This window comes from Theropithecus gelada, chromosome 9, assembly GCF_003255815.1.
Source record: "Theropithecus gelada isolate Dixy chromosome 9, Tgel_1.0, whole genome shotgun sequence".
In the NCBI taxonomy this organism is placed as follows: Eukaryota; Metazoa; Chordata; class Mammalia; order Primates; family Cercopithecidae; genus Theropithecus; species Theropithecus gelada.
In genome coordinates this window covers 28,319,281-28,390,352 of record NC_037677.1, presented here as the reverse complement: position 1 = coordinate 28,390,352, position 71,072 = coordinate 28,319,281, and the positions used below count along the sequence as shown (strand labels likewise).

Below are 71,072 nucleotides of genomic sequence, written 5' to 3'. Positions count from 1 at the left end.
CATGCCACCACATCTGGCCAGAGCCCACCTTTATGGCCTAATTTTAACTCGATTACCTCTGTAAAGGTCTTTTATCCAAATAAGGTCACATTTTGAGGTATTGGGGGTTAGGATTTCAACATATTAATTGGGAGAGGGGAACATAATTCAACCCATAACAGGCCAGGAGTGGTGGCGCACGCCTGTAATCTCAGTACTTTGGGAGGCCAAGGCAGGAGGATCACTTGAGGCCAGGAGTTCAAGACCAGCCTGGGCAACATGGTGAAAACCTGTCTCTACTAAAAATACAAAAATCAGCCTGGCATGGTGGCGCACGCCTGTAATCCCAGCTACTCAGGAGACTAAGGCAGGAGAATAGCTTCAACCTAGGAGATGGAGGCTGCAGTGAGCCAAGATTGCACCACTACACTCCAGCCTGGGCGACAGAGCGAGACTCTGTCAAAAAAAAAAAAAAAAAAAAAAACCAGGTGTAGACATTGCCTTGAGAAAATCAACAAGACATAGTACAGCACCCTGGGGCTAAAAACAGCAGAAAGCTCTTTCCTCTCTAGGATAGAAGATGGAGAACAATATGGAACTTAAACCATCGGAAGATTGCTTGAGCCCAGAAGGTTGAGACTGCAGTGCGCTATGCCACTGCACTCCAGCTTGAGTGAAAGAGCAAGCCTCTGTTTCTTAAAAAAAAAAAAAAAACGGCCGGGCGCGGTGGCTCACACCTGTAATCCCAGCACTTTGGGAGACTGAGGCAGGCAGATCACAAAGTCCAGAGTTCGAGACCAGACTGACAAACATGGTGAAACCCCATCTCTAGTAAAAATACAAAAATTAGCCAGGCATGGTGGTGGGTGCCTGTAATCCCAGCTACTTTGGAGGCTGAGGCAGGAGAACTGCTTGAACCCGGGAGGCAGAGGTAGCAGTGAGCCGAGATCGTGCCATGGCACTCCAGCCTAGGCAACAGAGCGAGACTCCATTTCAAAAAAAAAAAAAAAAAAAAAAAGGAAAAGATACAAAGATCTTGTGTTTTGGCTGGTAGCCAAATATTCAGGGAGGTATACCTATGAAGCATTGAGGAATTAACTACCTTCAGAGTTCTACATGGAACTCCGATAAAAGTTATTTTTATACCGCAAGTATCCTGACTACACTAGCAATCAACAATCTTTGCTTAGACATCTATTCAGAATGTGTGTAAAAATCTTTTACAGAGCCTCCCAAAATACCCTTTCCCATAGAGTGCCAGAACACTCAGTCTCCTTTGTTGAGCTCTAAACACAGTAGAAGTCATTTCTTTGGAATCACCATTGTAAGATTTTTCTATATGACTTCTGCAATGTCATAGCAGGATCTCTCTGTTGTTATATTGGCGAACAGATGTAAAGTTTTAGCTTCAATATAAAGGTTACAGCATAAATTCTGTATGCCTTCGTAAGTCCTGTGACATGGTAAATAAAGTAAAAAACCAGCATCTACACAATATGCTATAAAAGTCTCATATCGGTTTTCATCAGTAGATGAAGAGTTACATACCAAACATGTGCAAACATGTAATATTAGAGCTTTCCAACTCAAAAAAAGACTAAGCTTTTTCTCAAACTAACAATGATTATACTCCTCTGAGGGCTATGAATATGTAGAGTTTGAAGGTTTTATGTCCAACTATTCTTAAAGTTATTTGAGGGCAGAAAAAGGTCACTGGGATTTTTTTTTTTAATCATTTTACAGAAAAACAGCTGAACCGATTTACTCTAACATCTTCCAGCTTTGAAATGGGAAGAAATCTGCCCTACATGACCCTGAACAGCACAACAACATTTCAGAAAGAAAGCAAGGTTTCTTGGCTGGGCATGGGGGCTCACGCTTGTAATCACAGCATTTGGGGAGGCCAAGGCAAGTGGATCACCTGAGTTCAGGAGTTCTAGACCAGCCTGGCCGACATGGTGAAACCCTATCTCTACTAAAAGTACAAAATTAACCGGGCCTGGTGGCCCATGCCTGTAATCCCAGCTACTTGGGAGGCTGAGGGAGGAGAATTGCTTGAACCTGGGAGGTAGAAGTTGTGGTGAGCTGAGATCACAGCACTTTACTCCAGCCTGGGCAATAGAGTGAGACTCCGTCAAGAAAGAAAGAAAGAAAGAGAGAAAGAGAGAGAGAAAGAGAAAGAGAGAGAGAGAAAGAGAAAGAGAAAGAGAGAGAGAGAGAGGGAGGGAGGGAGGGAGGGAGGGAGGAAGGAAGGGAAAAAGAAAGAGAAAGCTAGAAGACTTCCGTGTTGGAATTTTGAAATTCTTGGATTTGATCAACTGTTATTTATTAAAGTTGCTACCACTCTTAAGAATATGACTTCTCGGGCCAGGCGCGGTGGCTCAAGCCTGTAATCCCAGCACTTTGGGAGGCCCAGACGGGTGAATCACGAGGTCAGGAGATCGAGACCATCCTGGCTAACACGGTGAAACCCCGTCTCTACTAAAAAATACAAAAAACCAGCCGGGCGAGGTGGCGGGCGCCTGTAGTCCCAGCTACTCGGGAGGCTGAGGCAGGAGAATGGCGTGAACCCGGGAGGTGGAGCTTGCAGTGAGCCGAGATCTGGCCACTGCACTCCAGCCTGGGCGACAGAGCAAGACCCCGTCTCAAAAAAAAAAAAAGAATATGACTTCTCGGCCGGGCTCTGGGGCTCACGCCTGTAATCCCAGCACTTTGGGAGGCCGAGGCGGGCAGATCACAAAGTCAGGAGATTGAGACCATCCTGGTTAACACGGTGAAACCCCGTCTCTACTAAAAATATTTTAAAATTTAGCCGGGCGTGGTGGCGGGCGCCTGTAGTCCTAGCTACTCAGGAGGCTGAGGCAGGAGAATGGCTTGAACCCGGGAGGCAGAGCTTGCAGTGAGCCGAGATTGCACCACTGAACTCCAGCCTGAGCAACAGAGCAGAAAAAAGAATATGACTTCTTGGTCGGTGGCTCATGCCTGCAATACCAGCTCTTTAGAAGTCCAAGGTGGGCAGATCACGGGGTCAAGAGATCGAGACCATCCTGGCCAACATGGTGAAATTCCGTCTCTACTAAAAAATACAAAACTTAGCTGGGCGTGGTGGGGTGTGCCTGTAATCCCAGCTACTTGGGAGGCTGAGGCAGGAGAATCGCCTCAACCTGCGAGGCGGAGGTTACAGTGAGCCAAGATCATGCCACCGCACTTCAGCCTGGCAGCAGAGCCAGAGTCTGTCTCAAAAAAAAAAAAAAAAAGAATATGACTTCTCATAACAAATAAATCTGAATAAGAACATTTTTTTTCCTGAAAGCTGGGTTATACCAGGTAGGAGAGAAATCAGAAACTCAAAACATCATGATTTAATTGTTACATTTACTACATTTACTATTTCTACTTGTCTACATGTATATACATAAACAAGGAGTAACATTTAAAGAAGCTGGGCCAGGCATGGTGGTACACACTTGTCATCCTAGCACTTTGGGAGGCTGAGGCAGGAGGATCCCTTGAGCCTAGGAGTTTGAGACCAGCCTGGACAATATAGTGAAACCCTCGTCTGTAAAAATAAATAAATAACTGAAAGACTATAGACTATTTTCTAAAACCCTATTAAAGTTCAACTTATTCTCACATCACAGATTTCTTTCCTTTTTCTGTCGCCCAGGCTGGAGTGCAGTGGCGCAATCTCGGCTCACTGCAAGTTCCGTCTCCCGGGTTCACTCCTTTCTCTTACCTCAGCCTCCTGAGTAGCTGGGACTACAGGCGACCGCCACCAAGCCTAGCTAATTTTTTTGCATTTTTAGTAGAGACTGGATTTCACCGTGTTAGCCAGGATAGTCTTGGTCTCCTGACCTCGTGATCCGCTCGCCTCAGCCTCCCAAAGTGCAGGGATTGCAGGCGTGCACCACCATGCCAGGCTAATTTTCTGTGTTTTTATTGGAAACAGGGTTTCACCATGTTAGCCAGGCTGGTCTCAACCACCCAAAGTGCTCAGGTGATCCAGCCACCTCAGCCACCCAAAGTGCTGGGATTATAGGTGTGAGCCACTGCGCCCAGCCATTTTTGGTGTGTGTTTGTTTCTTTGTTTGTTTTTTGAGATAGAGTCTCGCTCTGTCACCTAAAACTGGAGTGCAGTGGCGCAATCTCAGCTCACTGCAACCTCTGCCTCCCGGGTTCAAGTGATTCTCCTGCCTCAGCCTCCTGAGTAGCTGGGATTACAGGCACGCACCACCACACCTGGCTAATTTTTGTATTTTTAGTAGAGACGGGGTTTCGTCATATTGACCAGGCTGGTCTCAAACTCCTAAGCTCAAGTGATCTGCCCACCTCGGCCTCCCAAAATGCTGGGATTGCAAGCATGAGCCACCACAACCAGCCTCTCCTACATTTTTTAGTCTTTCACTCTTCACCAAAATATTAATCTTGGCTTTGAGTAGTCTCTGCTTCTAACTCACTCAATCCTTTATAAAAGTGTGTCTGTGTGTTGTCATACCATCCTCACAAGTGAGATGGTTACGAAACATGGTATATTTGTTCGTTCTAACTGATGAGCCTCTTAGAGCATATGCAGATTTCCACTGGCTGTAAGAGAAATCTATATATTGGATATGGATAGATACTCAATATATTATTGAATGTTTTATGGGATTTGGAAGGGGAGAGGAATTGGAACAATGCCCTTGAATTATTTGCCAATAAAATTCAAGAGGGAACACTTTAAAGTGGTTAACATAAAAAACGTTATGCTATGTATATTTTACTATGATAAAAAAAATTTCAAGGGGGGAAAATACCAGAAAAACATGAAAAAAAATAAATTTACATATATTGAAGGAGTTCTGGGACTACTTTGAATAAACAATATAATGGCATCAAGTTCTTTGATTATGGTATGGCAGATTTATATATCTCATGCCTAGCAGTAGAGCAAAACTGAAATGGCCAGTCAGTATAAGAAATAAAATCCAGGCCAAGCGCAGTGGCTCACGCCTGTAATCCCAGCACTTTGGGAGGCTGAGGCAGGTGGATCACGAGGTCAGGAGATCAAGACCATCCTGGCTAACGCTGTGAAACCCCGTCTCTACTAAAAAATACAAAAAATTAGCCGGGCGTGGTGGCAACGCCTGTAGTCCCAGCTACTCAGGAGGCTGAGGCAGGAGAATCACTTGAACCCGGGAGGCGGAGCTTGCAGTGAGCCGAGATGGTGCCACTGCACTTCAGCCTGGGCGACAGAGCAAGACTCTGTCTCAAAAAAAAAAAAAAAAAAAAAAAAATTAGCCGGGAGTGGTGGCAGGCGCCTGTAGTCCCAGCTATTCAGGAGGCTGAGGCAGGAGAAAGGCGTGAACCTGGGAGGCGGAGCTTGCAGTGAGCCACTGCACTCCAGCCTGGGCGACAGAGTGAGACTGTCTCAAAAAAAAATAAAAATAAAAAAATAAAATCCAGCCAGCCATCAGATTTTGTGTTAGTGAAGTATGATTATAGTCACTTAAAGAGTAAAAGTAACACTTCTCAATTTTTAATTTCAAGAATTAAGACAGGCCCGGCGCGGTGGATCAAGCCTGTAATCCCAGCACTTTGGGAGGCCGAGACGGGCGGATCACAAAGTCACGAGATCGAGACTATCCTGGCTAACATGGTGAAACCCCGTCTCTACTAAAAAATACAAAAAAACTAGCCGGGCGAGGTGGCGGGCGCCTGTAGTCCCAGCTACTCGGGAGGCTGAGGCAGGAGAATGGCGTAAACCCGGGAGGTGGAGCTTGCAGTGAGCCGAGATCTGGCCACTGCACTCCAACCTGGGCGACAGAGACTCCGTCTCCAAAAAAAAAAAAAAAAGAATTAAGACATATCTATCATCCTAGAATTACAAAATGTTAAGACAGGAAGAGACCATTTTTTACTAATAAAGAATACTGGCTGGACTGGGCGCAATGGCACATGCCTGTAATCCCAGCACTTTGGGAGGCTGAGGTGAGCAGATCACAAGGTCAAGAGTTCAAGACCAGCCTTGCCAATATGGTGAAACTCCATCTCTACTAAAAATACAAAAATTAGCCAGGCACGGTGGCTTATGCCTATAGTTCCAGCTACTTGGGAGGCTGAGGCAGGAGGATCGCTTGAATCCAGGAGGTGGAGGTTGCAGTGAGCTGAGGTTGAGCCACTGCACTCCAGCCTGGGTGACAGAATAAGACTCTGTCTCAAAAAAAAAAAAAATTACTGGCCGGGCACGGTGGCTCATGTCTGTAATCCTAGCACTTTGGGAGGCCAAGGCGGGTGGATAGATCATTTGCGGCCAGGAGTTCAAGACCAGCCTCCTCAACACGGTGAAACCCCGTCTCTACCAAAAATACAAAAATTAGCCAGGTGATAGTGTAATCCCAGCTACTCGAGGGGCTGAGGCAGGAGAATCGCTTGAGCCTGAGAGGCGGAGGTTGTGGTGAGCTGAGATCGTACCGCTGCACTTCAGTCTGGGCAACAGAGCAAGACTCTGTCTCAAGAAAAAAAAGAATACTGATCCCAGATGAGAATAAAATATTTGCCCCAAATTACACTGTTACTCTAGACTGTGGGTCTTCAATCATTGATACAACAAATTTGTATTTGGTGCCTAAAACATGCCAGGCATTGTGAATTGTTGGGACTATAGAGATGAGTAGGACACTTAGACCCTGCCCACATGGAAGTGCATGTCAAACAGGATAGCAGACGTAGGTAGATGGTTGCAGTGTAGTGTGATGAGTGCAATGGTGCAAAGACATACACACTTCCCCAGCAGTACAGAGAGTGATTCTGTCTCAAGAGGTCTTTATGAGAAAATGAGAAAAAGTAAAGAGATGTCTTCATAAAGAGAAGGCGTTCTTTTTTTTTTTTTTTTTTTTTTTGAGACATTGTATCGTTCTGTCGCCAGGCTGGAGTGAAGTGGCAAGATCTCGGCTCACTGCAACCTCTGACTCCCTGGTTCAAGGGAGTCTCCTGCCTCAGCCCTCAGCCTCCCGACTAGCTGGGATTACAGGCAAGCACCACCATGCCCAGTTAATTTTTGTATTTTTAGTAGAGATGGGGTTTCACCATGTTGGCCAGGATGGTCTCGATCTCCTGACCTCGTGATCCGCCTGCCTTGGCCTCCCAAAGTGCTGGGATTACAGGTGCGAGCCACCGCGCCTGGCAAAGAGAAGGCATTCTTTAACCAGATCTCCATTTAATAAGTAAAGTAGGAAGAAAAAGGAGACATCACAGAGTCTGAAGTTCAGCATGGCTACAAGGATGGGGGACAGGTGAAAAATGGGGCAGGAGGAAAGAATGGAAAAATCATGCAGCTTGAAGGGAAGATAGAATTGCAGATGTCTAATGAACTTGTGCTAAATCACTTAGATTTTATTCTGGAGGCCACGAAGGTAAGACATTCAAGCTGGAAGTGGAAACTGTATTTTTGAAAGAGAACTCTCACTCACAGTGGGCTGGAGAATGGATTATAAAGAAAGAAACTGGAGCCTGGAAGGTCCATTGCCAAGCTGCAGCAATGGTACACTCACTACTTTATTTTCGTTTTCCAGCGAAGACCTTTGGGACTATGATGTTTTCACCCTCCAATATAAAGCCAAGATGTCAAACTGTGAACTGCAGTTCAACCCTGACCAGTCACTGGCTTCTTCTGAAGCTTCTACTACTTCCCCGTCTTCATATGGACGGAGCATTCCTTTTCCCTCAAATACATCAAAATGTACTCCTAGGGGCCAGGCGCAGTGACTCACACCTATAATCCCAGGATTTTGGGAGGCTGAGGCAGGTGGATCATTTGAGTTCAGGAATTCAAGACCAGCCTGGCCAGCATGGTGAAAGCCTGTCTTGTACTAAAAATACAAAAATTAGCCGGGTGGGATGGCAAGTGCCTGTAATCCCAGCTACTTGGGAGGCTGAGGCAGGAGAATTGCTTGAACCTGGGAGGTAGAAGTTGCAATGAACCAAGATTATGCCCCTGTACTCCAGCCTGGGTGACAGAGCAAGACTCCATCTCAAAAAAAAAAAAAAAAAAAAAAAAAAATTTTTGTTCCTGTCTCTAAGACTTTCCTAGAGTGGAGAAATGGGATTGTCTCTCTAAACAATAGTATACAGATGGGCACAAAGAGGATATGGGTTTGCATCTGAAGATACAGATCTGGAAGGCATCTGTGAAGCACGAAGTCACAGAAAGAATCCAATCACCCAGGGAAACACACAAAACAGAAGAAAAAGGCTTAAAGAGGCTGGGCGCGGTGGCTCAAGCCTGTAATCCCAGCACTTTGGGAGGCCGAGGCGGGTGGATCACGAGGTCAGGAGATCGAGACTATCCTGGCTAACATGGTGAAACCCCGTCTCTACTAAAAATACAAAAAACTAGCCGGGCGTGGTGGCGGGCGCCTGTAGTCTCAGCTACTCAGGAGGCTGAGGCGGGAGAATGGCGTGAACCCGGGAGGCGGAGCTTGCAGTGAGCTGAGATCACGCCACTGCACTCCAGCCTGGGAGCACAGCGAGACTCCGTCTCAAAAAAAAAAAAAAAAAAGAAAAAGGCTTAAAGAGTGGACAGAAGGCCAGGCACAGTGGCTCACACCTGTAATCCCAGCACTTTGGCAGGCTAAGGCAGGACAATAGCTTGAACCTGGGAGGTGGAGGTTGCAGTGAGTGGAGATCGCCCCATTGCACTCTAGCCTGGGCAACAGATAGAGACTCCAACTCAAGAAAAAAAAAGAGTGGACAGAAGATAGGGAATCAGGCAAAGAAATTAGTGAAGACTACCCACCTGGAATAACCAACAAGGGCATCCACAGATATGAAATATCCCAAAGCCATACCAAACAGGCAGGTTATTTATATGTAAGCCAAATTTCAGCTGCCTGCCTGGCCCCCACATTCTTCAGTCATCTTGGTTCAATCTATCCTTTAAGATTAAAATATCAGGCTGGGCCCAGTGGCTCACACCTGTAATTCCAGCATTTTGGGAGGCCGAGGTGGGCGGATCACGAGGTCAGAAGTTTGAGACCAGCCTGACCAACACGGTGAAAACCCGTCTCTACTAAAAATGCAAAAATTAGTCAGGCATGGTGGTGGGCGCCTGTAATCTCAGGCACACAGGAGGCTGAGGCAGGAGAATCGCTTGAACCCAGGAGGCAGAGGTTGCAGTGAGCCAAGATCGCACCACTGTACTCCAGCCTGGGTGACAGAGTGAGACTCTGTCTCAAAAAAAAAAAAAAAAAAAAAAAAAAGATTAAAATATCCTGTGGAAGTCAGGTGTTGTGGCACATGCCTGTAGTCCCAGTTACTCAGGAGGCTAAGGCAGGAGGATTGCTTGAGCCCAGGAGGTTGAGACTCGAGACTGCAGTGAGCCATGATTGCATCACTGTACTCCAGCCTGGGCGACAGAGCAAGACTTTGTCTCAAAAAAAAAAAAAAAAAAAATTATCCCATGGAACTGCAAATTAATACAATCCGTAAAGCAGATCATTTGAGAATGTCTACTAAAATTTTAAGCACACATGTATTTTATCTAGCAATTCTACTCTGAGGGATTTATCCTATAAACATATTGCCACATTTGTAAAATTACTTTTAAAGGATTAGTTAAGTAAATCATGGTACTTTTAACCATGAAATACTATGCAGCCAAAATCTATTAAAAGTGGAGGAGGGGGCTCTATCTGTAGTAATATGGAAAGATATAACAAACATATACCATTACATGGAAAAAAAAAAAAAAAACACAGAAGGTTATGCAAAGTATGCTACCAATTGTGTGAGGAAAAAATAATGTGTAAACTTCTGTGTTAAACAAATGTTTAATATCTCTTGAAGAACACTCAAGCAATTGATAACAATGGTGGCTGGGAGCCACTAAGATTAGTGGCTCACACCTGTAATCTCAGCACTTTGGTAGGCTGAGGCAGGTGGATCACCTGAGGTCAGGAGTTCAAGACTAGCTTGGCCAACATGGTGAAACCCTGTCCCTACTAAAAATACAAAAATTAGCTGGGCCTGGTGATGTGTGCCTGTAATCCCAGCTATTCTGGAGGCTGAGGCAGGAGAATTTCTTGAACCCACGAGGCAGAGGTTGCAGTAAGCTGGGCTTGAACCACTGCACTCCAGCCTGGGCAGCACAGCAAGACTCTGTCTCAAAAACAAACAAACAGGCCGGGCGCGGTGGCTCAAGCCTGTAATCCCAGCACTTTGGGAGGCTGAGACGGGCGGATCACGAGGTCAGGAGATTGAGACCATCCTGGCTAACACAGTGAAACCCCGTCTCTACTAAAAATACAAAAAACTAGCCGGACGAGGTGGCGGGCGCCTGTAGTCCCAGCTACTCGGGAGGCTGAGGCAGGAGAATGGCGTAAACCCGGGAGGCAGAGCTTGCAGCGAGCTGAGATCTGGCCACTGCACTCCAGCCCCAGCGGCAGAGCGAGACTCTGTCTCAAAAAACAAACAAACAAACAAACAAAAAAGATAACAATGATACCTACATAGCTAGGAAACTGAAGAGGAAAGGGTGCTTATTTTTCATTATATACCCTTTTGAACTTTTTGAATTTTATACCATGTGTGTGTAATACCTGTTTAAAAATTAAGGTTAGCCGGGCGCGGTGGCTCAAGCCTGTAATCCCAGCACTTTGGGAGGCCGAGACGGGCGGATCACGAGGTCAGGAGATCGAGACCATCCTGGCGAACACGGTGAAACCCCGTCTCTACTAAAAAATACAAAAAACTAGCCGGGCGCGGTGGCGGGCGCCTGTAGTCCCAGCTACTCGGGAGGCTGAGGCAGGAGAAAGGCGTAAACCCGGGGGGCGGAGCTTGCAGTGAGCTGAGATCCGGCCACTGCACTCCAGCCCGGGCGACAGAGCCAGACTCCGTCTCAAAAAAAAAAAAAAAAAAAAATTAAGGTTAGTTTAAAAAATGAGCTGGGCATGATGGCATGTGCTTGTAATCCCAGCAACTCGCAAGGGTGAGGCAGGAGGATCCCTTAAGCCTAAGAATTTGAGACCAGCCTGGACAACCCACTAAGACCCCATCTCAAGATAAAATAAAATATCAAAATAAAATAAATGTTAAAAGTAAGCAATTACACCATCCTGGCCAACGTGGTGAAACCCCATCTCTACTAAAAATACAAAAATTGGGCATGGTGGCGCGCAGCTGTAGTCCCAGCTACTCGGGAGCCTGAGGCAGGAGAATTGCTTGAATCCGGGAGGTGGAGGTTGCAGTGAGCTGAGATCGCGCCACTGCACTCCAGCCTGCCAATAAAGCGAGACTCCGTCTCAAAAATAATAATAATAGTAAGCAATTACATAAGAATTGTTTAAGCAAGAAAACATTTACAATGAAATAAAGAAAGAAAAAAAAATTTTTTTTTTTGAGACGGAGTCTTGCTGTGTCACCCAGACTGGAGCGCAGTGGCATGATCTCAACTAACTGAAACCTCTGCCTCCTGGGTTCAAGCAATTCCCCTGACTCAGCCTCCCAAGTAGCTGGGACTATAGGTGCCGCCCACCATGCCCAGCTAATTTTTGTATTTTTAGTAGAGACGGGGCTTCACCATTTTGGTCAGGTTGATCTTGAACTCCTGACCTCAGGTGATCCGCCCACCTTGGCCTCCCAAAATGCTGGGATTACAGGTGTGAGCCACTAATCCTAGTGGCTCCCAGCTACCATTGTTATCAATTTCTTGAGTATTCTTCAAGAGATATTAAACATTTGTTTAACATAGAAGTTTACACATTATTTTTTTCCTCACACAAATGGTAGCGCCTGGCCAGAAAAAAAATTTTACGTTAAAATAACTCACTTTCCCACTTCACCATTAGTTTTACAGGGGAAAACTAATGTCCCTCCTAATATCTTCGAGGATTCTTGGGGAGAAGAGAGGACTTGCATTTCTCCTAGTGACCTCCAATTCTGATATCTTGGTTTCACTGGATTCTTAGGCTCAACTCCCATTCCTGACTCCTACATATGCTACTTAACACTGTGAACAGTGGCAGAAGTCACTGACTCTAATTAAGCCTGTTTTTCCCTACAAAGCCCTCCTTAGAGCTCTTTTCAAAACTCTTGTCTACTAGTAACAGGAATGGGGATGTCTTTTCTCCTTCTAGTTAGTACTCAATCAAAACATTTGAGCCAGGCACAGTGGCTCACATCTGTAATCCCAACATTTTGAGAGGCCAAGGCATGAGGATTCTTTGAGCCCAGGAGTTCAAGACCAGCCTGGACAACACAGTCAGACCCCATCTCTACAAAAAATTTTTAAAAAATAGCTGGGCACAGTGGTGTATGCCTGTGGTCCTAGCTATTCAGGGGGGCTGAAGTGGGAGGATTGCTTGAGCCCAGGAGTTTGAGGTTGCTGTGAACCGTGATCACAGTACTATATTCCAGCCTGGGCAATAGAGCAAGATTCTGTCTCAAAAAAAAAAAAAAAAACAACTTTCTTTTTTTTATGTATGAGTTCCAGTTACCTCCACAATAGAGAACAGCTTACCCAAGTGGTGCCAGCAACCAGCCAACACCACCAGGCATCTAAAGCTTTGAAGCCTGTACATGACTTCAGTCCCTGTCCATCACTTCTCTCTCCCAGAGATCTGCCACTACTGGGGCATCTCTGTGGTGTGGCCAAGTCACTAAATCAAAGTCCTCAACATTTGTCCTAATTCCATATTCACTATTTCTGGCCATGTCCTTCCTCCCTCCTCCAGTGGCTCCACTATAGTCCAGTTGCTCACCCTGTAGTCTAGACCCAGTCTTTAGAGAGTCCTCTCCTAGCAAGTGGAGCAGGGTAAGAACACTGGACCAATCAGGCCGGGCACAGTGGCTCACACCTGTAATCCCAGTACTTTGGGAGGCTGAGGTGGATAGATGGCTTGAGGCCAGGAGTTTGAGACCAGCCTGGCCAATATGGTGAAACCTCACCTCTACTAAAAACACAAAAATTATCCAGGTGTGGTGGCACGCAACTATAAGTCCAGCAACTCAGGAGGCTGAGGCAGGAGAGTCGCTTGAGCCTGGGAGGTGAAGGATGTGATGCAGTGAGACGAGATTGCACCACTGAACTCCAACCTGTGCAACAGAGCAAGACTCTGTCTCTCAAAAAACAAACAAACAAACAAACAAACAAAGACCAATCAAAGCCTGCCTGCCCAGGAACCTGTGATCCTCTGTAACTTGCCATTTCTGCCATGAATTTTTTGGTCTTGACCACTCTAGGAAGTTCATACAATACTGCATACCTTCTGCCTAAAACCACCTTTTTTTTTTTTTTTTGAGAGAAAGTCTCGCTCTGTCACACAGCGGCTAGGCTGGAGTGCAGTGGCTCGATCGCGGCTCACTACAATCTCTGCCTCCTGAGTTTAAGCAATTCTCTGCCTCAGCCTCCCAAGTAGCTGGGATTACAGCTGCGCACCACCACACCCAGCTAATTTTTGTATTTTTAGTAGAGACAGAGTTTTACCATCTGGGCTAGGCTGGTCTGGTCTTGAACAGGCCTGAGCCACTGTGCCCAGTCTGAAACTTCCTTTCTTAAACTATTGCTTCAAGCATCATCTCAAGCAGTTTAGAAGAACTTCTCTGTAACCCCAGTTCTTTGGGAGGTCTCAGGCAGATCGCCTGAGGTCAGGAGTTTGAGACCAGCCTGGCCAACATGGTGAAACCCCGTCTCTACTAAAACTACAAAAATTAGCTTGGTGTGGTGGCACACACCTGTAATCCCAGCTACTTGGGAGGCAGAGGTAGGAGAATCACTTGAACCCAGGAGGCAGAGACTGCAGTGAGCCGAGATCGCACCACTGCACTCCAACCTGGGAGACAGCAAGACTCCATCTCAAAAAAAAAAAATCATCTGACTTTGAAGTCTCCTTCAAGAACTAAAATATCCTGTGCAGGTGAATTTGTTAGCAATGGCTGGTTACGTGTAGTATTCCTAGCAAAGATGCACTCTTAGCTCAGCTCTAGAGGGATGACTAAAGCTGACATGCAGCTGGGTATGGCACCAGAGTTCAAAACTGCTTTAGACAGGATCCCAAAATGGAACCCAGAGGTCAGCCACCTGGATGCTAATCTTCCATCCTGCAGGGTTTATTCTGACAGAATTTCTATATTAGTCCCCACCTAAATCTCATGTCGAACTGTTATCGCCAGTATTGGAAGTGGGGCCTGATGGGAGGTGATTGGATCGTGGGGGTGGATTTCTCATGAATGGTTTAGCACCATCCCCTTGGTGCTGCCCTCACGATAGTGAGTGAGTTCACATAAGCTGGTTATTTAAAAGTGTGTGACACCTCTCCCCAGCTCTCTGTCTTACTCCTGCTTTCACCATGTGAGACACGTGCTCCCCCTTCACCTTCCACCATGATTCGAAGTTTACCAAGGCCTCCCAGACACAAGTGCCACTATGCTTCCTGTATAGCCTGTGGAGCCTGTAGAGTCATGAGCCAATGAAACCTCTTTTTTTATATATATTACCCAATCTCAGGTATTTCTTATTGCTTTTTTTTTTTTTTTTTTTTTTTTGAGACGGAGTCTCACTCTGTCACCCAAGCTGGAGTGCAGTGGCTTGATCTTGGCTCACTGCAACCTCCGCCCCCTGGGGTTCAAGCAGTTCTCCTGCCTCAGCCTCCCGAGTAGCTGGGATTACAGGCGCCTGCCACTACACCTGGCTAATGTTTGTATTTTTAGTACAGATGGGGTTTCACCATGTTGGCCAGGCTGACTTCAAGTGATCCACCTGCCTCAGCCTCCCAAAGTGCTGGGATTACAGGCGTGAGCCACCGTGCCCGCATGTATTTCTTTATAGCAATGCAAGAATGGCCTAATACAATTCTATACCATGATATTTGAATTCAGGTGATTCAAATACTATCTCATGTATGACGGGACACCTGGGACCCCCTCCAATATATCTGGGGATTCTATAGAAAACAACTTTCTTCTCATCTCTTGTTCCAATGTCCTGTACCTGCTAAATTCTCAATCCCTCTCACATGTCATCTTCTGAAGCTTTTTCTCTTTCTTTTCTTTCTTTCCTCTTTTTTTTTTTTTTTTTTTAAAGATGGAGTCTTGCTCTGTCGCCCAGGCTGGGAGTGCAGTGGCGCAATTTTGGCCCACTGCAACCTCTGCCTCCCAGATTCAAGCAATTCTCCTGCCTCAGCCTCCTGAGTAGCTGGGATTACAGGTTCATGCCACCATACCTGGCTAATTTTTTTTTTTTTTTTTTTTTTTTTTTTTGTATTTTTAGTAGAGATGAGATTTCACCATGTTGGTCAGCCTGGTCTCGAACTCCTGGTCTCGATCTGCCCAACTCGGCGTCCCAAAGTGCTGGAATTACAGACATGAGCCACTGTGCCCGGCCTTCTTTTTATATATATATATATATTTAGATGGCGTCTCACTCTGTCACCCAGGCTGGAGTGCAGTTAGCACAATCTCAGCTCACTGCAACCTCTGAACCCTAAATTCAAGTAATTCTCCTGCCTCAGCGTCCCAAGTAGCTGGGATTACAGGTGCCCACCAGCAAGCCTGTCTAATTTTTGTATTTTTAGTAGAGATTGGGTTTCACCATGTTGGCCGGTCTGGTCTCAAACTCCTGATCTCAAGTGATCCACCCGCCTCAGCCTCCCAGAGTGCTGGGATTACAGGCGTGAGCCATCTCGCCCATCCTTGGGAAGTTTTTTTCTTTTTTTCTTTCTTTTTTGTTTTTTTTGAGACTGAGTCTCACACTGTTGCCTAGGCTGGAGTGCAGTGGCGCCATCTCAGCTCACTGCAACCTCTGCCTCCCAGGTTCAAGCAATTCTCCTACCCCAGCCTCCTGAGTAGCTGGGATTACAGCCACCCATGACCATGCCCAGCTAATTTTTTGTATTTTTAGTAGAGACGGGGTTTCACTATGTTGGCCAGGCTGGTCTCGAACTCCTGACCTCATGATCCGCCTGCCTCGGCCTCCCAAAGTGCTGGGATTACAGGCATGAGCCACCGTGCCCAGCCTGAGCAGCTTTTCTCTACCTCCAAAATCTCATTTTCAAAGGATCCCACCCTCTGACCCTTCCCTCTTATTCTTTTTCTTTTCTTAAGAGAGGGTCTCATTCTGGCCCCCAGGCTGCAGTGCATTGGCACTATCAGGGCTCATTACAGCCTTGACCTCCTGGGCTCAAGCAATCCTCCCACCTCATCCTCCCAAATAGCTGAGACTATAGGCATATGCCACCACATCCAGCTAATTTTTACTTTTTTTGTAGAGACAGGGTTTCACCAAGTTGCCCAGGCTGGCCTTGAACTCCTGAGCTCAAGTGATTTGCCCACCTCAGCCTCCCAAATTGCTGGGATTTAAGGCGTGCATCACCACACTCAGCTGGAACACCCTTTTTACTTGCAAGAACAACTGAGAGATGTATGATTATTTAGGCTTCGGTGTTTGGCACATTGTCTCAATATTAAATGAAGTGAATCTGTCACTTTAAGGAATACAGCTGACACTGTTGGTTGCCAGTAATAAAATTTGAGCTTTCAAGCAAAAACTAGAATTTTCAAAAACTTGAGTCTGCCACTGTGAGCTTAAAACCTTCCCAATACTTAAAACTTTTCTGCTGAGATCAATGGTGATAATAACAAATGTGATTCTTTTAATATTGTGTAATGTAAAGCACCAATACTTGGAAGATCTGTGTGATTCAGGGAACCAATATTTTCCACATAACCAGTGCATGATGTTACAAAATTATGTACGGGCAAAAGATCCATTCATAGAGCAAAATAAATCAATGAATTTTAATGTAAGAGTACAAAAAGTTCATTGAGGCCGGGCGCGGTGGCTCAAGCCTGTAATCCCAGCACTTTGGGAGGCCGAGACGGGCGGATCACGAGGTCAGGAGATAGAGACCATCCTGGCTAACACGGGGAAACCCCATCTCTACTAAAAAATACAAAAAACTAGCTGGGCGAGGTGGCGGGCGCCTGTAGGCCCAGCTACTCGGGAGGCTGAGGCAGGAGAATGGCGTGAACCCGGGAGGCGGAGCTTGCAGTGAGCTGAGATCCGGCCACTGCACTCCAGCCTGGGCAACAGAGGGAGACTCCGTCTCAAAACAAAAACAAAAACACAAACAAACAAAAAAAACACAAAAAGTTCATTGATATGAATTCAGATTCTACACTGCAACTACATTTTAAGAAATTACCACTTATCAAGTTTTGGTAAGGGACCAAAGAATAACACCTATGGTTATCTAAAAATGCTACTAAAATACTCCTCTGTTTTCCAGCTTTATGTCTATGGAGGGCTGAATTTTCTTCAACTACTTCAACCAAAATAACATTGCAACACATTGATTGCAAAAGCAACTATAAGAAACAAGTGACTTTTTTTTTTTTTTTTTTTTTGCTCTTGTTGCCCAGGCTGGATGTGCAATGGCACCATCTTGGCTCACTGCAACCTCTGCCTCCCGGGTTCAAGTGATTCTCCTGCCTCAGCCTCCCTAGTAGCTGGGATTACAGGCATGTGCCACCACGCCCGGCACATTTTGTATTTTTAGTAGAGACAGGGTTCCTCCATGTTGGTCAGGCTGGTCTCGAACTCCTGACCTCAGGTAATCCACCCACCTCGGTCTCCCAAAGTGCTGGGATTACAGGCATGAGCCACCGTGCCCGGCCCCAAGTGTCTTTTATTAGACCAAATATAAAACAAATTTGCAAAAATGTGAAACATCATTCTTCTTACTAAATCCTTTTTGTTTTGGAATAAATAGTTATTTTCCTAAAATACATGTCATTTGTGCTAACATGTATAGGGCTTTTGTTATTTTAAAATGAATTAGTGATTATATATTTTTTAAAGTTTCTCTAATTTCTAATACAGTAAACATCGATAAATAGAACTCACAAAATCAAAGCTCTTTTTTTTAAGAGTAGAAATGGGATGCTGAGACCAAAAAGTTTAAGAACTTCTGGTTTCACCGAACAGAAAAAGTCACTTTAGAACGTATTTGTTTTTTGTTCAGGGAAAGTCGATGACTGGTCTTCCTTAGTTATGTAAATATATGATGAACAGGCACCTACTGCTCTGGGAGAAGGGGTAAAAGGACCTTTTGTGCCTTGACAAAGTCTGTCCCTCGAAGCTTGGTATACAGAGGTAGTCACTAGGAGTAAATCTGCATGAGGACCAAGAAGCATCCTGGGAAGAAAGCAAACAAACCCTGGCCCCTTCTGTTTGAGATTCAATGTCCTTGCAACCACTCAGAAGCCTTGAGAACTGGTGGGAACAAAGGACATCAAAGGCTTCAAAGGGTTAAACGCACCGTGAGACAGAGAAGAATTCTGCACAGGTGACCGGGGCCTAGAAGGCTACATGGGAGGAATCGCTCCTGCAGTGTGAAATTGAGGATGCCAAACCTCTCTGGATCTCTGGATTTGTCCCAGTAATTCTGTCTTGGGAATAATGACTGAGCATGAATGTGAACTAGAATAGAGAGATTCTCTGGGAACCCGTATGTGTGTATCTGCAGAGACCTGAAATAGCAGTGGCATCATTCCAGCAGTGGGGCCGGGCCTGGGCTGAATCACCCTTCAGCAGTGCTAACCAACAAGTGATGATATAAGAAGCAGCAATCCAGTCGGGCGCGGTGCCTCACACCTGTAATCCCAGCACTTTGGGAGGCTGAAGTGGGTGGATTACAAGGTTGAGACCAGCCTGACCAACGTGGGAAACCCCATCTTTACTAAAAATACAAAAATTAGCCGGGCGTGGTGGCGCATGCCTGTGATCCCAGCTACTCAGGAGGCTGAGGCAGGAGAATCGCTTGAACCCAGGAGCTGGAGGTTGCAGTGCGCTGAGATCACACCACTGCACTCCAGCCTGGGCAACAGTGTGAGACGCTGTCTCAAAAAAAAAAAAAAAAAAAAGCAGCAACCCTAAACCAGAGCCCGCTGAGGAACTGATTTAATTCTGTAGCTTTTTTGCTGCTTGATGTTTGAGAGCAGACCTGATCACTTTGAACTGAATAAGCCCCTATTATTCTGGAATAATTGGAGGATGATGGACAGTTTTAAAAGAGGGATTCTGTGGTCAGGCATGTAGCTCATGCCTGTAATCACAGCACTTTAAGAGGCTGAGGCAGGAGGATTGCTTGAACCCAGGAGTTCAGGATGAGCTTGAGCAACATAGCGAGATGCCATCACTACAAGAAGAAAAAAAAGGATAAATACAGAGTGCTTCAGAAACAGATAGAGAGGTATCCAACCAAGTCTAAAGGAAATATAGAAAAAACTTCCCAAAGTACATTAATCAGGACACTTATTGCCAGCTGGTAAAACCAGAATCCTAAATATCAATGATTTAACATAATTAATTAATATTAAATATTTATATTTTGTTCTGCACCAACACATTTCCTCTTCCTCTTTCTTTCTTTCTTTCTTTCTTTCTCTCTCTCTCTCTCTCTCTGTCTCTCTCTCTCTCTCTCTCCCCCCCCCCCCCGCTTTCTGTTGTTAAGATGGAGTCTTGCTCTGTTGCTGAGGCTGGAGTGCAGTGGCGCGATCATGGCTCAACCTGTGCCTCCCGGGTTCAAGTGATTCTCCTGCCTCAGCCTCACAAGTAGCTAGGATTACAGGCATGTGCCACCACACCCAGCTAACTTTTGTATTTTTAGTAGAGACAGGGTTTTGCCATGTTGGTTAGGCTGGTCTCAAAATCCTGACCTCAAGTGATCCTCCCATTTTGGCCTCCCAAAGTGTTGGGATTACAGACATGAGCCACCACGCCTGGCCAAACCCACAACTTTCACTTACACTCCATTCTCCAGAACCAGTCACATGGCCCCACCTAGATGAAAGAGAAATGGATAATATAGGTTTTCTGTGTCCCAGGAAAGAAATGAAATGGTTTGGTGAACACATAGCATTTTCTCTGCCACACAGAAATGATTTCTGAGTTAAAGAATGAGGGAGTGATGCCCAGCGCGGTGGCTCACATCTGTAATCCCAGCACTTTCGGAGGCCAAGGCGGGTGGATCACCAGAGTTCAGGAGTTCAAGACCAACCTGATCAATAAGGAGAAATCCCATCTCTACTAAAACTACAAAAATTAGCTGGGCTTGGTGGCACATGCCTGTAATCCCAGCTACTCGGGAGGCTGAGGCAGGAGAATCGGTTGAACCTGGGAAGCAGAGGTTGCAGTGAGCCAAGATGGCGCTATTGCATTGCTTCGGGAAACAAGAGCGAAATTCTGCCTTAAAAAAAAAAAAAAAAGAATGAGGGAGTGTATGGAGAAGGTGAAGGTGGAGAGTGAGCATTTTGGATACAGAGCACTGCATATTTATTAAAAGCCCCAGACTGGCTGGGCACGGTGGCTCACGCCTATAATCCTAGCACTTTAGGAGGCTGGGCCAGCGGATCACCTGAGGTCAGGAGTTCGAGACCAGCCTGGCCAACATGGTGAAACCTTGTCTTTACTAAAAATACAAAAATTAGCCAGGCGTGGTGGCATGCATCTGTAGTCCCAGCTACTCAGGAAGCTGAGGCACAAGAATTGCTTGAACTCAGGAAGTGGAGGTTGCAGTGAGCCAAGATCATACCACTGCATTCCAGCCTGGGTGACAGAGGAAGGATCTTGGTGGGAAGTGACTGGAGTCAAAAATGTCAGGGGAAGGTGTGATAAGCTGTGAGACTAAAAAAGTAAGCAGGGCCCTAGCATAAAGAGTCTGTGTGCCATGTAAACTAAACTGGGTTTTTATCCAGTTTAGTTTACATGGCACACGTGGAGAGCCATTCAAGGATTTTAAACAAGGGAGTGATGTGACCACATCTTAGCTTCTGAAAGATCATTTGGGCTGAGGCATAGAGATCAGATTGGAGGCCAGAAACAGTAGCTCACGCCTGTCATTCCAGCGCTTTGGGAGAGCAGGGTAGGAGGATCATTTGAGGCCAGGAGTTCAAGACCAGCCTGGGCAACAAGCAAGACCCCACCTCTAAAAATAAACTTGTTTAAAAAAATTGCGTGAATGAAGACTGTGGCAATGAGGGGTGAGCAAGAGGGGGGAAATGGTGTTGTATACTGAGACAAAGAATTTTTTTTTTTTTTTTGAGACGGAGCCTCGCCCTGTCACCCAGGCTGGAATGCGGTGGTGTGATCTCAGCTCACCGGAACCTTTGCCTCCAGGTTTCAAATGATTCTCCTGCCTCAGTCTCCCCAGTAGCTGGGATTACAGGTGCATGCCACCACACCTGGCTAATTTTTATATCTTTAGTAGAGATGGGGTTTCACCATGTTGGTCAGGCTGGTCTTGAACTCCTGACCTTGTGATCCGCCCACCTCGGCCTCCCAAAGTGCTGGGATTACAGGCGTGAGCCACCGTGCCTGGCCAAAGAATGTTTTTTTAAAGAGCAGTTTTAAGGGGAAATGTAATATGCTTGGGGAACAGCCAAGTGAAGTCAGAGTTATTTGGAAAACTAGGCCTAAAGACAGATCTTAACAGGAGATGAAAGATGTGATGGGCATCAGTATAGGGATGGTGCTTGAGACTGTAACTGGGGATTACCCAGGCAGGCTGTGAAGAGCAGGAATGGAAGAAGTGATGGACAGTTAAGTGTTTAACAATCATCTCTCCAGCTAAAGGAGGCCTGATTTGTAGCATTTGCTGATGTCTGTGGTCAACTTCAAACTACCAGCTTGTCATCACTGAGCCTAGAGTTGTGAAGAGATGCACCCAATTAGTTTTTATGAGCTGCTGGGAGCCAACTCCACACAACGGTGGATACAAGAGAGCCCTGCATACACATATTTAAGAGACAACAGAATAAAAGAAATCTTGACCAGGCTCAGTGGCTCACGCCTGTAATCCCAGCACTTTGGGAAGCCAACGTGGGCCGATCACTTGAGGTCAGGAGTTCGAGACCAGCCTGGCAAACATTGTGAAACTCAATCTCTACTAAAAATACAAAAATTAGCCAGGCCTGGTGGCACATGCCTGTAATCCCAGCTACACAGGAGGCTGAGGCAGAAGAATTGCTTGAACCCGGGAGGTGGAGGGTGCCGTGAGCCAAGATCGAGCCATTGCACTCTAGCTTGGGCGACAGAACGAGGCTCCATCTCAACAAAAAAAAAAAAAAAAAGAGAGAGAGAGAGAGAGAGAAATCCTGAAAGAAGAAACCTCGGAAAGAATATAAAGGAGGAAACAGTTACAGTTGACACTTTCCTCACTCTATTCCCGCAAAAAAAATCAAATAAATTGAAAACCAAAAATTACCAACTGGATTTAGTATCCAAGAGTCATTAGTATTTTTTTTTTTAATTGAAACAGAGTCTTGCTCTGTCACCCAGGGTGGAATGCACTGGCACAATCTCAGCTCACTGCATGCAGCCTCGACCTCCCAGACTCAAGGGATCCTCCCACTTCAGCCTCCCACATAGCTGGGACTAACTACAGGTGCATCTACCACCCCCAGCTAATTTTCTTTTTTAGTTTTTGGAGAGATGGGATCTCACTTTGTTGCCCAGGCTGGTCTCAACCTGGGCTGAAGCAATCCTCCCACCTCAGCCTCCCAAAATGCTGGAATTACAAGCACGAGCCACTGTTTCTGGCTAGTGTTCTTAATAAGATCACTTTTAATGGAGTAGCAGGAATACAAGACAGATGATGGGGGGCCTAAAAGTAAATGTGAAATCAGATGTTGAAAACCACAAGTGTAGCCGGGTTCGGTGGCTCACGCCTGTAATCCTACCACTTTGGGAGGCCAAGGTGGGTGGATCACCTGAGGTCAGGAGTTCAAGACCAGCCTGGCCAACATGGTGAAACCCCGTCTCTACTAAAAATACAAAAATTAGCTGGGCATGGTGGCACATGCCTGTAATCCCAGCTATTCCGGAGGCTGAGGCAGGAGAATCCCCGGAACTTGGGAGGCAGATGTTTCAGTGAGCTGAGAGCTCACCGTTGTACTCTAGCCTGGGCGAAAGAGTGAGACTCCGTCTCAGAAAAAAAAAAAAAAAAAAGAGAAAATCACAAGCGTAGATAATTCTCGGACAACAAAGACAGTCAGGCTGAATTCGATTTTCCAACAGAAAATAGAGGTGGACAAATCATTCAAAAACATAACAGTGCTATCCTTCACTCCTCTCTATTCCACTCCCCCCAAGCACGTGCCTGGATTTCTGTAACTTATTTTATTTTACTTTATTTTCTATTCTGAGACAGAGTCTCACTCTGTCGCCCAGGTTGGAGTGCAGTGGCTCCATCTCAGCTCACTGCAACCTCCGCCTCCCAGGTTCAAGTGATTCTCCTGCCTCAGCCTCCTGAGTAGCTAGGATTACAGGCGCCTGCCACCACTCCCCGCTAATTTTTTTGTATTTTTAGTAGAGACAGGGTTTCACCATGTTGGCCAGGCTGGTCTCAAACTCCTGACCTCAAGTGATCCACCTGCCTCAGCCTCCCAAAATGCTGAGATTACAGGTGTGAGCCACTGCGCCTGGCCTGGATTTCTAGAACTTTTATGCCTCTCACAATGGACCTCAGAGTGGTACCATTTTCCCAGGAGACATGGGAAAATGTACGCAGTCTGCGCTGATTCTACTATTGTCAACGTAATTAATGACAATTCCCAAAATCCCTTTCCTGGTCTGTTCCAAGTTAGAATTGACCAAAAAAGGAACTTGCGTGAACTTTAGAAAGCAGAAGTGAAGCAGCAGTCATTGCCCTCGGCAGATCTACAGTCTCGTGTGTGGACAGACTCCCAGCTGCCTGGCAAGGCCCCAGCTGATCGTCACTCTCTTTCACACTGCATTCAGCTCAACCTCCCAATCATTGTCCATAAGACCATCAGCAGCCCCAGGTAAACCACCTGGGTGTAGTGTGCGCGTGCAGACCCGTGGAGGTGACAGCTTCCCAGAGACCCATCCGTGAGCTCTCCCCGTAAGGCCCCACTGCAGGGCCTGAATGGTGCTTGGCCTCTCACATTTCTTTGCAGCCCCGACTTGTCTACCCATTTTGGTGCTTCCAGCCAATTGAATGATGACTTTTTTTTTTTTTTTTTTTTTTGGAGATGGGGTCTCGCTCTGTCACCCAGGCTGGAGTGCAGTGGCCGGATCTCAGCTCACTGCAAGCTCCGCCTCCCGGGTTCACGCCATTCTCCTGCCTCAGCCTCCCGAGTAGCTGGGACTACAGGCGCCCGCCACCTCGCCCGGCTAGTTTTTTGTATTTTTTAGTAGAGACGGGGTTTCACCGGGTTCGCCAGGATGGTCTCGATCTCCTGACCTCGTGATCCGCCCATCTCGGCCTCCCAAAGTGCTGGGATTACAGGCTTGAGCCACCGCGCCCGGCCATGACTTTTTTTTTTTAGAGTCGGTTTTGTTCTGTCTCCCAGCCTGGAGTGCGACAGTGCAATCATAGCTCACTGCAACCTCAAACTCCTGGGTTCAAGGGATTCTCCCACCTCAGCCTCCCAAGTAACTGGGACTACAGGCATGTGCCACCCACACCTGGCTAGTTTGTCGTCGTTGTTGTTTTAGAGGTGGGGTCTCACTATGTTGCCCAGGCTAGTCTCCAACACCCGGCCTCAAGTGATCCTCCTGCCTCGGCCTCCCAAAGTGCTGAGATTATAGGCATGAGCCACTGCACCCAGATGTCAATGACTCTTTTTGACCCTTCAGCTCCCTCCCAAAACTTAACTTCCCTCATTTCTCTTACATTTGTGTAATGTGTCTAATTTTTTTTCTCTCTCTGTCAGTCAGACTTCACTGCAGCCTCCAACTCCTGGGTTCAGGCGATCCTCCCATATCAGCCCTCTGAGTACTGTAGGACTACAGGTGCATCCTACGACACCCAGCTAATTTTGTTTTCTTTTGTAGAGAAGGAGTCTTGCAATATTGCCCAGATTTATGTCTCTAATTTCTAAAATAAATCCCTTATCTCTTCAGTGCTCTTTTTTCCCCCCATACCCCACTTCTGCAATAGTCTTGACCTCTCTGCTTCCTTAACTGAACCCTGACTGGTATCATTATTTGTACTGGGCATGAAGTGAAGCCTGAACAAATCTAAAATATGTGGCTTTGGTTTCAGGAGGGGGCAATGGGTAGAGGTTGAAAAAGCAGCATGAAAACTGTTAGCAAAAACTGGGAAAATCATTAACGAAGCATTAGCAGCGGTTGGGAAAGAGGTGAAAAACTGCTACTGCAAACTGGAAATGGTGGTTTGTGTTATACAGCAGTGAAACAAATTGGCAAAACTGTCACCCATGGCAACTTGGAAGACAGAAAACGTGCCTAATGAACTTTTGGATCTTTTCAAGTAGAATGATGAAAGCACCAGTTAGTCCTAGCTGCATGTGATAAAGTGCTGCGAGAGAGGTGAGGGTAAAGAAGGAGCTGTGGCTAGCAAGCCGAATTTAGAGGAGACAGAACATGCAGGACTCGCTTTTGTTGGAAAGCAAAACTTGTTCGCATCTCCAGCTGATCCAGCCTGCAAAACATTCTCAGAGTAAGGGATGGCCTCAGGGCTCTATGAGACCCTTTGCTGGCTGGGTGCAGTGACTCATGTGTGTAATCTCAGCACTTTGGGAGGCTGAACCGAGGAGTTCGAGATCAGCCTACTAAAAAACCCATCTCTACTAAAAACACAAAAATTAGCCAGGTGTGGTCGCACACGCCTGTGGTCCCAACTACTTGGGAGGCTAAGGTGGGAGGATAACTTGAGCCCAGGGGACCGAGGCTGCTGTGAGCCGTGATCCCACAACTGCCCTCCAGCCTGAGTGGAAGAGTGAGACTTTGTCTCAAAACATTAAAACAACAACAACAACAACAAACCCTTTGCTGGCCAGGCATGGTGGCTCACGCCTGTAATCCCAGCATTTTGGGAGGCCGAGGCAGACAGATCACCTGAGGTCAAGAATTCGAGACTAACTTGGCCAACATGGCAAAACCCTGTCTCTACTAAAAATACAAAAAGTAGCTGGGTGTGGTGGCGGACGCCTGTTGTCCCAGCTATTCAGGAGGCTGAGACAGGAGAATCAATTGAACCTGGGAGGTAGAGGTTGCAGTGAGCCAAGATTGTGCTTCTGCACTCCAGCCTGAGTGAGTCTCAAAAACAAAGCAAAACAAAACAACAACAACAAAAGAATAGTCATATCCAGTGGTTCCTAAAATAATTAAAAATAGGGCTGAGGGCCAGGCACGGTGGCTCATGCTTGTAATCCCAGCACTTTGGGAAGTCAACGTGGGTGGATCACCTGAGGTCAGGAGTTCGAGACCAGCCTGGCCAACATGGTGAAACTCTGTCTCTACTAAAAATACAAAAATTAGCTGAGCATGGTGGCATGCACCTGTTATCCCAGCTACTCAGAAGGGTGAGGCAGGAGAATCGTTTGAACCCGGGAGGCGGAGTTTGCAGTGAACTGAGGTCACGCCACTGCACTCCAGCCTGGATGACAGAGTGAGATTCTGCCTCAAAAAAAAAAAATAATAATAATAATAGAATTACCGGCGGGGCGCGGGGTCTCACGCCTATAATCCCAGCACTTTGAGAGGCTGAAGCGGGTGGATCATTGGAGGTCGGGAGTTCAAGACCAGCCTGACTAACATAGAGAAACTCCGTCTCTACCAAAAATACAAAATTAGCTGGTCATGGTGGCCCTTGCCTGTAATCTCAGTTACTTGGGAGGCAGAGGCAGAAGAATTGCTTGAACCCTGGAGGTGGAGGTTGCGGTGATCCGAGATCAAGCCATTGCACTCCAGCCTGAGCAACAAGACCGAAACTCCGTCTCAGAAAAAAAAAAAAAATAATAATAATAGAATTACCATATGATGCAGCAATTCCACTTCTGGGTATAATCATTAAAAATATAAAAGCGGCCGGGCGCGGTGGCTCAAGCCTGTAATCCCAGCACTTTGGGAGGCCCAGGCGGGCGGATCACGAGGTCAGGAGATGGAGACCATCCTGGCTAACATGGTGAAACCCCGTCTCTACTAAAAAATACAAAAAAACTAGCCGGGCGAGGTGGCGGGCGCCTGTAGTCCCAGCTACTCGGGAGGCTGAGGCAGGAGAATGGCGTAAACCCGGGAGGCAGAGCTTGCAGTGGGCCGAGATCCGGCCACTGCACTCCAGCCTGGGCGACAGAGTGAGACTCTGTCTCAAATAAATAAATAAATAAATAATAAAAATATAAAAGCAGGAGCACCAACAGATACTTGTATACCCGTGTTCCTAGCAGCATTGGTCACAGTAGTCAAAAGGTGGAAGCAACCTGAGTGTCCATTGAGTGTCCATCAACAGAAGAATGGATACGTAAAAGGTGATATATACATATAATAGAACATTATTCAGCTTTAAAAGGGAAGACTTTTTTACATGGATAAACCTTGAAGGCATTATGCTAAGTGAAATCAGCCAGTCACCAAAGGACACATGCTGTATAATTCCACTCACATGAGGTATTTAGAGCAATCAAATACATAGAAACAGAAAGTTGAACGGTGGTTGCCAGAAACCGGTGGGAAGGAGGGGATTAAAGAATAGAGAGTTATTGATTCATGGACCCACAGTTTCCATTTTGCAATATGGAAAGTGTTTTAGAGATGGATGGTGGTGATGGTTGAACAACGATGTGAATGTATTTAATGCCATTGAACTATACACTTAAAAATTCTTAAAATGGTCAATGTAATGTATATTTTACAACAATTTTTTTTTGAGACAGGGTCTTGCTCTGTTCCCCAGGCTGGAGTGCAGTGGCGCGATCTCGGTTCCCCAACTGCAACCTCCGCCTTCCAGGTTCAAGCAATTCTTGTGCCTCAGCCTCTTGAGTAGCTGGGAATGCAGTCACATGCCACCAGTCCAGGCTAATTTTTGCATTTTTAGTAGAGAAGGGATTTCACCATGTTGGCCAGGCTGGTCTGGAACTCCTGGCCTCAAGTGATCCACCCAACTCAGTGCTGGGATTGCAAGCGAAAGCCACAGCGCCCAGCCTACAACAAATTTTTTAAAACTTAGCCGGGTGGTAGTGGTGCGCACCTGTAATCCCGGCTACTCGGAAGGCTGAGGTAGAAGAATCACTTGAGCCTGGGAGGCAGAAATTGCAGCGACCCAAAGTGCTGGGATTATAGGAGTGAGCCACGGGGCCCAGCCTCTCTCAAATTTAGATGATTGTAGTAGTTGCAAGCATGGATACCTATTGATGTGTAATAAGCCACTCCAAAGCTTAGTGGCTTAGAACAACAATGACTTCTTGTTTCTCATGATTCTGTTGGCTGTATGGTTCTGCTGATTGGGTGGGGTCTCACGCATGTAGCTCCCAGTGGGTGTGCTGGGTGCTGGACTCCTCTCACCTCATGATCCTTCATCCCAAGCTTCTTTGTGGCATGGTGTTTCTAGAGGACAAAGATGGAAGTTGCAAAAGCTCCTTGGGGTCTAGATTCCAGAACCTATACAACATACTTCTGCAATAGCCCATTAGCCAAAGCAACTGGCAAGACCAGGCCACATTCCAAGGGAAAGAGAAGATTCCACTTCTGGATGGGAGAAGTGGCAAAGTCACATTGCAAAGGGCTATGCATTCTGGAAGTGGATTAATTTGTGGCGGCTAAAACAATCGTTGGGCATTATATTATTTTTAGAGTGCAGACAAATGTCAGTATAATTAATGATATAATTTTGGTTTCTAAAGCATTAAGGAAAGCAATATTCAAATAAACAGGGCCAGGCACTGTGGTTTATGCTTATAATCCCAGCACTTTGGGAGGCTGAGTATCACTTGGGATACTCATCATTTGGGAGGTAGGAGTATCACTTGAAGATAGGAATTCAAGACCAGCCTGGGCAACATAGTGAGACCCCATCACTGTAAATTTTTACAAAGTAGCTAGGTGTAGTGGCTCATGCCTGTAGTTCCAGCCACTCCAGAGGCTGAGACAAGAGGATCATTTGAGCCCAGGAGTTCAGGGTTACAATGAGCTATGACCACATCATCATACTGCAGCCTGGGTGACAGTGAGACCTTGTTGCAAAAACAAAACAAAACAAAAAAACAAAGCTTCTGTCAAATTATAAGGTTGTTATAAACATCTCCAAAAGTTTATCCTTTTCTCTACACATACACACACCAGGCATAATTCTCACTCATCATCAGCCATGTAATTTTCCGTTCTTTTTAATACAGAAACTTTCTTTCCCTCTTTCTAGTTTGCTATGGCAGTACTTCCTTCAGTCTTGTAGCTTGGCAGTTACCTAAGTTTCCTACTTACTTTGGCCACTTGCCACCTAGAATATTAAGTCCCCTGAGACATGCTGTCAAAGGCAACACTCCTGGAACTGCCTATTGCATTTTTTTTTTCCATGCTTGTTGGGAAGAGCAAGACTCCCACAGGGCAAAGCAATCTCCTTTGAATCGAGCAGAAAAAAAAAAAAAAAAAAAAAAAAAAAACTGGTAAGCACTGGACTTTAACAAGCAGCTTCTGCTAAAGTCTACAGAACTACTTTTAAGTGGCTGGGTGGGCATTAACTTTTCATGGGGCTTTTTTTGTTGTTGTTACTCAATGATTTTTTGGAGCCAGCAGATATTTTGTAACAACTAAAAAATACCTAAATTCATTCTGAAAAATAGTCTTCCATTTTTTGTTTACTCAGCAAAAAAAAAAAATATATACAAACTGCTTCCTTTTTTTTTCCTTTGCAGACAGACAGGGTCTCAGTCTGTCATCCAGGCTGGCTTGAGTGCAGTGATGTGATCACGGCTCACTGCAGCACAACCTCAACCACCAGGCTCAAGGTATCCTCCCACCTCAGCCTTGTGAATAGCTGGGACCACATGCATGCACCTGGCTATTTTTTTTTTTTTTTTTTTTTGTAGAGACGGGGTCTCCCTGTATTGCCTAGGCTGGTTTCAAACTCCTGGGCTCAAGCAATCCTCCTGACTCTGCCTCCTAAGTGCTGGGTTTACAGGCATACCCCACCTAAACTGTTTCCTTCATCTACTTTTAACTATTTATTAAATAACTTGAACAGGCTAAGTTCAAGTTCCAAGTTACAAAAATTGTTGAAGAGAGCATTTATTTTTACATCCTAAAAATGTGAGATCTAATGTTGTAGACAAAAGAAGTTAAAAATCTGGTGCAACGGCCGGGCGCGGTGGCTCAAGCCTGTAATCCCAGCACTTTGGGAGGCCGAGACGGGCGGATCACGAGGTCAGGAGATCGAGACCATCCTGGCTAACACAGTGAAACCCCGTCTCTACTAAAAAATACAAAAAAACTAGCCGGGCGACGTGGCGGGCGCCTGTAGTCCCAGCTACTCGGGAGGCTGAGGCAGGAGAATGGCGTGAACCCGGGAGGCGGAGCTTGCAGTGAGCTGAGATCCGGCCACTGCACTCCAGCCTGGACGACAGCGCGAGGCTCCCTCTCAAAAAAAAAAAAAAAAAAAAATCTGATGCAACAAGGTGAATACAGAATAAGAAAAGAATTAACTAAAAAGCTTTCTGAATTATCCATCAATAGTTCTAATTTGAATTACTGCCCATGCCAAAACATTACCTCTGAGATTTTATGACTGCTGTATCTGCTACTATTAACTTAGCTAACAACATTTGCTCACAAGGAAATAAAACACATACAAGGAAAAACTGACACCAAAATAGTAAGTTGACAAATTTTCTGTTGAAAAGGAAAATAGAAAACATATTTCTATGAAAAATTATGGAGAATTTAAATTATTTTAATTTTTCAAATATTCTATTTGTCTCACTAGAAATTTTTTCTATTTCTCACTAGAAATTTTACAGTTTTGTTTTTTAAGATGCGATGTTTTGCTCTGTAGCCCAGGCTGGCGTATCATAGCTCACTGTAGCCTCTAACTCCTGGGCTTAAGCAATTCTCTTGCCTTAGCCTCCCAAAGTGCTGGGATTACAGGCGTGAGCCACTGTGCCCCACTCAGAAATTTTAAAATTCTTAAAATGTGCAATCAATTATTTCATGAAGCTACTGAATATTTTCATATAAAGAACATGCCACAATCAGTAAATTGATTGATTTCCAATCAATTTACATAATTTATGAAAGGCCATTATATTGATGTAGATAAATGTATATGTGTATTATGAATCAAATTTATTTGAAATCTTCCTGTATAGAATAAAGTATGAACTTTTAGATAACATACATATTTTTCCCATTCTTTTTTTTTTTTTTTTTTTTTTTTTTTTGAGACGGAGTCTCGCTCTGTCGCCCGGGCTGGAGTACAGTGGCCGGATCTCGGCTCACTGCAAGCTCCACCTCCCGGGTTCACGCCATTCTCCTGCCTCAGCCTCCCGAGTAGCTGGGACTACAGGCGCCCGCCACCTCGCCCGGCTAGTTTTTTGTATTTTTTAGTAGAGACGGGGTTTCACTGGGTTAGCCAGGATGGTCTCGATCTCCTGACCTCATGATCCGCCCGTCTCGGCCTCCCAAAGTGCTGGGATTACAGGCTTGAGCCACCGCGCCCGACCTTCCCATTCTCCTTAATAATATGTTGGGCAGAATTGTTCATCTAAGTTGACTTTGCTTTTTTGTGGTCATTGTTTTTTCTATTTTTATTTACATAGTCAGATGCTAAGTTTTAAGCTTTTGAATAGTATGTCTGTCTGATATATCACTTCTTCCAGGAGCCTCCCTAAGAGAACTATAAATCTGCAATGAGAAGGAAGTATGGGCAAATGAGTGAGAAAAATGTGAAGGAAAGAATCCTTGCTAAATATTGCCGCAATTGAATATTTCACACTTAAATTATTCTCACCATGTTATTTCCAAAGGGTTGCTCGTTAGGTTTTCACTTGCCTTGATGACCTTAATTAGACTTGTTCCAGATTTATGAAAACTGTAAAATTAGGAAACTTTCATTAAACAAACAAACAAAAAAATGAAAACGCCCGGATGGTTTTCCAAAGCACATACAGCATTACTTAAGACTATGATTTTCAGCTAGTTGTATATATCTATCTACAGCTCTAGCCAGGTCTGTAAGAATTCTGTGACTGAGGCCTAATGGAACCAATTTTCACTCTGGCAGAACAAATTCAAGTTCTAATACTAACTTGAATTCCAGTTTCCTTTAGATGCCAGGAATCAGATCCTTTAAGAGGAAATTGTATCAGCACTTCTGCCTATTAAGCGATATTCCATATAGTTCGTCTAAATAGCTAGCAGGAACAACTGACTCAAGTCAAATCTAAGACAGAAAACAAATGCTTTTTAATTACTGAAATTGTTTTATTATTATTTTAAAATACTAGTCAAGTGCGGTTATTCTGTTGGTGGTGGTGGTGGTGGTGGGTTTGTTTGTTTTTGTTTGTTTGCTTTAGTCTTTTCCTTTCAGGGCCTCGATTTTCTGCAAACTTCACTTATCTTGACTGTGGACCACTGACCTTCTTTAAACAGGAACCAATATATTCACTCACCTACACTAACAATCATATTACAGTCACAGGCCATTAACTGTCACTCACATTTTTATTACCCTGCATCTGATGAACATTGATACACTTGGGTGTCTTCCTCTGCACTGGAGTAAAAAAATAATTTAGATAGAATTCTAAAAGTTAGCATGTTTTGTCAATAGCTTCATTGTTCCTCATGCCCATTCATCACATCTTGCTTGCTATTGAAATCCTCCCTTGCTTTGTAACATTATTAAAGTCAGTCATTATTAAAGTCGTCTCAAAAAGAGATACCTCTGCAACTTCTAAGATGTTGTCAACCATGAATCATATTTTCAATACTTCAAATTATACTGTATTTCCAAGCTTTGGAAACAAATATAATATTCTTGCATATTTTCTAAGATGAAATTTCATGTAGACAATGATGTGATAGAAAAGATGATGCTTATCTAATGATTTTGGCATTGCCCCTTGATAACTATGACGCTGAGAAAACCAGCATTGGTTTTCCTATTATCAGAACAAATTACAGTCCATGTTCTTTTTTTTTTTTTTTTTTTTTTTTGAGAGGGAGTCTCACTCTGTCTCCCAGGCCGGAGTGCAGTGGCCAGATCTCAGCTCACTGCAAGCTCCGCCTCCCGGGTTTACGCCATTCTCCTGCCTCAGCCTCCCCAGTCGCTGGGACTACAGGCGCCCACCACCTCGCCCGGCTAGTTTTTGTGTGTGTGTGTTGTTTTTTTAGTAGAGATGGGGTTTCACCGTGTTAGCCAGGATGGTCTCGATTTCCTGACCTCGTGATCCGCCCGTCTCGGCCTCCCAAAGTGCTGGGATTACAGGCTTGAGCCACCGCGCCCGGCCCAGTCCATGTTCTGGAGTCCTACATGTCTTACATTTGAGAGAGAGAAATCACTGGGAAATAAAAAAAGGGAAATAGTTATATCTGTATCCATCTAGTTTCACTAACATATCTTTAAGGTACAGATTTTTTATAACAATCACATGTGGCCAGGTGTGGTGGCTCGCGCCTGTAATCCTAGCACTTCAGGAAGCCGAGGTGGGCGGATCACGAGATCAGGAGTTTGAGACCAGCCTGGCCAATATGGTGAAAAACCATCTCTACTAAAAACACAAAAAAATCAGCCGGGTGTGGTGGCGAGCGCCTGTAGTCCCAGCTACTCAGGAGTCTGAGGCAGAAGAATCCCTTGAACCAGGGAGACAGAGGTTGCAGTGAGCCAAGATTGTGCCACTGCACTCCAGCCTGGGTGACAGAGCGAAATTCCATCTCCAAAAAAAAAAAAAACAACCAAAAAAACAACAAAAAAAACACCATATGATTTTACAAGACCAACTTAAGGGGGATTCTTATGTTGCTTTAGTTTTGTTTTTCACAAAAACTAGATTTAATTCAAGCTTCACGAAAAGGCTAAAATAACACACAAATAAGTCCATAGTTCCTAATTTTCCAACCCTTCCTTCAGTAGGCATTGCAGGTCATTTGAACCAGATAGTTTAAATTTTTGATGGTGCAGCTAAGTGAATAAGCATCCCTCCACAGAATGCATGCACTGTTGTGTCATTTTCAATTAATGTGAAATAGTTTTGCCAAAATATGACTGCAAATGTGAAGCTGCTATTCTGAACATTTGGAACAACTATAGCTCATTTTTCATTATGTGTTGTTTTGGTATAAAAATACTGTTTAAGCAGTTCATGAATACTCTTTTCCATTTAATCACAAAGAAATATATTCAGAGTGAACATGATCACTTTATTGGTTACCAAAGATCCTTGGCAAAGTGCAAGCACCGTGAAGAACGAAAGTAAGTCTTCAACAGTTTCCCAACTTCAATGAAAACCTATATGGGCCTAGATTTACAGATTACACATTAAGAAAAAGTCTGTGCATGATGTATCTGCTGCGTGTGTATTCGTATGTGGGAAATAAAGCAAGCCAGAGAGAAAGTGGGTGGGGGCACAATTGCAAAAAGTTATCTCTCCTAGGAGATTTATTATTGGGAAATGGAGAAACAGATAATTCAGCACTCTTCTTTCTGGTTACAATACAACACTAGAAAAAAAAACTAATTTTTTATAATTTACCATAGAATCTCTTGTCTTAGACTAGAAGGAATACAATCCCTGTTACATGTGTATATATGTCCATGTGTACACACACATTTTTCTCTTCTGAAATTTTTATCTCAAATCTCTTTCAATCAAAATGAGTTGAGCTTCAAACAGGATCTGGGTGAGACAGAACCTTTTTAAAACTGTGCTCAACTCAGTGAATGCTTTAAAAGTGAATTAATGAATAGTATCCTCAAATGCAAAAACATGCTCCAAGACTGACTGCCTCTCTACATTTTGATTCTGAAAGAAAGTGCTTGGGTTTTTAAAGAACAAAGAAGAAAAGCCTTCATTTTTCCTTCCTTCCCTTCCTCTCCACAATTTAACCAAACATTTTTTTCTAGGTTCTTTTCTTTAACATAAAAACAATAAAACTCTTCTGTCTTTCTTCTCTCTTCCTCTTTCTATCTCCAGGACCACAAATTTGACTAAAAATAATTGTCCCCATGGAATCCTTAATACATCAACATAGGAAGGAGACACTCACTATCCCAAGACTCAGCCCACCTGGCCTAGATTTAAAGTATGCATTACAGGCTGATTAAGTCTGGCGCATGGTTTATCTGGTGAGCGTTCCCCACCCCACTTCTTGAGGCTTTGCTTGCTCATCTAGGGGTTCCTGGAAGGCCCCCAGCACCCCCTAGCAGGGCGCGAGGTAAGCGGAGAGTCTGCCCGGGTGCTGGGTGATGTGCCCGGCAACTTCTGCTTTTTCCCCTGGGGGAAACTGTGACGTTAGAAAGGTATCCGCAAGTGTTTCTTCTGGTTGGCCTGGAGGTTTCCCGAGCCCCTGGACTGGCGACCCAAACCCCTACACTTCCTGCCCGGTACTTGGAAGAAACCCAGATCAGCAGACAAATCAACGCGCACCACACACTGCGCCCCAACATCGAGCGCCAACATGTGCCTTTCAGGCCAAACGAGAAAGCACGGACCCCTTGCAAGGAGCATATGACCTCGGCGTGACCCGTGGAGAGGCGGGACCCCAGTGGAGAGCGAAGCACGGAGAAGCCTGGGAAGGAGGTGGAGAGAGGGGCACAGTCCAGGCTGCCCCATGCGCGCTCGGGTTGTCGCCGCGCGTCCCGCGCGCCCCAGTGCCCCTAGAATCTCCAAGAGAGCAAAAGTGAGCGCGGATCAGTTTCTCTCTTTCCCAGAAAGCGAGCTTTTTATTGAGGGGAAACTTAGCTGGGAAAAGTCTGCTCCTACGTTTGTTTTGGTTTTTCGTCTATTTGCTTCCCAATTTAAAAGGGGCCGTCTGGGCGACAGGCTTGCGGTTTTCACAGTGTAAAACGGATTAGAGGAAAAGCTCCAGCCCCTCTCGACTTTCGCTTGCGGTTTGCAACCCCTGGGGAGGGTCTGACCCCGCGCGGCACTTGCCCAGGCGAGCTTCCCTCGCGGCGGCCAGACCCGCTCGCGGACTCGGTTTCCCCGAGGTAGGACCCACTAGGTGGGCCGCTGGGCCCCAGGCCTGGCAGGGCGGAGCCTAGGTCGAGCGCCCCGGGGTTGGAGGTTCCCACGGTGCTGGGAAACTGCGCGCCCCAGGTCCGCAGGCAGCCTCCCTTCCCCCGCGCCCTCGCACCTGCCCTCTGCTCAGCCGCTCCCGGTCCTGGGTGTGCGGGAGTCCCGGGGGTCCCTCTCCTGGAAGCAGAGGAGGAATTTGGTGCAAAAGGAAGGGAATTTACTGCGGATGGCACCGGAACCTGGATTGGCTTGTGCGTTTCCTGCTCTGGGCACGTAGGTTTCCCCTAGAAATCTGGACTTCGCTGAAGACACTTATTTCCAAGAGATTGTGGGTTCACATACACATACCATTTACATACACATACCATAAGTTCACATACACATACCATTAACTTAATACCATTCAGTTAAAAATAAAGAAAAAAGAAAAACTGCACTTCGATCTTCTCCACTTTCCCTGGTATCACCAAATAAATAAAGCATGCGGACGAGAGTGGGCTGCTGCTGGGGGCTCGAGAGGTGCGCGAGACGAGGTTACCCTGCGGGTCCGCCGCTGCCCCCGGCCTCTAGCACCGCACCTGCCCACGAGTTTGCGAGATAGGAGCGCCGAAGGAGAACCCCGGACCGCCCAGTCTCACCCTAAAAACTTGTATCCAAGAGTCCTACGGTTGTGGAAGTGCCAATCCTCCGCGACCCCTTCCTGCTGGCCTTCTGCTTTTTATAAACGAAAATAAAAGTTTGATTTAGGCTTAAAGAAATGCCATTCTGGTCGTTCCTCCCTGAAGCGAGACTTACGCATCCTTATATACTCGCAGGGAATTTTCAATCTCGCCTGTCGAAATCGCTATCTGGGCATCAGCGGACGAAGTCCTGCAGGTGGTAGGGTCAAGGGATCAAACAGATAGCAGCAGGGATTAGCACACTCCGGCCGTTCCAGACTGTCAGGCCCACTGCTCGAGGGAAACATGCAGCGATGGAGCCAGGGCTGCGGGCTGCGGACCACGAGAGCCGCGCACGCGGGCTGGGAACCCGGTGGTGCCACCTTAAGAGTAGGGTCGGCGCAGCTGCTGTGGAGGCGCCCGGTACCTGCAGGGGGCGCTGCTGTCCCGTGGTTTCTCCCGCGCCGCCGCGCGAAGCGGGCCTGGCAGCTCCGGGGCCCCGGTCCCCGGAGGGGGTGGGGACTTTGGGGGAGGAAGGGATCGAAGTGCAGCCGTTAGGTAAGGAACCCGAGCCCTCCCGGATTTAGAAGCGGCCTCAGTGAGGCGTTTGCAGGAGGGAGCTTTCCATCATTCGGCCGCGAGAGGAAACGTGGGGAGACGCCCTCCCCTACCCCCACTGCCTGCCTTCCTGCCTCCCTCCACCTCCGCTCCCCAACCCCGATCGTGCTTCCCAGACCCTTTGTTCTCGAGGTTGGGAACGGCTGGGTGGGGGTTCCCCGGGGAAGAGGTCCCCCGCGCCACTCGGAGGGGAAGGGACTGCCGCCTGCCCCGCACCCCGGCCCTCCCCGGTGCCGTCCCCCTCTCCCCTGGCCCCTTCCATCGCGTGCTTCCGTTCTCACTCGGACTCCCCCAGCTCCCGAGCTCCGGCTCCCCAGCCTGCACTGTCTGCAGGCCCGCCTGCCTTCCCACCTCCCCGCCACCTCCGAGGTCCCCAGGAAGAGGGGAGGACAGGGAGACGTGTGGGGGAGGAGAAACCACAGAGCCTTCTCGGCGCGGAGCATTCCCAGGGACCCTTCCAGGCCCAACCCCTGGGACCCGCTGCAGAGGCAGGGCTTTCCTGGCGCCGCCGCAGGTCGCAAGGGCCGCCCCCGCCGTGTCGCCCTGGGGCCCACGGGTGCACTGCCCGGGCAACGAGGCAAGGCGCGCCCTCTCAGCGCCAGGACCCAAGACCCCCAGCTGGAGAGAAGGGGACACCGTGGTCCGCGCCCTGGGGAAGCTAATTGCACACGAACGCCCCCCTCTTCCCCGCCTCCCACCGTACCCTCTGCAGCGCCACCCGCGTCGCCTCTCCGCCGTGCGCCACCCTGAGGGCTCCCGCGATTGTATCTTCTTGAGCACAGTTACCAATGCGTTCAGCTTCGTTTCATACTCGGATGGAGGCGTCGCGGAGGGAAGCGAGGGCACAGGGATGCGGGAGTAAGGGAAAGGTGGGGCAGGAAACAGAGCAGAGAGGTGGGAGACGTGGCTGAGGCAATGGCACCGGGCAGCGCCGCCCGGAGTCCCGAGTCCAGGTCCACGAGGCAGGCCCCGGTGCAGCCGCCCCCCGGCCGAACCCTGCATGTCCTCTGTACTGTAGACGCGAGTCCGCGGAGCGCCACTCACACCCCCGCACCCCTGCAAGCTCCCACGGTAGAGGGAGCTCGGCACCAGCCGGGTCACAAAGTAGGTGCCCCCACCCCCCACCCCCAGGTGAAGAGGACGCAGCCCGGCGCCGTCAGCTCCAGGCTGCCTGGAGCCCCCTCCGGCCTCTCGGCGTGACCCTGGTCCTCACTGGGCTCGTCGCGAGCTGCGCTAGCTGTTCTTTCAGCAGCGGGTTCCCCAGGACACACCCCGGCCCCACCCCCCGAGAGCTGGCGGCCAGCTCAGGATGCCAGGCGGCCAGGCGGGCGCCCTGCCAAATTCCGCGTTCCTCTCCAGGAGACGGGGAGTTGCGTCCCAGGCTCGGGAAAGCCCGCAGTTCGGGCTTGGGACTTGCTTGCAAAGCCCCCTAAGGCGCCAGGGACGCCTCTGCAGGTTGAATTCCTGCTCCGTATCACTTCAATTTTAATTAATCTTTTAAAACACCGCTGTCACGTCGCTTGCAGAAAATTAATCAAACTTGAATCCTTGTTGCATAGCAAGAATTTCGATCCGAGTCTTTTAAAAAGGACTTGACTTTGCAAAGTCACGTCTTTTACAGTTCCCTCATTCCCCCTTTAGCAAGGGAAATATTGCAAAAGTCAAGACATGTTTGTTTGGTTCTTTCTATCTTCAAAATGAAACTTTGCTTGTTTCTGATCTTTATTTTCCTGTCTTTGAACAAACAAACAAAAAAAAACGAGATAAATTGCCTACGTCGGTTAATTCAAAATATAATTACTTTGAATGATCTTTGTTTAAGAGCCCAGATAAACTAAGATAATCTTAATTTTAATGTGACACGACCCCTATTTTTCCTTGCAAATCATGAGAATAAAGCAGTCATTAATTAATACCAAGATAGCTCCATAGAAGATGGTATCTGGTCTCGCTGAGACACTGAAACATCAGTTGTATTAGTAATTGATACTGTATAATTGAACATGAAGATAACCGTCTATTTTTAACCTCCAAGCTTAGAGTTTATTTGGTGATTACTGAGCTCCTAATAATTAATTTTTGTTCCTTCTTACTGCATAAATAATTCTTCTGACTGCCAGTTCCCATGCAATGCAGAGGCTTCTCATTAAAACCTACCCCTCAAAATATAAGATTATGAGGCTGTATTGTGCAGCAACTCCTTCTACTCCATTATTTGTAACATATTTGTTCTATTTCATATCTTCCTGGTACATTTCCTTTGCTGTGATTTTCCTACTAAATATGTGAGAATATAATTATAACATCTTTTACCACAGCTTTGTCTTTCTGTGATCTCTTGGTTCAGTTTAATACACAATAGTTAAGACTTCAATTTTTCAAGTTTCTAAAATTTGAGGATAGTTCCATTGAAGAATCAAAAATACTTATATAGTGAATTTGCCATGATTATATTCCCAACCTAACACACAGTCCACTTTAACTCACACTTTTCTGTTGTTAAAAATAGACTTTGCTCAAACACATTCCCTTTTTCCAACTTGAGTTGAAGATAGTTCTTACAATTTCCTGGGTTAAATGTACACACTAACACAACCTTTGACATTAAAAAACAAATTCCCCTCCCATGTTGGAGAGAAGTCTTCCAAACAGTTATGGAAATTTAGACTGTAGCTTTAAGGTATCTAATGATTTCTTAGCCTCAGTTATTTTGGGGCATCAATGATCTTCACTTTTTAAGTGGAAAGGGTTATAATATTTTTCTCATATATACAAAAAACTCTCTACTTATTTTTCTGATAAAGTGTCTCCCAAGTATGACATGTTTTATACCACACAAATATTCTTAGTACCTCCACTACCAAATCCATGCATTTTCCTTGTCAGTGCTCTATCTAAAGTGTTGGAAAATATATAGGGTTTCCACTTTTATTTCCCCCTTAGTATAATTAAAACTTTAGGTCAATATATAACAGAGTGATTCTCTCCACTTGGATTTTATATTTTCCCACTATAATTTGGACTGAAATGGGATTAAAACAGGATCTAGAGTTCTAATCTTGGTTGATGTTTTGGTGTATTCACCGTAATGAGTCCTATTCCCTGGGGTCATGAAGCTCCCAAATGTCAATCAAGCAAACTGATTCAGAAATGCCATTGTTCGACTCCCACGTCACTCGCCTTCCTCTCATTTTATTTAACAATACCGGAGTTCTCTGATCAGTCATTCGGAATATGAGGCATTATCTGGGGAAAATTCACAAAGTGTCTTGATCTTTCTTTGGGAGATACTGTTAAGGGGTTTCCGCAAAGCAAAAAGTGCTTGTTTATATTTCTGTCTTTGGACCGCACTATGGATGGAAAGAACCAATGAATACTGCTTGAAAGAAAATCATACCGTAAATCCGTCAAAAATTAATTCGTCCAGTTGAATGTTACATTTCTATTTTCTATTTTCGTATTGGAAGCACCCTGATTTGTCACCAGAGGAGAAGTGTGACCCGGTCTGGGTCCAGTTGACATGCCCCCACTTTCAACCCTATTTTCACCACTTAATACTATTAACGTGTTTAGTCTACACTAGTTAACTAGGAATTTATTTGGGGGCGAGGAAGAGCTAACCTTTGCTCCCGGAGTTCTACCCAGCCCACTCAGATACGTCCGGGAGCCTCCGCAACTCGCATTTCCCAGTCGCAACCCTGGGTCATTCCTGCCTCCGTCCCAGCTCCCGGACAATTCCCAAAGCCAAAGGCGTCGAGCGTGCTACCGGCTCCCACCAGCACAAATTAATAATCAGCTTAACTCGTGGAGGCTTTGAGCCCCAGTGCTCCGTTCCCTGAAGCCTCCCAGTGCGGAGCCCGGCTCCTGCGAGGACTTCTTTGGAGGGGGGCAGGGACGGATTTCCTGGGAAAAGCCGTCGCTGGCGTGTTGCACTTAGAGGGCTGTGGGTAAGGAGGAACGCACCAATGTCCCAGTTCTGGGTTCTCAGATCGGGATTCCTCCAAAATCGCGACAGCCGCTTAGGTGTTGGGTGCTCGCATTGGCAGCACAGAGCGCCAAACGCACGACCCCGCGCGCCCCGCGCGACCTCCACGAACACTTAGAGCCGAGGTGACAAGGGAAGGCGGCGGAGATGGGAACAGGAGGTGGAGCCGCTCTCTGGTGGAGCACGATCGATCACTTTAAAGTAAAGGGTTCAAAAGTTCCAAGTTCCCCTTTGGAGGGGAGAGGTAATGCTTCCCGCGGCCTGCTTCTCTCTGCGACCCGCAGGTTCCTGGCAGCCGCGCAACCACTGGGGATCTCGGCTGCAGCTTGCGGGAGCCCCTTCCGGGGAACAAGCTGTCCGGCCCGCGCAGCCGTGCGAGGTTGACGCAGCTGCTAGGGAGCAGTTTGGCTTCCCCGGGAGTACCGGAGTTGCTCGGCACAAACGTGATCTCAGCCCGCCGGGGCCGGGGCGCGCGCTTTTCCCTTTCTCAGCAAGCGGGAAAGGCCTGTTGGCAGAGGCCGGCGGAGTGCTGGCGGCCAGGGGGCGCGAAGCTTCGGCGGAAACCTGAGCTCCCTGCGACCTGTTCTGCTAGCAGGGGCTGGGGAGAGCCCCAATAAGCCGCCCCAGAGGCGGACCGTGCAAATTCCTGAGAAAAAGCCCTCTAGAAAACACCAAACCCTTCCAAAAGCCGTGGCTCTGCCCCTCCCTCGTCCTGCGGCCTTCCATCCTGCGCGCTCGCATCACACAGCCGGCCGTCACCTGCGACCTGGCCAACGGCCTAGCCACCCCTCTGCGTCCCCACCCTGCTCTTAAGCTCCTTCTCCCTCTGACCTTTCTGAGGCCTGGGCGAGGGTAGCCAGGGTGCTGAAGAGGAAATGAAATTGTTCTGGAGATTACAGTGGGGCTTTGGGCCAGAAGGGGTTTTTCCTCCTTCTTTTTCTCATGCTTCCATGTTAAGTGCAAACTTGTATCTCCCGTCACAAGAATAGCCAAATTTTCTCGCTTATTTGCAGTTTTGCAAAGTTCTACACACAGATCAGTGAACCTTAAGCGCCCTTGTTCAGCCCCACATTGTGGAGGTTTGTCAGGGGCCCTGGGCAGTGAGCGTAATGACAGGTGAATCCAGCAACCCCAGGGGGAGCCCGACCTAACCCCAGGACTTACAGTAGGCCGGCGGGGCCAGAGGCTCCCCATACAGCTTCCAGCAACAGGTACCCTACACCAGAGCAGGCCTTCAGGGTTCTTTGGCTTAGGCCCTGGGCCCAGAAACTCCCTCAGTGACCTGGGACAGAGAGACCCCACCCACATGTCTTCCCCCAAGGTGATTCCTTGTCTCCAGATTACCCCTTGGTCACACAAGAACAAGAATCTCTGCTCTCTGTGCCACCTGCCCAGACACAGCCAGGCCTTGTTTCAGCTGCAGCAGAGGCCCTCACAGTGTAAGCCCATTGGTGCTTTCGGCCTGCTTGTTCTTCTGACATGATTTAAAATAAAGAAGAGGAGGAGGAAAGGCAGAAGAAGAAGCAGGGAAGAGAAGGATGGGGGGCAGGGAGGAAGAGGAGCAGGGGAGATGCAGAATAAAAGATGACCAAAGGGGATCAGCACAAAATGGAACGATTCCTTTCTTATCCAAATTGCCCCATAACTCAGTGTTTCCCACACTCTAAAAGAGAGATAACTGGTTTCAATAACTATTAACACTTTCTCAAAGTAACTTTTCTGAGTGAATTTTACTCTTGCACCTGACTGGACCCAACCTACCCCTCTCCCCAACCTGAAGAGAGGAATAGGCCATGTAGCTTCGGGGAGATAAATAGCTTTATAAGGCATAATAGCCTCCCTGTAGCCAGTCATCACTCCACAGAAAGCCAGGGAGATTCAAGCTGCGAAAACCTAGGTGCTTTGTTGCATAATCAATCTCAGCCTTAATCCAGCCAAGGTCAGCCCACATTAGATTCCCAAGAAATGGGCTTAGGGTTCCTCCTCCTGCCTGGACCATTCCCAGGTAAGGAGGTCCTTATAGACAAGTACATCTAGTACTTACAACCAAACTCCAAGTGAGAGCAAGTCATCATTTGTGATGAGAGTAGAAGACCATGGTAGAGAAGGGAGGAGGTGTAGATATGTATAAACATATGTTTGCTTTTGCCCAACTCTGGAATTCTAGCCTGACTCAGTCCATCCTCACTCAACTACCAGGGTAAAATAGAAATCAGCCTCTGGGTTGTCAGAGAGAGAGTAGTGGTTGTGTGTGTGTGTGTTGGGGGATGGGGGTTGTTGCTTTCTCCAACCCCAGGCTTCTGTATAAGGAAGGATATCACAGGTAGGAAAAGATGGAGTAGAGGGAAAGAGAGGCCAGAGCAGAACCACAGTCTACAGTCGCTCTGAGGAAGTCATCCTCATTAAAGAAATCCTTTGTATGATGCTGCATGTCTTTCTCAGATTTGTGGCAGCCACACTGAAGGAGGAGGCAGCTGCAGGAGCTGCCGCCGCTGCATGCAGGCATCCAGCAGTGTGTCCCTAGCAGCCGACTTGGTGTCCCCAGTGTGAAGAGCCCAGGCTTTGCCCATCAGGCTGTGACTGAAAACAATCCCCCGGCTCCAAGCAGCCTCCACAGTGACTACCCCAAATCCCTAAACAGATTCCTGGACTGAGAGAACACAGTTCATAGCATGAATGCCTAAGAGCTGGATTCAGTTAAAAAAAAATAAATAAATAACAGAAAATCCCACCCAATTATGAAATCACTAATGAAATCACGTGTGGTAGTGGGTATTTGTCCCTGCATGGATCACAGTTTCATACTTTTGTCCCCAGAATGACATTTCAAAAATATTCTTCCCTACGTAGCACCAAAGGCTGTTTTTATGGCCTGCTATTGTGAATCAACCTTCTGTAAACTATATTGTGCATTTTTCCCTGGATTTTGGTGAAAGAAGAATTGTGCAAAGCAACTGCTTTGTCCCGATGCTGAAACAAAGACTAACACAGAGGAAAGAGGCAGCCTCTCCAAAATGTACTCTTCTCTGATTTGGGAGGAAAGCTCCTAGAGTGACCAGCCCATAATTGTGGTTGATATTTAATCTCCTTGGTACAAAGGCTCATCGTTTCACTAAGCAGAAGCGCCATTGAGATATGACTAACCTTTAGGGCTATATCCCAAATGGGGAGTCCAGGGCCTACACTTGGATTGTCTAGGCCTCTTCTAACCTGAACAAAAAGGATCTGGAGAAAATCACATTTTTCCCCTCACAACAAAGCATTCCTAATCACTTCAGCTTGTGGTGAATTTTTATTCCCATGTCCACTTGGAGTATTGAAATCGATTGCTGCAATATTTAATATATGACACTCCTAGGGTCATTGCTCTCCTAAGACCGAATTCTCTCCCTCATGCCCTCAACTCAGCCCAGTTTCTACCCTCCCACTCCCATCTGTCCAGGTCCTATGTTTATCTGTCCACAAAATGCCTTTAATTCTCAGCCCAGCCAGGCAACTTCACGTTTATTCTGTTTTCTTCTGGTATGGAAAATGCTGAAAGCTGTAGGCAGCAGTGCACTTAAAAGGGAAAATGAGGAGCTTAGTAGATTGGATAAAATTAACCTGCCACAAACAACCTCATTAAAGAACTGCCTACTAAGAGTTAAGAATTAATAGCAAAATGGATGGGAAAAAACCCTTCAGTGAAGAGACCTTAAACCTCTTTCCTTGAAAGGTGCATAATTTACAAGCCCAACCTAACATTCAGTTTTATTTCCCTTTCCTAGTGACCTGTCCCATAACCTTGTAATCCACTGTGGGGGTGTTTTCTCTTTCGTCCCTTTCTTCTGGTTACACACCCATAGGTTTGCAAGCCCAAATATTTTCTGATATTTTTGGTTCAAAAATGCACTTAAATTGTTTGGAGCCTTTTAATTTAGAAAGACACTTTAAGAGACTCCTGGAATACCCTTTGGGAATTGTTAGATGATTTGAAGAGTGCCCTTAAAAGAACTGTGTTTGAATAGGAGGAGGGCTGAGGGAATCATGCAGAAAGCAGCATGAAAAACCAGAGTGAGGACATTTTGTAGATTTAGTGTTCTGATGGCACTGTGGTTTATTTTGCACGTGAAGTTCAAATTTAAGTAAAGCCCATGTATATGGGCTGTAAGTTGCTTTTCTAATGTTTTATTGGGCAGTGTATTCTATATTGGCATTTTATATGCATAATCTCATTTCGATGCAGAGCCGCATACTAAATCCTGGAGCAAGCAGATGAGAATGCTATATGGATATTACACTCAGTTTCATTGGCTTCAATGAGACTTTGCACATCACGATTTCCATTGTAATGGCTTATCTTTGGCTAGAATTTTACACGTTGACATGCTATTCCTTTGGCCAGGATCCTGAATGAAGGAACCACGTCAATGCAACAGCCATAATGATTCCATTCACATTATAGCAGGTAACTGGGATCAATGGTTCTAACAGAATTTATAAAAGACTTCCTGCTTCCCTCCTTCTTCTTCTTCTTTTTTTTTTTTTTTGGAGACAGAGTCTCACTCTGTCGCATGGACTGGAGTGCAGTGGCATGATCTCCGCTCACTGCAACCTCCGCCTGCCTCCCAGGTTCAAGCGTTTCTCCTGCCTCGGCCTCCCAAGGAGCTGGGATTACAGGCACCCACCACCATGCCGGGCTAATTTTTGTATTTTTAATAGAGATGGAGTTTCAACACGTTGGCCACGCTGGTCTCAAACCCCTGACCTCAAGTGATCTGCCTGCCTCCTCAGCCTCCCAAAGTGCTGGGATGACAGGCATGAGCCACCATGCCCGGCCTTCTCTTTTTCTTAATATTATTTTTTTGCACTTTTTTTTTTTTTCTTGAAGGAGATCACAGTTAAAATCAATCTTGGAGTATACACTAAAGTAGTGGTTCAAAACAGGAAAAGATAGGATATTCACAATCAGGATGCTTCCAATTCATCTAGAAATCCTTCTGTTGTGTCAGGATATTATATGTAGTGCCTTCATGTGTGGTAGGATCAGATCCTTTTCAGATAAACCAGTTAGAGACTCACAGAAAGGACAAAATTTTAGAAATACTTGTAACCTCCTTAAGTCTACAAAATAAGTTATATTTCTTTCCGACTTACATTCTACAAAATAAGTTGTTTTTCTCCTGTTTAATGGTAATCTTAAATTACAAACAGACTGAAATGTATAAGATAATAAGAAATACTGGCTGTATTAGGGAAAGTAGATGTTTCAGAGGTAGTTTCTTTAAAGAAGATGACAGAAGTGTGTAACTAATTTCCTAATTTACTTTTAAATTTATGGTGCATAAAGATGTAAAAGGATAAAAAACACAATAATTAAATTTTTTTTAATTTTCTTAAAGTCATGAGTAGCAAAACAATTGAACAATTTGAATGATTTGAATGTTAACCAAGATCTTCCACTTACAAATCTTCCTTATTTAGGAAAGGGGAAAAAAAAAAAGAGATCCCACCTCTCTTTAAAATCAGATAAGAAACATTCCGGTAGTAGTGATGTACACCCTTTTAATTATCAATCATAAATGTTTAAGTTTGTTTAAAAAGTATTTATTATTAACAGAAAAAATAAAAATTGGCTTCCTGAAGGCCAATTTGCCACATGATGTATAACACTGGGAACAAAATTAAAAGCATCTCTTTACATTTGCATCTGGCAATGTGCTCCATGTTAGAACCATAGCCATGTGTTTATGGAGTGCAGCTCTCCTGGTCTTGAGATACATGCTGTTTTTTATAGCCTAACCAGAATAGCTCAGCATATGCAGGACAAGAGGCTGGAAAGCCCTGGCCCCTCACCCCAGCAAGGAAGCTCAGGATCACTGCAGGCTCCCACACTGCTTCTCTCAGCATTGGTTTAAGTCCAGGTCTTACCCTCTTTCCACTTCTAGGGCAAATACTACTAAATATGGGTATTTCCCAACGTAGCCTTCACCTGGGTGCAAGGGTTAGGTAGGGGGAAGGGAAGAAGGGGAAAAGCTGAGAGAGTAGGAGGAGAGAGAAAACAGAAGATACAGGGAAAAGGAGAGAAAGGTAAATAAACCTGTTCAAGGCAATTCCCATTATATCATGCAGGTTTGACTTTGAATGGATAGGATAACTAGACATCTGAAAGCTTAACCAGCCACACTGGTCTGCATATTTGGACCCAACGTAGAGGAAGAAAACTAATCTCAGACATTTGCACCACTGACAATCAGGGTATTCATTTGAAGGGAGGCGGTGGCGGGGTGGGGTGTGGGGGGGAGAGATGAGAGAATGAATGTAAAATGTGTCTTTATTCCTGAATATCCAAGAATCTAGGCCCTTGCTGAGAATGAAACCCCTGCCTACTGACCAAGTGGTAGCCTTCAGAGCCCTTATATATCTAACTTTCACAGGAAAGGGGGAGGAGGTCAGCTACCTCCACTCAGTGCAGCCTCTCTTCCACACAGTGTTTCCTTTCTACTGCTCATCACTTACCACAAGTATTGTGTTTTTCCTGGAACCAACTTAAACTGATCTTAAAGAGGGCAAGCACTAACAACAGAAATTCCATTTCAACCTCCGGTGCCCTACATGTGCTTCTCCCAGCCTCCCGGAGAATTCTGAGTTTGTTTGTTTGTTTTGGTGGCTTGAGGAAGACGAGGGTAAGCTGCCACTCAGGTGGTTTCTCTTTTTTTCTTTTCCCTCCCTTCCTTCTGTGCACTGGGGCTGGAGAAGGCCTTTGCAGAGCTGCCCTCTGCTAGCCTGGTGATATTTTAGGGTCTAAGTCAACTGACTGCTGAGCCTTTTCCATGCAAAAAGGGTCCAACACAAACGTGTTGATGGCAATGATTAGATGAATAACTGCATCTTACTGGAAGGCCTCTAGACTGCCTGCTATTATCTCTCCACCTTTTTCTTTCTTGTTCCAGTTATCTACTCTGAAGGAAGATCCAGACAGCAGGAATTAAGGAATCAGGGACACCCTGGCATCCTAGGTATTTGGGTTGTTTCCCATATATTCTTTTTAGACTATATACATACACATCTGTGGGCAGCAAGCTCTTCTGATTCTCTTTTGGAATCCCTCCCACCCCCCACATACACACCTCTACGGCCTTAAACATTTCTTGCAAAAGGGGACAACCACTGCCCTTCCCCGCCTTGTCCCCCTCGCGCCCCCCGCCCCCGCCACACGCACACACCCGGTTAGGCACTAGTCGCCCCGCAGCCATGGCCGCAGCCCGAAAAGAATAGAGAGCTCGCTGTGCTGCAATCGAAGCAGCTCAGCTCTGGGCGAAGAAGACAGCGTGGGAGCTAAGTAGTGGCACAGGATAGGGCTGCTCCCTGACCAGGAAAGCATTTATTCAGCTGAGCAAACGTTTTCGGAGCGTGGCACTGCTAGGTGCTGCTGTTCGGTCCCAGGAAAATAAAGAAAGAGAGATGGCAGTCCGCAAGGCAAATGTGAGAGGAGACCTGTACGGAAGCCATCGACAAGAGTTTCACACCACAGGTTTTGGGGTCGTGTTTTTCCAAGCAAACCCGAGTGATCTTTAGGGAAAGCCAAATACACTAGACGAAAACATCCTGTTTTGAGAGGCAGGAACGGTGGAAGCACAGCTATCTGAGAGTGCGTTAATCAGTCAGGATAGGGGCTTGGAAGCCCAGGGCTTGAATTTGGTGAATTCGTGCAATTTGGAGCATTTCGACTTACTATTGATCCCTAAACTCAATTTTGAAAACAGCCTCCATTGCAGAAGTGTGGGTTGTGTTATCCCAGTATTTGCACGCATCGATTGGGCTAAAATAAAATGCATCATACTCTCCGCAAAGAAGGAAGAGGCAAGGACAGTCACAAGAGGAATAGCAGAAAGTGCATAGTTAATATGGGTTGTACGCGAATCCGTGAAACAAGTGCCTTAAACCCAGGGGGATTTCACGTAATAGCTAATTTGGTGAGAGCTAGCGCGCAAGCAAGCAGAGGGCCATCTTAGAAGGGAAGGAAGATAGCTGAATATAGGCTTTTCCGACTGGAATTAACATCTCCTTGTGATTTGCATTAGCTGATGTCTAAACCCTCACATGCAGCCCACCTAACCCAGGTTTTCTTCCACCCTTGTAGGCCCAGTAAGGAATTGTCTTCCTTCTAACTGCACTGCCAGAGCTCAGAGGCTGCGGAGAGGCGGCTGCTGCTTTTCCCCCGACCCACCGGGTCCTAAATCCCGGGAAAGGCCTCGGGGCCGAGGCCGGGGAGGCACTCTCCGCTTGTCCTCTCCCGTCCTGCAGGACCCCAACGGGTCGTCTCCTCAAAGTTAATCCAAGGAATCCAGCGCCTGCCTGGTTTTGCCCATACCCTTTCCAGGTCCCAACTGGGTGGAAAGGGAAGTGGAGGAGATGGGAAAAGGAGATAGGAATATTTTATCTTAAAAAAGACATTCTTTTTCCTTGTTCAACACATAAAACCAAAACCCCTTTCTCTTATTTCTCGTCTTCCGATTCCATTTTAGTTTCTAATGGAGTGTGTGTGTGTGTGTGTGTGTGTGTGTGTGTGTGTAAGAGGGAGAGAGAGGGAGAAAAAGAGAGGGCGAGAGGGGGGAAAGAAACAGGGGGTGAGGGAAAGAAGAGAGAGATGGAGATCCCTTTAAACAAAAGACAAGAGGCCTGAGCTGGGGCCTGGAGCTGTCCCCGGAGCCTGCTCTGTCCCGCAGACCCTGCGGTCTCCAGGCCCGGTAGGCATTTTTGGGTTCCGCAGACCTGACCGAACCGGCCCGATTCCGCGTTCCAAGCGTCTGGAGAACTGGAGACAAAGCCCAAGATCTAATCCCACCGCAGCGCGGCTCGAGCCGGCGCCCCGGACCCGCAGGCCTAGGCGCGACCCCCGGCGGCCTGTGACCGAAGAGGGGAGCCGGGGCTCCCTCCGCTTCCCGGTTGCCCTCTCGGCCGGGGTCCCCCCGGCGCGCCCGGTTCCCCCTGCCGCACTCAACCAGCTGCTTTCGGGGGCCTGAGAGTTCCAAACACGCCTTCCCATTAATTAAAACCTGGAAAGCCTGACCACTTTCTTCCCAGGCCGAGGCAGCATCTCCAGAGGTCCCCGAGGCACTCTCGGCCGGCGACGGCTCCCGCGCGGGGCCTTGGAGGCCGAGCGGCCATTTACTGCCCTGTGATTGCGCCGAGGACCAGGTTAGCTCATAAAGCCTTTCACACTCAACAATGGGGATTTTCTCAACAATTAACAAGAAACAACATAATAAAGCCATTTACAAAGACCTTGCTATTTACTATAAATTAGGCACTCTTTAAGAGACCAGTGCGTAATTTCACACACTTTACAACTGGGGCTGCATTTTAAACACCCGGGAAAACAAGCTTGTTGCACTTTCCTGTGACCTAGCTGCGGTGCACCTCTGTTTCCCCTCTTCCCCGGTAGCAGCTTTGTTTGCATTGCTGCACTCCAACCTCCCCAACCGAGGGTGGCTTTCCAGGTCACTGTCTCACGTTTCCCGTTTCCAGGCCATCATTCCCCTTGCAGATGCACGGAGAGGTACCCAGGGACGGGAACCACGCGCCAAACCCAGCCAGCCGGGCCTCATCCCATTTCTCCCACTGTGGGAGTTGCGCCCGGCCCTGCCTGCGCCCCCCCGCGCCCTCCCCACCACCCAGGGCCTCTGGTCTTGGGCCACTTCCCAGAAGGCGTTCGCGGCCACGCTGGCCCAGGGGAAAGCCGCAACCCTTTGCCACTGGCGATCCACACGCGCCTTTTGGAGGCCTTGGCCAGCCCTCCTCCCAATGCGAAGAGCTGGGCCCCATTTGCCTGGGGAGCGGAGATGAGGCCTAGGCGAGAAGGTGAGAAACGGCGAGGCTGCGTGTGCGTGTGCCAGGGTGGGCGATGACTTCGGGACACACAAAAGGAGCGCCAAGTGAGGGGAGGCGTTCCAGGCTCCGAGGGCCGGCCCCCGCGCGCCCTGCGGCCCCCCGCTCCCGCCAGGCCTGGTCCCAAGGCCGACTGGCCGAGAGGCTGCGCAGGAGGTGCCGCGGCGCGGGCCCTGCCGCCCGCCCCGGGGGTCGACATCGTCACCCATTCAGAGGACAGCAAGATCTGGGCGGGAAAACAAAAGTCACAAAGAAATTTGTTTGCCACCATGCAAAATGGCGGCACTTAAACATCTTTCTTGTGGTGGTGGCCCTGGCCAGAGAGCCCGGAGCTGCCCTAGGTTTAGCGCGGTGCGTCCTAGAGCTCGGCGGCCGGGGACAAGCGAGGGGGAAAGCGACCCCGAAACCCCCGCGGCCCCCAAGCCGGCCCTTAGCCCGCAGCCCACCGCGCGATCAGCCGGCCCCTGCCTTCCCTCCCAGCCTGCCAGGCCCCAAGCCAGCGCCAGCAGCCCCCGGCCACTGACCGCTGTTTACAAACACAGCCTGAGGGCGGGGTGGGCCGGCCGGAGCGCGGGCTGGCGGGGTGGGGGCGGCCGCGCGCCCCGGAGGACGCCACCAGCAGAGAGGAACGAGGAGTTGGTGCGAGCGAGCGGGCCCGGCAGCTGGAAAGGACTGAACGCCTTGTTTTTGAAACTGTCAATTCCCTCAACCCCTATTGTGAGGGCTTCATGCAAAACATCTCAGGCCTTTTAAAGTAGGAGCTTGTGAGGCCGCCACAGTTTGAAAAGGAGCGAGAGAAGAGCGGGGGCCCAGGGCATGGGCGAAGAATGATAGCTGAGCCCCCCTAAGCCCTCCCCACCTACTCTGTGTTTTTTCTTTTTTTTCTTTTTTGCAAAGGAGGGCCTGCCAAACAGGTAAAATACAGCCTTCCCCCACCTCCTAGATCTGCCCTACGTCCCCATCCCCCAGGCTAGTTTGCAAAATGCCCTTTGGCCTAGGGAGCAAACCAAAACCAAAGCTAGCATCAAAAATAGTTCTTCCTTACAGGGAAGGGGAAAATCCTGGAATGACTGGGGTGACCGGGTGGACTCGCTAAGGTGGATGCCCTGTTCCTCCTTGCCAATTTCCTGAGGTTAGTTGATGGGAAGCATTTTTTTTCTCCCTTCCTAGTTTGGCTCTGGGAACTCCTTCTTTTTACATCCTTCCCAGCAGGAAGTTATTTTTAAGGTGAAGCAAAACTCACCACATTTTCTTTATTTTTTTAGATGCTAATGCTTTATTTAAAAAAAACAAAAAACAAAAAACAAAAAAAAAACCCAACTTTACCATGAAGGATTTTTGTTTTTGTTTTTGAAAGAAAAAAAAAAATGTTTTTGAGGAATTAGTTTCTACATCTCTTCCTGCATGCAAACAAAACTGTCATTCTCATATCAGCAGAAACTCCCAATTTTTGTTGATTAGAACTTTGAGGAATTTCTAGACCATTGAAAATCACCCAGACACACAAAAGATAAAAATCCAACACCAGCCCCATGTAGTTTGTGTTATTGTTGTTTAGTGGTGGCTCCTTGTTGATTTTCAAATAAACAACCATTATTGAGATTACTCCACTGTAATCAAGTAAGCCAGTAGAAAAGAACACCCACTTTAAAAAGTAAATAGTTGAAAAAGAGCAAGCTGCATTTTCTATAAAGGCGGATAACCTAACTGTGGAAGACAGAGTACACACATCTCTTTAAAAAAATTTAAATTTTCATTTCACAGTCTTACCAGGAAATCACTTTTATAGGAGACCAAAAATAAGTTTGTTAACCCAAAAAGTTAGAAAAAGAGCCTTTTCCTGCTTTTTTCCCTCATGTCTCTAAATGTTGGACTTTAGACACAGGAATCAGTCACCCTGGAGCCATATAGTGCTTGTTTTTTTGTTTGTTTTTAATTCTATGCCCTGAAAACATCTAAATGTAAAAATGTAATCTATCAATGGAGTTAACTTGTTTTTCTCTCAATAAGGCTTAACTTTCTGAACAAATGGGACATTTATAGCAGCTTAGAAAAGTCTAGATATTGTCATTAATCATAAAACAACCAAAATAATATAAACAGTACTGAGAATAATTCCCACATCAGAATGGGGAAACAACTAAAGGGCTAGCAGGAATTGAAAGAATACCTTGTATTTGCAAGTTACTGCATACTATTTGGTACTCTTTCCTTACGGAAGCACTAACTCAGGTTTTGCTGTGGTTGGCTGGCTTATAGTAGTACGGTGGGGTGAAATTTGTGTTGACTATTTAATTTCTTTCCTTTTGATGGTATCACCCTGGAAAGCCTCGGCCTCCATGCTGTTCATTCTCCAGCTCCTATAAACTGAAACTATTGATTCTATGAGGGTTAGAGACTAAGTGTCAAAGCTGCAGGCCAATATTTTATGTCAGAAATTCCATAGGGTATATTTGTTTTAAATTATGCTTATTCCATCTTACAGTCCTTCCACACCCAAAATCTGTAGACTTCAAATATATTCTCGCTGTATAATTTAGGAACAATGAGTCCTTAGCCAACTAGAGAAGTACTAGTGTACATGTAGTAGTCACCGTACTTTGAACTTTCTTAACTTAGAAGTAATTAAAGAGTAGAAATTACACACTTCCAATGTGTGTGTCACACTTTTTACCAGATTGATTTTTCAGGACAACTTACTGCACCTAAATTCTGTATTGCCTTCCAAAGAGAAAAGAACTCAGACTATAAAGCCAATTGTTTAGCTTTCTGGGGCTTTAACTATAACATGGACTGGTCTTTGGAATTATATACAAACAAGAATTCAAGGATACCATCCCCAAATTTTTACTTTGACCATATCTACCATTCCAATAAAAAATAATCCAGTGAACCTACACCTGGCATGGCAACATTCAAGAAGGAAAGAAAGGAAGGCAGTTGAAAGCATCTGTTTACTCCATCCAAATATATTTGGATGCAGGTATTCTCAGCCTCAGTCCTTTACAATAAGAGGAAAACCACACAGCATATTCAGCAATTAGGGGCTGAGACCATCCAGATCTATCTGAAACATTTATAGACAAAAGGAAAATTTCAAAGGGAATAGGAACTAAAAGGTTAAGGAAAAACAAAAACAATAGACTGAATTTCCATGAGAAATAGTGACTTAAATTCACACAGTAAACATTTCATTGGTGTTTTGTTTTGTTTTGTGATTTATGATCTATAGATGCAACTTCTTAGATTCAAGATAGCAAGGATCTGAGATACATAAGTTGTCAGACTAAAGGAGGTGGGCCAGAAATTATTAGATTCAACTTTCATTAAAACAATCACTGATCTCTGCTTCACTTTCTTAAGCCTGAAACTTTTCCTACTTGATTTGTAACAAGTTGGTAAAGTTTTGTTGTTACTTAGAAAGAAATCCACCAGTGTTTTGCACAGAACCTGACTGGCCTCGGTCACATAGTATTACAACAAAACACTACACCCAATAAATGCATTTTTTTCAGGTAAAAACATTACAAGTGAAAATGTCAACAAAACCATTCAATCCTGTTAACCCTTCTTCAATCTGGAATAAGTAGAAATGTATGGAACCAGGAATTTTAAACAGTGTTTTTAATTGAAAATAAAGCTAAAGCATGCTTTTCAACAGTGCAAATTTCCATAATTTTGATTTACTGCTTCCATCATCACAACACAGTACACCAGCATGGCCCTTATCCAGGGCTAGACCCTAGCATTTGCATGTTGAACTACTTTGATTTTAAGTGCAAATATAGATAGTCACCTCTGATTGTCACTTGCAGTAGAAACTCTCCTGCTCTATACACAGGATGGTCTGAAAACAGAAGTTTTAGAGAGATGCAGAAAAAATATAAGGTAATAAAATCCAAGTGCCTGAGTTCTGGTACCAAAAAGCCCTGAAAAAACTGTTATTTTTCATTTGGGGTATTGCAACTCTGACCTCTCATTTTCTTTTTCTTGGTTGTATTTACTGATTTGTCACTATCAAGAGTTCAACCATAAAATATTCTGCTATTAAGAGAAATATTTCAGCCCCGGCATGGTGGATCACACCTGTAATCCCAGCACTTTGGGAGGCCGAGGCAGGCGGATCACCTGAGGTCAGGAGTTCGGGACCAGCCTGGTCAACGTGGTGAAACCCTGCCTCTACTAAAAATACAAAAATTAGCCGGACATGGTGGCGCGCACCTGTAATCCCAGCTACTCAGGAGGCTGAGGCAGGAGAATCATTTGAACCTGGGAGGTGGAGGTTGCAATGAGCTGAGATTGTGCCACTACACTCCAGCCTGGGCGACATAGCGAGACTCTCTCCTAAAAAAAACAAACCAAAAAAACCATATATATATATACATATATATATATATGTATGAAATATATATATATATTTCAATTGTTTTGGGAGTTTGAAGAGTCATGTTCAGACCACAAGATAAGCAGGACTATAGTAAGAGTCACCTTATTTAAAACCTTTGGGTGAGAACACAAAACGGACTTTTCCAATTGCAAGGAGTGGCTTTAAAAGTAAAATCACACCCTTTACAAAAAAAATACAATTCCATATTTATTTTACTCAGTATGTATGAGGCAGCTTTTACTAGCATTTAATCAGGACTCACACCCCAATCTTTCCACTAAAAAAAAAAAAAAGTTAAGTGCAACTACTCTTGAAGAGAGAATGAGGGGAGTCAAAAGAAAAAGATACCCCACAAACAAGAGCTCCAGAAAATAACATTTTGGGCTCACAGAAACTTCTTGCTACCTCACCTCACCTCACTGTGTAACCATGTAACCTAACAAACTTTCACTGAATTAACAGTTACACTTTCAGCTCTGAAATCTAGTGCATAAACTTAATGGCTCATTGTAATATTTATTATTCAACCTTTTGACATTTATTTGTAGCAGTTGAATTGAGGTACCGGGTGCATTATTAGCATTGAAACAGTAAAGTGTTCCAGCTCTACGGTAATAACTGAGTTTTACTTGAGTCTTTAGCCTGAAGTAGTCTGTGGAATGTAAACCAACCCTTCTCCCACCCCACCCCCACCCTACTCCAGAAAAAAAAAAAAAAAAAAAAAAAAAAAAAACCCGCAACGGAAAAAAAGTAATCCGATTTCTGTCTTCAAAATGCGATAAACCAGGACTCCAAAGGGGGTGTAACACATTAACGGACTTGTACAAACCATCCTGTGCAGTTTACAACAAAAGGAAGGTAATATGCTTCAAGAAAATATCTTCCAAAACATTTTTATGAATTAAATTTCCTGAATTTGTGACTAGGTGGAAGAGGTATTGCAGAACCGCCCAGCTGCCATTTCCATATAGGATGGGCCTTGTGAGGAGTTTGAGAATCCTTAGTGGTGTTTAAGGAATACGCCGGCCACAAGTCCCCATCTCTCCCAATAATGAGTGATGGTGGACAAGGAAAATTTGCCATGAAATTAAATGGCCTTTTCACTGCTGATGCTACATTGCTGGCTACCTTTTTGCGTCTGTTTATAACTGTAAAATCATCCAGTGTTCCTTCATGTGTCTCAGTTTTACCTGTAGGACGAGGGCTTCTAGCTGATTTCAAATTTGGTTTGACTGGAGGTGTCTGAAGGACAGGTCGCTTTCCCAGTACTAGTGTCCGATAATTTTTTCTTACCCTGGCACCAAATTTATATTCCCCATCCTCAGGTTTTGGAGAACCTAAAGTGCATGAAAGGCCCTGACTTTGAGCCAGTGGATTTAAGGAAGGAGTATCTTTTTCAGGGCATGCAAAACCTTCCTTGGCTGTGGTTAACAAGGCGTCCTCCTCTTTACTCTCAGTCACACTGTAAAACTCACCCTTTGTATCATTGCACTCGCACTTTAGCTTATTTGTAAAAAGGTGAGGTTCATATTCTTCATTAGCACTACTGTCTTCTACTTTGATTTTAATATTGTGCAGAAATGGCAATGTCTTGTCACCTGTGTCAGTGCAGGGATTCTCGGCTTTAGTTGCTGCTGCTCCTGCAGCGTTCACTTCAGGATCAGTCTGCGAAGAGGGCAAATCCGTAGCAAATTCAGGACAATGAAGGATTTTGGAATCTTTTTCTGAATTTGCTTCTGCTCCTGAAGAATCATTATTTAAGAACCTAGCAGCTATTGTGTTGTTATCTGCACAGTGTGTAGTAGGAGTTGCTTGTAGGCATTTCCTAGCCTCTCGGAGTATTCTTTGTTGTGGAAATGCATTGTTTGTCTTTGGGCTAGGTGAAGAGGCCCCCTCTGCCAGGCAGTTAATTGTCAGGTCAGTTCTCTTTACAGTATTGGAAATTTCAGAGTGTGGGAATGTAATCTCAGATACCCTATCGTTCCTTATCTCTGCGAAACAACTCCCCAGGCTGGCCGGGCAGTACACCGGAGACGCTTTGGGGGCCCAGCTCTGCAGATTCCACTCCTCCGGCGACTCCGCTTTGACACGACTCTTGAGGTCGGGAAGTCTGCCGGCATCCTCGAAAGCAGCGGGTTGGGTTGCAGCGGCGGCGGAGGCCAGATGGTACAAGAAGTTGGCCTGCGCCTGCACGCTGGGAGGCTTGCAGAAGCTGGTACGCCTGAATCGGATGCTCTGCACTGACACTTGGCTGGAGCCGGAGCTGGAGTCCGACTCGGTGGACGAGTCCTCCTCCTCCGAGCTGACTTCACTGGAATCCGAGGCCCCGCTGCCCCCCTCCTCCTCCTCCTCCTCCTCTTCCTCCTCCTCCTCCTCTCCCTCCTCCTCCTCTTCCTCCGAGGACACAGAGTTGCTGGAACTGGACAAACTGGAGCCAACATCCGAGTCGTTGGCCGCGTGGTCCGAGTAGGAGCTGGACTCGGAGTCGCTGCTGCAACTCTCGGGAAAGCTGCCCAGATGGGGCTGCGGCCGGTGGTGGTGAGGGGGGTGGTGACTCTGCTGCGGCGGCTGGGCCCGGTGGTGGTGGTGGTGGTGGTGATGGTGGTGGTGGTGGTGGTGGTGCGGAGGCGGGCAGAAACCGTTGACCAGATGAAACCTCTCCAGGCAAGTGGCCCCGGCGGCAGCCGCAGCCGCTGCCGCCGCCGCCGCCGCCGCCGCGGCCGCCTTGGCTTTGTAGGACCTGGGCAGCAGCAGCAGGCGCCGCGCGCTGGCGTGGGGCGCGAGCAAGCAGTCCTTGGTGCCGCCGCGCTTGCGTTTGCAGCGGTAGCTCAGGCTTCCCGGGCCTCTGGCGCCCGCCGCTGCCTTGGGCTGGGGCCCGGCCGCGGATGCCTGGTAATAGGCGGCAGCGGCGGCGGCGGCGGCAGCGGCGGCGGCGGCGGCGGCGGCGGCGGCGGCCGGGTGCTTGCTGCACAGCAGGCTCCGAAAATAAGCAGGGTCCGAGGGGAAGGCGACGTAGTTTCCCTGGAGCGGGGCAGTTTCATAGTTTAGAGGGGGTTTGCAGGGCGAACGCACGATCTCCGGGTAGTGCGAGCCGGGGTATTTGCTAAAAATCTGAGGTAGATGGGCGGCGGGGCGCGCGGCGGCGGCGCCCGGGCGCGGGGACTGCGCGCTGATTGGCAGGGGCCGCGCGGCTCCGCTCAGGCCCCGCCAAAGTTGGTGCTTGTCCTTCCAAAATCCCGGGCGGGGGCTGGCGGCGGCGGCGCGCTCTGGCGGCGGCGCCTTTGTGGCCAGGGCCCGGCCGACCCGCCTGCGCTTGGTCTTGAGGACGCGCTCGGTTTTGCAGGAGGTGTAGAGCGCTTCCACGTCTTCCCGGGAGATGAGTGTGCATTTGGCTGCGTGGAAGGCGATGCTGTTGATTGCCTTGAGTTTCCGCAACTCCTCCAGATCGCAGTGGTGCTTCTTCACTTTCAGATGATCCATGCGCTTGTGCACGGTCGTCCTCGGGATGTTTTTCAGCAGATCTGTGAAGACTTGGGAGAGGGCAAACATTTGCTTCCCTTTAATGATGAGGTAGCCGAGCCTCACGCCATCCACCTCTTCAAAACCTGACTTCAGGTCTCCCATCTCGGGCACTAAATGATCCCCACCATTTGCAGTAAATATATACGTGACGCATACATACACATGTATGTATGTTAATCCTCCGCCAGATGCTGCGTGTGTCTCAAGGCATCCTGCTAATAAAATAACAAAGACTGTTATTCCCGGCGAAGGAAGTGCCAAACTCTAGGCGAAATTATTGGGGGGGGGGGGAAACCCCATGAAATTACACTGACTTGATTCTTGCTTTTTTGTTGTTGTTGTTTTCGTTTTTTTAAAAAAGAGGGAAAAAACCATCCGGTTTCTGATCTGCCAGTGTGTTGGTCTGAGTCCCCGATGCAGATCAGTACCTGGGCCCCTCTATTCCTTCCTTCTCCATTGGAGCACTATGATAATGGAATGTGAAGGGAGAAAGAGAAAAGAAATGCAGCTGCTATTCCCGCCGCTGCTTTAGCTACAAATAAAATGACAGAGTGAAGTGAGCTCGTCCGGAGACACCTTCATCAATTAATTCCCCTAAAGCCAGCGCTGATTGGACACTCCTGACAGGTGATGCAATAAAAATTGATATTCCACCCCTTCCCCCCAAAATCTCCCACTAATTAGCATACCCTTATACTGCCACCTCCCCTCCCAAAGTAAATAATACAGTCGGTATATAAATCTTTCCATTAAACTATCGGAGCTCAGAAACAGCCTGACTCACAGACTTCATCAGAAGCAGTGTGTGTACGGTTAAGGAAGAAAAAAAAAACCAAAAAAAAAAAAAAAAAAAAACCGCACCGTATATTCGCCTTTAAAGAAATACTGCCTATTTTTCCCTTTATTTGCATTTTACCGATACAGCTATTATCATTTCAAAGAAAAGCATTTAAAAAACATTATCAAGCCGAAAGAGATATACCCCACCCCCTTTTCCTTTTGGAAAATGGAGCTTAAGCGAAAATGTGCAGAATAGCCTGGTATTTCCCTTACAGGAGTGGGGAAGAAGACCGGCTAGGAGCTCCAAAGTTAAACCCGCCCCGTGAACCACCCCAGTGCGGACTTACGTTTGGAATTTCTCTCGATTTTCCTTTTTTTTTTTTTTCCCCCCTGAAATGCCTTTTTACAACCAGAAACAAAGTTATTTGACCAGGGAAGCAGTTCAAGGCTCCAGCTCTGAAACACTGTAACAATTCAACTGGATTTCGGTTCTCTGCTGGGGGGTGGGGTGGGGAGGAGGTAGTTTCACGTCAGACCCATAACAAAGCATAGATAAGCCAGAAATGTGTACACTTTTCCACAATTAACCGTACTGGATTGGAGGCGGGATCGTCCAAGAGTCCCCAGCAAAGCCTTTGCCAGGGTCCTGTTCACCACAGGTCAGAATTCCAGGGAGCAGATTGCTTCCTTCTGCAGCAAAGAAAAGAAAATGTCAAACGCCCAAGGTGCTTCCAGAGGTTTTACGTAATAACAATGAAAAGAAAGTGCTGATGTACGATGCAGACTGTTTCAGTGGTTTGTGATGCTTTGGGTTGGTAGTTTAGGTGAATCTTCCACAACTCCCAGTTTTTCCATCAAAGTCAAGCATCTGCTTTAACAAAATCACTTTGGATGAAAATCAATGTGGTTTAACCTCTTCTTAGTCAAATTAAGGCATATTTTGGTGTCATTTTCAAGGTTATCCAAAATATTGCCAAATGAGAGCAAGGGTCCTCCCAGTCGCATTACCACGATCCCAAGGCGGCTCGTTGGCTGCTTTGCAAAATTCGGCAAAATCTTCTTAACTGTTCAGTGTTTGCAACTACAACATAAATGCAACCCAGGCATTTATGTGTTTCCTTGTTCCTCCAAAAATAGACACATCCGCGTGATTAAAAGAATAAACGGATATTTCTGAGCCTGCAAGAAAAAAAATTATACAATAATTTCTTTCTTCACATTCAAAAGTTCCAGCTTCCTCTGCTCTGGTCTGGCTGGCATGAGCAGGTATGGCCCAAAAAAGAAAACAGAAAGATAAAAACAGAGGAATCAGACATACAAAAAGGTAGTTTGCTTGACAAGATGAAATCTCGGCCATAATTCCCCACCCCCACCCTCATCTCCTTTGTAATTTCCCAGGAATTTTGAAGAGAATTGGGAATTTCAAGAAGTGCATCCGGAAATTAAGGAAGTCTATTTAAGACAGTCTGTAACTCAGGAGGTTGGGATTTGAAAAGTCAGCCCCTGAACTACTGTTGCACTCAGCACAGATGTAATCGCCGCTCTTCAACTTAATCAATGTGTGTACAAACCGCGATGTCTAGTTCTTGCCTTTGAAATCTAAGGCTAGCATTTCCATCCAAGAAATCAGAGCTACAGCAAATTACATTTTTGTCCCTTGAATGAAAGAAGGATCATTGAATGGATCTCGTGATATTTCAGGCTTTAAACGTAACCGAGAGGCAGCAATGAACAATGCCTCGTCACAGCTAATACCATCCACCGAGTTGGCTTTCTTTTGCATCTGGATCTATTACACTGCGTTTTTCTCTTTCACTTTCACAAGAGGCAAAATGCACAAGGTTTAAGCAGAAAGCGAAGTTTTCAGGAAAAGCAGATGCTCGTGTTTGTTTCTAAAAGTAGAATGACCAGAGTCTTTCTATTGCCAGCAACAATAATGTCGTTTTAAAATTCCTTCTGATGCACTTATATAGTACTGCCAGCCCTCTCCCTCCCACCCCCACCCCCGCCTATTCCCCTCCCCCAGCTTTAAGATTTAGACCAAAGAGTCAGCCAAGAAATAGTAAACTCAGAAAAAGCCTTTGAGAAGACAGTACAAAAGGTTGGCTAGAGCATCTTTTTTTTTTTTTTTTTTTTTTTTTCCAGGTAGTTTTAGTTGTTCTCCATTCCTGTTTAGATTTTCTCTCTCTCTCTCTCTCTTCCCCCTCCCCCAGTCCTCCTACACATAGCAACATGATTTAGTAGCCATTTCAAAACTACCTTCTTTTCCTCTCTCTTCCTCTCTTTCCACCTTTAAAATTATTGGCAATATAGGTAGTTTTGAAAACTAGTAGCTTATTAATTTTTTTTTTTTGTTTAACTAAGGGCAAATCTGTTGGGTGAAATAGAGAAAAATAAAGGCTAGGGGATTTGACTTTGTGCAAGTATCTATATGTACACTCAGACACCTTTACACTTATACATTTTTAATACTGCTATTACACATCTTTCTTCTTAATACATTCTTTTGTTCCTTTAACTTCCCCATCCTTGTGTGTATGTGTGTGTTAGGCTCCAGCACTCTTGCTCGAGTGAGTGCATAGACACACGCACACGCACACATACACACACAAACACAGAATGTGACAGACAGCTTTCTTGTGGCCATCAGCACACGTTGCATATCCGGGGTCTTCTCCAGGCACATTGGGGGTCGATCCCGATAAAAAGATCTAGCAGAGGCCCCTGAGTGCTCACACATGAAAGGCAGGGGACTTTAAGATGGATTTGCATGCACACCGGGGATTTCGATCAATAGCTACCAACATTTATGGCTTAGATTATTAATGCGAAAGCTGGCCAAAAGAATGGGGATGAAAAATTAAAGGTGTCTGTTATCAATTATGCTTAAAGTTATGCAATAATTTACTTACTTTGCCTGATGTGCAGATCCAGATGTATAAAGTACTATTCTTCAAAAGCCAGGGGGTTTCTTTGATAAATTTGTTGACCATGTCAGCTGCCTCTACAATCAAAGATGAACCCAATTCAGATAATGGACTGTATTCAAATTCTTTTTAAGAAAAGATGTATCAACTTCTATGTTTTCCAAATGCATGTACATATGTGGATAGATATGTCCAAATTAACATTTATATCTATATCCTTCTCTGTGGGTCCAGGGAATTATTGTGAATTTAGGCACATGTATAATATGCATTGAGTTTAATTAAATGTGATTATTTACTCAGTGAGGAATGCCTAATCTACACACTATTGTAAAAAGTGCTTTAGCTTTGAAAACAAAGCTGCTTGCAAAAGGAAAATCCTCTTTAGCAAATACAGATTGAAATATATTCCTAATGTTCACTTACTTCTGCATTTATTGTAAAAAATCAGCACTTTCAGTTTTTAAAGTGAAGGGCCATGAAAATATGAACATATTTGTCTTTACTTATCCCATATGAATGTGCTAGATTTACCTTCAGATGCTCTATTTTGATTTATTTTCACTGTATTTTATGTTTAAATACCATTGCAATTCAGTCTGACCTCTTTCCTCTGGAGCGAAGTAATGCACACGGCATTTACAGTCTTTTAAATGGTTAGCTGGGAAATGCAATAGCAATTTGCAGGAGTAGTTTACTAATGGGGAAAGTTCTTTTGAAAACCTGAAGGAAAACCTAAGAGTACTTTTGCATTTCTACACTACAACTGTCATATAATTAAAGTATTGAAGAGCATTAAAATAATCCTTTTCCTTCCAAGCTTTCACCCATACATGCATAATTTAAATGAGGATCACCGCTCCCAGCACCCCCCCCCCCCCCCCCGCAACTCTTCACTATATACATTTGTTTTAGTGATTGCTGGGCACATTTTGTTCAAAGTGAATTCAGACAGAAAAGAGTAAGGAACATCACAAAGGCCTCAACAATGTAAGTATGCTGGTTAAAAGAATAAAAGAAGCCCCTTGTGCTGTTAACTAAAAGTAACTATAATATTCACAAGATAAAAGTTTAAAATAATCATAAAGTCTCATATGGCTGAATTAGTTGAGAATATAAGACAATAAAATCTCAACAGTTCTTTAGCTAAGTTTGTCTAATATCACATCTTCTCTGCTTTTTGGGATGGGAAAATGGGAATGGAGGAGTAGAAAATGGCTAAATTGAGAAACAAATGATAACTTAGTATATTTCCCTTAATTTTTTTTCTTTCTGGTTCATTTAAACAAATCAGGGTAAGTTTCCAAAAGGGCCCATCCCTCTGTTCTTAGGCATTTAAAAACCCTGTCTTTAACAGAAGTTTGGGACACAGGGTATATGCCATGTTGTCTACTGACCCATAATCAAAATGCAGTGACCTTCTACCCTTTTTTTGCCCCCTGACCCATCTTGAATTCAATGCAGCCTTTATAAATTTGCAAATCCTTGGAGGTAAAGGGGTTTTTGTGAGGCTTTGTTCTGAAAAAGCCCTAAGAGTGTGCTCTCTAAATTAGACAAAGGTAAAGCAACAAATCCTAGTGGATGAGACTTTACACAGGTGAGCAATAGGCACCTCCAGATAACATATATTGCAAGCTAAAAACCAGTTATATGCATAGGAGACAAGGAGGTTATGGATTGCATCAAATTAGAGTGAGGTACAAATCACTTTCATGATGTAAGAAACAGTTAGGCTACAATCTTCCTGCTCTTCTCATCTCAAGGGCTGTGGGGGACCCTAGTGACCAAGGAAGGAATGGGGAGGGTGGGGGGAAGGGGTCAGGGAGGAAAAGAAAGAAAGGAGTGAGACTTGATCTGAATCTGCAAGCACATTCCCTTATCTTTCCTGCTATCAGCCAGTTTAAAGGACACCATAATTATGATGGTGATAAAACAATGCCTGCTTATGTGTGCTGAATAAATAAAGAATGTTTACAGCTCAAGAATCTTTTAATTCCAATTAAATGCTATCAAAGAAAAGCCACTTTTCCTACTGCAACCGCCTTTCCCCCCAATTATCTTGTTTTGTTGCAATATTTTCCTATGAGACACAAGGGCCTTTCACAATTCATCCTGAATGCAAAAGAAAAAAAATCAGAGAAAGTAGAGTTTGACCTTCAGATATTAAATAATACACAAATACCCAGAACCACAATTTGTTAGGGTTGCCCAAGTTTTTGTTTATTTTACACAAGGGCCAAACATGTAGAGACGGAAGTGGTGACACCAAGCATTGAGGCCTACCTATGGGCTGCTCAGCCATACTGAAATCCTGAGCCACCACGAGGGGAGAGAGGAGACAAGACATGAGGAGCCTGATGGTCTCTGGAAAGGGAATCCTCTTCTGGTTCTGTTCCCCTGGCTTCAGCCCAAATCCTTGTAGGAGCACTGGAGCCAATCACTGTCTTTCACTGCTGCAGCTACTGGGAACCTACAAAAAAGCGGGAGATTAAAAAAAAAGAAAAAAAAAATAAACAAAAAAATCACAACTTCGAATTTATGGATATACAAGTATCATTTCATATTCATGACATCAGCAAATCACATCATAATCAGATTTGAGCAAGGTTTGGGCACTAATGCCCAAAAAGCTGGACACTCAACACTGACAGTATCACATATTAACCAGAAAATTCGCTTTTTTATTATGGAATCATAGGGTGAAAATTAAATCTTTTAACTTTGAAAAGCTTACTTTTCACTTCTGAGGCCAATTTTTACACTAATAAATTTCAAGTAAACGTCTCCTTTAAAGTTGTCCCACAACATTTTAATTCAAACTTCTACTTCCTTTCTCAGTTGGGGTAGTGTTTTGTTTGTTTTAAAAAAAAACACATGGCACAACAAACGTTAGGGAAAACGCACTCATTCCGTTAAATGCCGATACAAACCTGCCTTTTACTCCATCTGTCTAAGCAGCGCATTGCTAAGTATAAAGTTAAAAAAATACTTTTCTCAAAGACATATCTATTATTTATTGGCAAATACTGTTTGGTAATGTGGTGCAAAAACACAATGGTAAAAAATCTCGGGATATTTGTAAGTTTTCTGGAGAGTTGCAGGCCCCTTTCCTTTTGAAAGTTTAGAGCTCCAATATCCTCAATTCTACTGGCAGAATTAGGATGGACTTAGAGGGTCCTAAACGTGACCGATTCACTAAGGCGGGGGTGGGGGGTGGGGGGGGCTACAGCTTGCAGCAACGTGCTCGGCAACTTAATCCTACGCTAAAAGAGGGCAGAGAGCGAAAAAGAATGGAATACAAACTCTCCCGACATCCATAGTTACTTTCAAGGTGGATTGTGTATTTTAAGGCTGATGGGAACGTCTGGTTTTTGGAGCAAAAAGAAGAGAAGGTAAGTGTTTGTCCTTGTATCCACCAGTTCGTAGAGAAACAATGAAAGAACAAAGGGAACCACTTCCCCATCTGAACATTTTCTGTATCTCCCTCCGTTTCAAGCCAAAAAGCTTGGGAAGGGATGCGCTTTACTCTACCTTAAGTAGTGGTTGCTGGCTTGTTGAACTAAGAATGAGAAAAAAGTTGAGAGGCAGATATAGACTAAATAACAATAAAAAAGGCTTGCTGTGGCGGATCTCCACCGCGCCAGTCTCAGCAACTTGCAGAAGTTGCTCAATGCACGGAGGCAAAGCCCAAGGAATACCCTTTGCACACCAGATTTCGAACTCAGTCATTTAAATAGTCTTTCTTGCTGTTCGAAGGGGTTTCTCCGCACAAAATGTGTAGGTAGTGGCTATGGGAGAGATGTACTATCTAGGTCGAAAAATGAGCTCATGGCTATCTGGAAAAGAATTTTTAAAAAGGAAAGGGGATTCAAGTATCACGTTACTGTTTGCTAATAGAAGATATGGCAGCTCTGGCTGGGAAAGGAGAGGGATTCGTACTGAAATGCATTTGCTTTGGGGTACGCTGGTTATCCGCGTTCTGGCTTTGTGGGTCTGCGTGGCTGAATAAGTGACCGAGTGCCTTCGGCATTATGTAAATAGATCGATGTGTGGGAGAGTCCCCAAAGCCGTCGAGCACGTGAAACGCGATTTTTTACTGCCCTCCAAGCGGCGACCAAGCCCCGCTCCACCCCAGCCCACCTCAAAATCCGTATATTACCTGCCCTGTTACAGTGACACATGTTTATGTTTATAGCCCTGGTTTGTAGTAGTGTCAAGAGCCGCAGCAAGAGGAGGGGGAGGAGAGAGGAGAGGGAGGAGTAAATTCAACCACCCCCACTTGTTGTTAAAGCAAATTTACTGCGTTATTGCAAGCTCGGGACGGGGGGCTGGGATGAGAGTTGAGAGGAAGGGTTGAGTTGGGAAGTGTGTTGGCGGTGGAAGGAGGGGTGGGGTTAGGAGATCCGCAATGGAGCTCCTCTCCCCAGCAGCCCAGGAAAAGCAGCTCGGTCAATAGGGGAGCATGCTGGCGCAGTTGAAAACAAAAAGGTTCCTCCTGCTCGCTGCGTTCACGTGGGGGGCTCTGCTCGCGGGGCTCCAGGGCCCTGACCTCTGACCCCGGCTCCTCTCCGCGCTCTCCCGGTGCCGCGCGGCCACTTTTTACCCAGGATCCCTCGCGCGGGCCGCGCTCGTGCCGAGCTGGAGTCCTTCCTAATCCTCCATTCCCGGCTCTCCGTCCCCGCCCCCGCCCCCGCCGCCAGCCCCGGGGGAGGATTCTCCGGCGGGGAACCCCCGCCCCACCCCCACCCCGACTGCCCCGGCGGAGTCGGCCGCAGCAAGTCCGCGTGGGGCGGGGAGGGCTGGGCCTCCCCTGCCGCGCCGGGCCTGCGAGGGAGGGGAGGGACGGGGAGCCGAGGGGAGGGGGCGCCGGCCTCCCGGCTCAGCTGCCCCACTGAGGCCTGGACCTGTTGACTGCGATTGGCCCGCCTCATCCCGCGCCCTCTCTCTGCCCGCCGCTGCCCCATCCCTTCCGCGGCGTCGCGGGGAGGAAATGGGAATGGCTGCCCTCCTCTCCGCCTCCTTCCAACTTTCCTTTTTTTCTTTGGGTGTGGAGTTGGGGGGGTATGAGAAAGCCCAGGCAACTCCACCGCCGCCCCATCCTGCCTCCAAAAGTCTCGTCACGCCCGACCCGCCGCCGCCCTCCCAGCCCCCACGACTTAAAACCGCCTCCCCTCCTGGCAGCGGCGCCCCGGCCCGGAGCCCGAGAGCCCTCGATGCCCCCGCCGTGCCTCCCCCGCCTGGCCTGGCCCAGCGGCGTCCCCAGCGAATTGTGTCGCTTTTCTGCCCTGGAAGCTCCCTCGGCCACGTTCCACTTTTTTCCCCAGTCCCAGGAGGCGTAAGATAAAACCTCTGATTTGCTGCGTGCTGCCGGGCACATTCTCTGCCCTCTCGTCCGAAGGCACTGGATGGAGAGTTTAAAATAATAGCATTTACAGGAGGAAATAAAAGAGCGAGGGGATGGTTCTTTGGCCGGTTTTAAGACATACATGCGTTTATTAATTTTTTTAAAGACAAGATGTCTTAAGGGTTAAAAGCGTTCTGGGGTTTGCTGTATTTCCTTCTAGATTTGGGGTTTCCTGAGGAAATCTTTTCCGGAGGGGAAATAGCAAATCAACATTAAGATGGAAGCGAGACTTCTCAGCCACTTTTGGAAATCAAGGGGGAAACTGTAAAAATACATTCAGAAAAGGGCGGGAAGGCGGCGGCTGCGGGGAAGAAGCGCCGTGGGTCGGTGTCGGGGAAAGGAGGGCCAGCCAGGCCCGGGCGGGGAAGAAGGCGTGCGGGTGGCGGGGCAAGCGTCGGGCCGGGCAGCTGGAGGAAGGCGCGGCGGGACGGGCGAGCGCGTAGAGGCAGGCGGGGAGGGCCTCGGGGGGCGGGGGCCGGTCGCAGGTCTGGCGTGGCGAAGGAAGCGGGACTCGGCTCCTCGCGCCCGCCGGGCCGCCCCCATTGTTCTGCCCTAGCGCCGCCGTTAGCCGAGCGCGTCCTGACCGAGGGAGGGGTCCAGCGGGCCAACCCGACCCCCGCCCGCACCTCCCCGGGCTCCTGAGCTCCGGCCGGGTCGGGTCGGGCCGGCGCGGCAAGTTTTATGGTCAGACTCAGCCAGCAAGGGGGTTCCCAGTTGAAGACCTCGGAGGAAGGAGCCTTTACAGCGTGCTGCGAAATTGAAGGAAGCTGGGCAAGCCTGCAACGCACACGTTATGAGAAAACTGGAAAGCAACGTAGATATGTTTATAAAGTGATAAATAGATAAGAGACACACGTGGGCAGTTGTTCTGGATCTGGAAAGTTACAGTCGATTATATAGTGTTTGAAATATCTTGAAATGTGTGGATTCAAAAACTCATTTTAAAAAAAAGCTTCAAAGGAATTCGGAAAAGCACGTTTCGCTATCCTTATTACCGACTACGCAGCTCTTCTTTGTACACAAGAAGTCTAGTTTTAAAAGGAAAGGCTGAGCTAGCTCTTTCAAAAACGGGCTTCCTTTAACGTGAAGTGCGTTTTCAAAATAGGGAATTTCAAAAGGGAAAAACGTTTAAGTTGCTTTTAAGCCACGTTTTGGAAACAAATAATTGCAATCCACTTAATAAACTGTTTTCCTTTGTGAGGCATGTGGAAGAAATATTTCTGGCCAACGTCACAGTTGTTTTTTTTTAAATGAAGATTTCCAACAAGTGCTTGCGAGTCTTGTCGACAAGACCAAAGTCATCGTGCGTGAAAGGCCAAGAAGAAATAATTTCAATCCTGTGGTCCAAACCTTTGTAGGGCAAGAGAGTAATTTCGACTTAGGTTTATGATAGACTTTGCGGAAATTCCTTCTAAAATACTCATTACTAGTCTGTGTGTTATGAAGCACTGTTTCCCAAGGTAGATTTTAAAAAATCAATTAGAATTGATCTTTAATGGAATATTATATTTACACGTCGTCATGAAAACATTTGACAGAGTTTTGAATTACAAGAAAGAAGTTAACAGATGATGCTCATAAATAGCATCTGTTTGAAAAGACCCCTTAAGAGTCAGTTAAAGGTAGTGATGGTTGTATTTTTGCATTTGAAATGCTATAGAAGTTGCTTGCATTTTAACACTTTCATTTTGCGGGTCTTCTTTCCAAACTTGCATTTCCTCATGGAAATCATTCAGTTATTTCGAGATACAGGGAGAAATTCTTATGTAAGAAATCATTTGAGGCGTAACTATGGAAAGGTTTGAACAGAAAAAAAAATCGGTGTTGAAAATCAAGTATTTTCAATCTATTCATTCGTTTCACACTCATCCTCCCACAGTTCCTCCATCAATTTACATTTTTTATTTATAAGTCTTTGAATATTTAGAATAGCTTTACATGTTTATCTGTTATGTAGTTGATAGTAAAAGGTGAATCGTTTTATATCATTCACTGTTTCAGACATTTTTTGTTTCATTTAAAGTAAAAATATGCTTAGGAGTCATGATATTCTTGTGAGAAAAACAACAAATGGATGGAAAAAGGGCATGAATGGGGGTGGGGATGGAGAGGGACAAGTAGCATTCCTGGTCAGTCTTTGTGATACCTTTCTTTAATTTTATGTCATTATATTTTCCACTTCTGCTTGTACCAACGATCATTGCTTTTTTAATTGGGGTAAAGTGCCACCATATAAAAATTACCTACCTTCTGGCTCTCAAGCGCCGCAGTAAAATAAGGCTGACAAAAAGTGATCCGAGGCTTGTGTGTTTAATTCGTCAGGAATGTTAAGCTTCATAAGATTCACCCTATGGGGTCATGTTGGTCCTTGGCACTGTTACTGTACAGTTTCAAGAGGTAAATATGCACATTATAGATTTAAAAAATCTAAGATGTACTAGACAAACAGTTTATTAATCGAAGGAATAAAAAATGAATTTGTCAACCTCATTCTTTCTGGGACACAATGCACTTAATTAACATATTCTTGGGCTTGTTTCTGGATTTGGTAAGCAGTGGCCCCTTTTGGAGAGGAAAACATTTAAATCTTAAAAAGTGATCTTCTTTGGTCCAAATAGTATTTATAAATTCAGTTTAATTTCTTCTTTTTTTTCAGTCTAAGATATGTTGCATTTCTTTCAAGGTTCTCTTCCATTTCAAAAACTGATTTTCCTCTTTTCCACGTCCAGAATCTTTTCACTTAGATAATCTTACGTAGCATATAAACAGACACCTAAATATGTCACTTTAATCACACTTTAATTATAACAGAGATGCAGATCTTCAGTGTCAGTAAAAAATGAGAACATGGACCTTACAATACACACTGTATTGATGATACTCTGAAAAGTCAAAATATAACACCTTTCAGTATTGCTGCATCATGGAAAAAAAAAGTTCAACTCTGAATCGTTATGAGGTTTATGTAACACCT

General features: G+C 46.1%; 2 protein-coding genes across 3 annotated transcripts; both read right to left on the bottom strand.

Annotated features, from left to right (window-relative positions):
• Positions 1 to 35,619: 35,619 nt before the first annotated feature.
• Positions 35,620 to 38,462, bottom strand: CASC10 (cancer susceptibility 10). Its single transcript, XM_025397290.1, has 3 exons — positions 37,922 to 38,462; positions 36,340 to 37,127; positions 35,620 to 36,301 (listed from the first exon to the last, which is right to left on the bottom strand). Exons 1-2 carry the CDS (start codon positions 38,223 to 38,225, stop codon positions 36,832 to 36,834), a joined length of 600 nt encoding a protein of 199 aa, XP_025253075.1. The 5' UTR covers positions 38,226 to 38,462; the 3' UTR covers positions 35,620 to 36,301; positions 36,340 to 36,831.
• A 17,897-nt stretch (positions 38,463 to 56,359) lies between these two features.
• Positions 56,360 to 59,763, bottom strand: SKIDA1 (SKI/DACH domain containing 1). 2 transcript variants are annotated; one of them, XM_025397597.1, is made up of 2 exons: positions 59,302 to 59,763; positions 56,360 to 59,202 (listed from the first exon to the last, which is right to left on the bottom strand). In XM_025397597.1, exons 1-2 carry the CDS (start codon positions 59,360 to 59,362, stop codon positions 56,360 to 56,362), a joined length of 2,904 nt encoding a protein of 967 aa, XP_025253382.1. In that variant the 5' UTR covers positions 59,363 to 59,763. The 2 variants fall into 2 exon arrangements, with proteins under 2 accessions (XP_025253382.1, XP_025253384.1); XM_025397599.1 differs by having other exon boundaries at positions 56,360 to 59,199.
• Between the last annotated feature and the right edge of the window lie 11,309 nt (positions 59,764 to 71,072).

What these genes read in the sequence shown, in the direction of transcription:
- SKIDA1 (XM_025397597.1), bottom strand. Translation starts at nt 59,362, where the DNA reads ATGGTTTTTTCCCTCTTTTTTAAAAAAACGAAAACAACAACAACAAAA. An exon ending in AACAAAAAAGCAAGAATCAA is followed by an intron (nt 59,203 to 59,301) that starts GTCAGTGTAATT and finishes TTATTTTATTAG; the next exon opens with CAGGATGCCTTGAGACACAC.
- CASC10 (XM_025397290.1), bottom strand. Translation starts at nt 38,225, where the DNA reads ATGCAGGGTTCGGCCGGGGGGCGGCTGCACCGGGGCCTGCCTCGTGGA. An exon ending in GTGGCGCTGCAGAGGGTACG is followed by an intron (nt 37,128 to 37,921) that starts GTGGGAGGCGGG and finishes CCTCCCCCAAAG; the next exon opens with TCCCCACCCCCTCCGGGGAC.